General features: G+C 37.2%; 4 protein-coding genes, 1 non-coding gene and 1 pseudogene across 5 annotated transcripts; 3 read left to right on the top strand and 3 right to left on the bottom strand.

Annotated features, from left to right (window-relative positions):
* Positions 1–16,591: 16,591 nt before the first annotated feature.
* Positions 16,592–19,931, bottom strand: LOC148914980 (uncharacterized; annotated as a pseudogene).
* A 17,271-nt stretch (positions 19,932–37,202) lies between these two features.
* LOC103339134 (calmodulin-7) lies at positions 37,203–39,370 on the top strand. The gene is made up of 2 exons (XM_008242421.2): positions 37,203–37,406; positions 38,622–39,370. Exons 1-2 carry the CDS (start codon positions 37,331–37,333, stop codon positions 38,993–38,995), a joined length of 450 nt encoding a protein of 149 aa, XP_008240643.1. The 5' UTR covers positions 37,203–37,330; the 3' UTR covers positions 38,996–39,370.
* Positions 39,371–44,407: 5,037 nt separating this feature from the next.
* On the top strand, positions 44,408–47,608 carry LOC103339133 (vacuolar-processing enzyme-like). The gene is made up of 9 exons (XM_008242420.2): positions 44,408–44,571; positions 45,142–45,306; positions 45,497–45,653; positions 45,860–45,945; positions 46,021–46,220; positions 46,484–46,532; positions 46,742–46,948; positions 47,061–47,258; positions 47,344–47,608. Exons 1-9 carry the CDS (start codon positions 44,434–44,436, stop codon positions 47,476–47,478), a joined length of 1,335 nt encoding a protein of 444 aa, XP_008240642.2. The 5' UTR covers positions 44,408–44,433; the 3' UTR covers positions 47,479–47,608.
* A 115-nt stretch (positions 47,609–47,723) lies between these two features.
* On the top strand, positions 47,724–47,796 carry TRNAE-CUC (transfer RNA glutamic acid (anticodon CUC)). The gene has a single exon. It is a non-coding gene; the product is annotated as a tRNA-Glu (tRNA).
* Positions 47,797–47,885: 89 nt separating this feature from the next.
* LOC103339132 (uncharacterized) lies at positions 47,886–51,915 on the bottom strand. The gene is given in 4 exon segments (XM_008242419.2): positions 47,886–48,287; positions 50,935–51,234; positions 51,237–51,527; positions 51,648–51,915. Coding segments are annotated over 4 exon segments (1,065 nt in total). The 5' UTR covers positions 51,796–51,915; the 3' UTR covers positions 47,886–47,961.
* A 17,200-nt stretch (positions 51,916–69,115) lies between these two features.
* On the bottom strand, positions 69,116–69,704 carry LOC148914979 (uncharacterized). Its single transcript, XM_089043360.1, has 2 exons — positions 69,301–69,704; positions 69,116–69,257 (listed from the first exon to the last, which is right to left on the bottom strand). The coding sequence occupies exons 1-2, from the start codon at positions 69,702–69,704 to the stop codon at positions 69,116–69,118; spliced, it is 546 nt and encodes a 181-aa protein (XP_088899486.1).
* Positions 69,705–72,089: the final 2,385 nt, after the last annotated feature.

Genomic DNA, 72,089 nt, shown 5'->3' with positions numbered 1-72,089 from the left:
GTGTCTTGGCTCAATGAGCTTTGGTTGCTTCAGTGTTTTGAAGTCATTTTGAGTTTTTGTTTTTGATTGATTTTTTGGTTTTTTGAGTGTCTTCTACCCTGTTCACTCATTCTTGTATTTATAGAAAAACTGTTTCTTCTCTGGAGTAGGGTGATTGTGTTTTTTATTGGGCGGCAAAGATATTTTCCCCCCTTTTCCTCTTCTTCTTCAATTTTGGCAGATAGGTTCTCGGATAGGTGATCACTTCCCTGTTTTTCAGCCTGCCTTCGACAGACTCCTTTCTTGCTTATCCCTCTCTGAGATTGTAACCTGCTTATCTATCTTGGGAGAATTACCTTCTCTGTAAAGACAGGAAAACATCTCTGTATATACATATATAAGGGGGATTTAATCTTCAGTTCTTAATGATGTCACGAACCCTTCAGTCCACTTCTTCTATGGCGATTGCTATTGCTGACTTTTTCATCCCAGAGGTTGCCTTTGCTGACTTTTCATCCCTGCTAACTTCCGCCATTGCTGACTTTTATCCCGAGGCTGCCATGTGGGATTGTTCCCTCTTCTCTGGACTCCTTTTCTTATTATGTTGGGCTGTGAGGCCTAAATCACTTTGTTTGTTACGATGGGTCTTGGTTTGGATGTGTCAATTTTAGCCCAAGCAATGGTCAACCTAGATTCCTGAGTCGGCTAGGATTGTGTTAATCCTTATGACCTTTTGGGGCGGCTCCTTGGCGGTGTCGCGGTCCTCTATCTGTCGGATGGCCTGCTTAGCGATGAATTCTGTGCGTAACCTTCCCTCACGAGTTCTTGAGGTGTACTTTCCAAGCGAAGCGATTGTTCGTAGTGTGTCCATGCGTCCCATGGAAGGCACAGTATTTGCTAGTATCCCTCCTGTCTGGATCTCCTTTCAAAGGTGGCGGTCTTCTTACCCAAGGTTTGTTTTTCACTTGGGCTAGGATTTGATGTATAGGGATAGTGAACTTGGTGTAGTTCTCTCCTGCCTTAGCGTCCTCTTGTGGGTGTGACCTGCGCTTGTCCTTATTCTTGTTGTTAAATCCATTGCTTCTTTGGCCCGCCGGTCCGCGATCTCCTGCTCGGTGGACTTCTTCGCGGCAATTCGATCATCATCCCGAGCGCGTGAGCGTTCTGCGGTCGCGAAGACCTCTGCTAAAGTCTGGCTGGGAGTGATAGTCAGCTCGCGGTATAACTCGTGTTCTGCTGGAAGACCTTTCTTGAAGGCAGATGATGCGATTTGGTCGTCGCACCCTACGATGTTGGCCTTTTCTGCTTTGAACCTCTTGATGTAATCTCGAATGGATTCGTCGGGCTTCTTGCGTAGGTTGAACAGATGATCTGGGTTCTTCTTGATCGTCCGATAAGAAGTGTATTCTTTAGTGAAGACATAGGCAAGTTCCTTGAAACTGTTGATCGACCAAGCGGCAGGTGTGGAACCAGTCCTGAGATGTTCCTCGCAAGGTCATTGCGAACGCCTTGCACATCAGTGCATCGTCGGCCTTGTGGAGGATCATGACACTTTTGAAGTGTTTTAGGTGGCTCTCGGGATCGGAATCTCCCTTGAAATGCGTAAACGAAGGCGTTGAGAATCGCCGGGGAGCGACTGCTCGATTTCGGGTGAAAGGAGTAGAGATCGCCTGATCCATCTCCTTACGTAGTGCATCCTCGAGGTTCCCGCTAGTCTTCAAGTCTCGAAGTCGGTCATTCACAAGCTTCTCAACGTCTTCCGCGCGCATTGCTGGTCGATCACGTTGGCGACTTTTGCGATTCGGCGACGCTGATTGACCTCCTCGTTGGTGCATGCGAGTCGGTCCTCTCGTCCGCGCTGCCTAGGAGGCGTGTTGGTGGACTGCGCTTGCGAGGGATTTTCTGCAGCTTGACGGCGAGCAGTGGAGTGCCTCTCTTCACGATCCTCATTGCGGCGATTGTCAGTTTGATCTCCCTGGGAGCCTAGCCTTTGAAGTACATTTCCTTGCGGGCCCAGGCGAGCATGGACATCAAGTCGTGGGCCGAGCCTTTCTCGCACGTTGCTTTGTGTGTGGCTTGCAAATGCTTGCGACATGTCGGCAAGCTGATCACGTGGTTGTGCATCACCTTGTCTGCTCGCTCCTGCTCGACCCGCTTGGTGCCCGTTGAGCTGCCCACCGTGCGTTCGTCTATTCTTCTCTCTTCGCCTGGTTGTCCAAGGCTAGGATTTTGAGCCACGCTTATTTGATTAATGAGCTGCCTCATAAGAGTATTTTGGTCGTCCATTCTCTGAGCTAGCTGGTCGACTCTCAGGTTGAGATTTGCTTGACTTTGTGGAGCCCAATTGCACACGGCCTAGGGTTTCATTGGACATGTACCCGAGAGCGTGCGTCGAGCGTGGAGGCAATGGAGGCGAACGCGAAGTTGCTCCAAGACCGGGCCTAAATCGGTGGTGGTGCAGCCCACCTTGATGGGAGGGTCCACCATGTTCGGCGGCAGTGCCACGGAGGTTGCTAGATCCGGTTGCGGGTCCGGTAGGTGGCACGGTGGCGAGAGGTGGTGGTGCCACCATGTCGATCGCGGGATCGTGGGTGGAATGGCCTTGGGCCATCTCGGATTGAGCCGCGGCGGTTTTGCTCCTAGTGCGTTTGCTTCCAACCATGGTTGTTTGGAAGGCTTCGGTGGATTGGAAAATAGGAGGAACGGATTCCTTGAGCACGCGTTGAGTATAACTCGTGCTCTCAATGAAAGCACCAAATGTTTGTGCAAATAATCTCACGGGAGAATATTCGCTTCTAGATCCTTCAACCTTCGATCTTCCTTCTCTCTCTTCCTCGATTCCTGTAAAACAGATTGGAGTAAATAGACCACACCCGGGGGGTGTTGGCCAAAGGCCCTCCGATGCCTAAGTTAGTTCGAGTGTTTGTAGGAAAACAATAGCTAAGCAAAGGGTACGGCAGTAGTGTTTATGTAAGGTGTGAACAAGGCGGCAGTCGTGTGTGGTGGCGGGCCGTGTGGAGAAAATATGGAGAGTGGAGATGGAGAAAGAGAGAGCTTCGGGTATTAGGAATAGGTTTAGATGTACCTTGAATGATGAATGAAGTCATCTATTTATAGGAGCCTCGGGGCTAGGGTTTCGTAGAGAATATGCTGAGTTTATTCTCTACCCAAATTTAGAGGATCGAGTCGGACTGAGATAATATCGATTTAATGATATTATCTCTTTTTATGGAGATAATATCTGAATTAAATGATATTATCTCTTTTTATGAAGATAATATATGAGATAATGACATTATCTTCTCTTTATTAGGATAATATCTTAATTAATGATATTATCTTATTAAATAAAGATAATATCATGTTAATTAAGATATTTATCCCAATTAATTAATTGGCCAGATAAACTGGTTTAATTAATTAATTAAAAGAGATAATCTTCTTTTCCACGTGGCGAGCTGTGATTGGAGACGAAAATATCTGCTCCCACAGAACTCATCAAAAACCCAAAATGAAACCAAAATCAACAACACCCATACTTGAAAAATTACTCTATGCACCCAACCCGAAAATAGAGATTCAACCTCTTCCAATTCAATTTTCCCATCTCTCAAATGACTCAACGTACTCTTTATGGAACTAGAAACACACAAACACGAAGTTAAAAATCACAAATTCGAAATTTGACTCACCTTAGTTAATTTTCTTCTCTTCTCTTCTTCTTTTTCTCCTTCTTCTTCCTCACCCAAATTTCATTCCTTTCATCCCTAATCTTATCTTAGCTTAAGTAATTAATATCCTAGCCTAGACTAGATGACTCACCCCCCCAAGAGAAGAACAAAAGCTTGGCTTACACATTGGCTTTTTTTTTTTAACCTACAAGGATATTTTGGTAATTATCCACACATAAGGGTATTTTGGTCATGTTTGTCCAACTTCAAATTAAACACACTTAATTTAATAATCTCAATCCAAAATCACTTGATAAAATACCCATAATCATTCTCGACCATAATATTATTTTTCACTAAAATATGAAAATCCACCTTGAATTTTTCAGTGTATTACACCCTAACCCCTTCAATCTATCACATCAAGTGAGGGTGGTAGCACCACTCTTCACTTGTCTACTCATTCTCTAATCCCATTCAATCCTTGGTGAAGAGCTTTGGGGTGGTGCATATCTTTGTACCTATTTGGAGAGCTACATGGTGGAGAATCAACATCAAAGGGAGAGCCAACAATAAAGATACCACTCCCTCTACTTGAACATCATTCTTGGTTTCAAGATTCGCTCAAAGGGTATGAACATCTTATCTTTCTCTCAAATAGGATTTAGAGAGTCTTTGGTGCACACTTTCAAAGTTTGGTTGTAGAGTTTTTAGAAATCTCTACACAACACCATTCCCACAATATTCCCTTCATTCGAGTCCTTAAAGAATTAAAATTATTTATTATTAATTTATTATCAATATCATCAGTTTTTTTTTCATTGTGTGTAAATACTATATCACAATTTTAAAAAAAATTAAAAAATGGGTATGGGCTATAGCCCATGTAGCCTGCAACATAGATTTGTCCCTACCATGATTAAAAACGATTATACAACTTTTGGGCTTTAGCTATTTAACATACAGGAGGTGAATAACACAAAACTTATTTATTCTAGCAATTAAATATTATTATAAATATAAAAACATTTAAATTATTATTATAACAATACTATAATTATTATCAAAGTACACAATTATGTGTATTCACTGCTAATTACCTATAGGGTTAATGACCAAAATAGTCCCTCAACTTTTGCTCCAGTATCATTTTGGTCCACTAATTAAAATTTTCATTTCAATGGTACTTCAACTTTTTATTTGGTATCAAAACGGTCCCACCGTTAAAAACTATTAATATTACCATTAAATTGAGGGATAAAACTATCCATATAAATTAAAATATTAATAAATAATTAAAAATTAGAAACCTACTATAAAACTTAGAAAAAACTTAGAAAATTGAAAATTTTGAATCTCACCACCAACTGTAGTCCACTCACCAGTCACATGGCTTCTTCCTCTTCTTCTTTTTTTTTTTTAAATTTTTTTTTATTTAATGTTTAAAAATTAATATAAAAAATTCTCAATTATTTAAATTAATTTTAAAAATTTTAAAAATCAGATAAATACAAAAATAAGATAACAAAAAGCTAAAAAGAAAAATAAAAACAACCCACCCCACCCAAATCTAGTCTTCCCCAACCATCCCTAAAATGCAACCCTTCCCATTTCCTGACCCAGCACAGATCCTCAATGACTTGATGGCCTCACAAAGAGGCTGAATTCCAAAGATTTTGGTCCATTAGATCCCAACAAAAACCTTTCTCTTCCTTTGGACTTCCATCGAGCAGCTGGTGGGAAACTCAAAGTTGCATCACTAGCAAAGAAGGACCTTCAGCCCATTTCCATGGCTGCCATGGGGTTCGCCACTACCTCCAGCCCCTTCTAATTCCTACAACGTTGTATGCCCTTATCCAAGCAATTTCCCCTAGTCGTCGGATCCAAGCAAAACCGATCTTTCTGTTTGGGTGTTCCAGACTCTGCTCGCGGCTGATTGCTCCTTCTACGGCAAGCGTGAGGTTCACGACCAAGTGGTTGGCTACGATGGTTGCGAGCGCGACTTTAACCTCACTTACCGGAATGCGCGGCTGCCAAGCTGTGAATTTGGAGGAATAGGAATGTGAGGAGTGTACAGTGCAGTGGGGTTAGGAGCAAGCATTGGCCGCTTAGAGTTTTTTTTTAATTGGTGAAAGGCCGCTTGAAGTTAAGTTCAAGCAGATTTTAATTTTTAATTACACTTTTTTTCCCAAAAAAAATTCTTTATTAATATTTTAATTTATATGGGCGGTTTTACCCCTAAATTTAACAACAAAATTGACAGACTTTGACGGTAGGACCAATTTGATACTAAATAGAGAGTTGAAATACCATTGAAATGAAAATTTTAATTGGTGGACCAAAATGATATTGAGGCAAAAGTTGGGGGACTATTTCGGTCATTAACCCTTACCTATATATATATATATATATATATAAATTAAACACCCAACAAATATCTAACGACACCCATATAGAAAAAGAACAATGAATATATATACTTTTTGAGTCAATTCCTCCACAAATTGGAGCCATCATGGGTGTATCCTCTTCCTCTTGTCAATTTTTTTCTTTTTATGTCTTTCTTTTTGCTTCCCTATTTATTTTTTCAGCCATCTTTATGATTCTCATTGGTTGTTTTTCTTCTCTCTATTATTGGAGACAATGCTAGGATTAAGTTTGGGGGTGGGGAATATTGTTCCTATTGTGACTTCCATGTTTTGCAAAAAAAAAAAAACACACACAAAAAAAAAAACACAAAAACAAAAACATATAAATTTTTTACTTTTTTTCTTTGAGTCTCTTTATTTTAATTCTATTTTCAGTAGTCACTTCCCAATTCTATGATGAGATTTGTTCTTTATTTTCAATTACTTTCAAAATTTTAAGCATAACAATAATTATTTACATTATCTTTGTGTTAGCCATATCTTGATGACAAAACTTGGTAAATCTCTATGCACATAGCGATGTTAATATGATTTTCGATTGAGAATTTCACATTATTTAAATCTCTAAATAAAAACTAGTGTACACTTATATAACCCTCATTATGTGAGCTTTTGGGCCTATATGCCTTCCTTTTTTGAGTGTTACATGCAATTCTATAATTTTTGTCTACAAGTCATTGTGATCTCATTTTTTATTTTTTATTTTGGTCAAGTACTTAAGGATATTTAAATTGTTTGCTAGAACTACTTTCACTATCTATTTGAGGGATATTTCTAAATTACATGGATTCTAGGAAGTGATATAGGCCTTGTTTCTTTCATTTGAGCCTTTCTAGCAAACTTGTTCATTAATTATCCCTAGTTTGCCCTTCTGTGCCTTTAATGTAAGCATTTTCAATTGTATTACCTAAAATTCTCCCTACCTAAGCCTTTCATAAATTTTCCTACCCTTCTAAGGAGTTTTAGAGCAATCTTCATAAAAAATGAGTTATTCAAAGTTGACGAGGCAAAAGTGTGAAGTAAAAAAAAACAAAGAATTTGTTGTGAGAAAAATATGAAGAAAAAAGAAGCTAGGCAAATTCCCAAAGTTGAACAAGTTCATTCAAAAGTTCAAAAAAGTGTGCTCAAGTTCCAAAAATGCTTCGAATTAGTTGTATCTCTGAAGTGCAAGAGTGTTAAAAGTTGTAAAGCTCTATGAATTCCTTAGACTTTGTTGTTTTCCACAACCTTTTCTTGTTTCAACCATCACCCTAAGCCCCACTACAACCTTAGTAAAAGTCCTACTTGATCCAAGAAGAAGTGTGGTTCCTCATGTGGAGAACAAGTATGAAAAGACTATGGTCGGATGGTTCAAATGTTTTCAAGTATGCGATATATGTTCATATGATCTTTATTCATGTCTTGTGTGTTTATTTCAATTATGTGAGTACATTCCATTACTTAGAATCTTCTCACATATATTTGAGTGACAACACCTAGTCAAATTTTGAGTGCTTTTATTAGAAAGAACATCATTGGTGAGATTTGAGTTTGAACCTTGTTGTTATTTGGTTATTTAACTTTTGTGAAGCTTAAATCGTCGGTTGTATTAATGTTGGCTGTTTCACACACTGCACTTCAAGTTGTTCAATTAAAGTTTGATTCTTAAGTTATTATTGCTTATCTATTGGAAGTTGGGTGACGGTTGATAATTATCTTTGAGATCAATATTGGGAAGTTAGTTGCTTGTTTGTGTCGAGTCTTTGTTCTTATGCTTTGTTTTGCTCGAGGACTAGCAAAATCTAAGTTTAGGGGTATTTGATAAGTCATTTATATATCATATAAATTTACTTTTTTCACTTAGATATTTTATGCAAAAGTTGATTGTTTTATAGAGATCTTCACGTATTCCAACTTTTGTGTTTTCAGGAACTCTAAAATTCCAAAAATGGCGAAATTACATTTTACTTGGCGTTTTTGGATGAAACCACTTGGAGATGAAAGCTCAGAGGTCAAGGGACGTTGAATCTAAATTTTGAGTTATTGGGCCAGCCAACTGTTCAAAACGAGTTGTTAAAGTCAAGACATGTGTCATACAGGCAGATTGGAGCTGTTGGGCTTGAGGACGATTTTAGTTTTATGGTATTTTTCTTGGAAACATTTGTCATAAAAATTGTGGCTGACATCAATACCTTTTCAATGACATCTTACACATTCAATTTGGTGAACATTAAGCATCCCAAAAGCCAAGAATTGGAATCTCCGCTATAAGCCGCAAGGAATTAGGAAAACTGACTTGTACTTTCCATTTTTTATATTTCTTGTGTGGTTATTGTTTGTTTGGCCATTCTTGCCTTGCAAGTTAAGTTATTTGAGGTTTGCTAGGACTAGGAAAATGTAGAGAGATTATATAAAAAGAAAAGGCTAGGTCAGATTAGAGAACCTTACGATCGGTTTCATCAAGGAGAGAATATTGCACTAGGTATGCGCATGCAACGTTGTATTTCAGGTTTTCTCTTTCACTCTTATGATATTATTTTTTGTGTTTTAATTATGTTCAAGTGTAATTAAACTTTAATCTAGGGCAGGGTTAAGCCCTAGCATGATGATATGGTATTGTACGTTTTTTTATCCATTAATGTGATTTTCTGTTTGAACTTTTAATTGCCTAGTTTTATACTGGTTATGTGCTTTGATGCTTGATCACCATTATGGTGTATGACTAAGTTATATGATGCAAAATTGAGTGAATGTCACAATGATTTTGAGTATGCTTCTTACAATTAAAAGGGAGATTGCAAGATGTATGAATTATTCTAGGGAGAATAAACGTAAGGTAACCAATCTTCAATTTGAAATTACCTCTTAATGAATGAATGAACATAAGTGCTATATTGGATTGCTTGTGGTGGACATCTAGCCTTAATTAGTATCTCATCTTCCTGATTTTCTCAACCAATTAATGTATTTATAAAGATTGGTTAAGCAGTTTAGATTTACCGAAATGTGGTTAAATGCACGGAGCCTAAATGCAGAGGCTTGTGATTGCCACAATTACATACCACTTCATATGGGAGAAGAGGTGGCTATGCCACATCAATTATATGATGAGCTATCTTTTAATTAAAGTACGTAAATTCTAGAAACGATGAATGACAGGACCCAATCCAAATTCCACTTTGGAATCTGCGCCAAATTCTGTGCTTATTCGACACTGGCAGGTGCCGAGCACACTTGACCTAATTGCCCTTCTAACTAAGATTTGAAATTTCTTAAAACAATTTACTTCTGCTGAAAATTCGGCAAAGTCTCCCTTGTAAACTGCTCATTCCCTAAACTTTTCCACCTGTACAATAAGCAATTTAAATATCCACAACCATTCAGCATGCACAATAAGAGAATTCATGCAACCAAATATCAAATCTTTATGGCTTCAGGCCTCTTGATACCAAATAAGTTGTTCTACCATCTGAAACTGATCTCAACTTTTAGAACAACATAAATATGTTATCAAATTTCAAAATAACTTAACTGAATAACTTTTCAATCACTTGATCTTACGGCTACACCTAGTAACTCTAGGTTGCCTACGTACCCTTACTAAGGGATCAAGCCATACGTAGTTCTTCCTTTTTGTTTTGTTGACAAGTTACATATTCAACTCTTATGTTGACCTCCTGTTTTGCAAAATCAAATGTGAAAAGAAATTGAAAAGGAAAAGAAAATAAAGAGAGGAGAATAACTTTTTAATTGGAAAAGACACACAAGGAGAAAAAGAACGGGTGTATAAAATCAAATAATGACATGGTAAAATAAAACTTCACTTAAGAAAATAATCGTGAATTATACAAAATCCTTAAAACTTAGAAAACTCTTAATCCTTGTCTCTTAAGTAGGAAAACATATATTAAAACATTCACCCATAAATACCAAGTCCTCAATTTTAGTTTAAAACATCTCAAAATTTAAATACTCTCCACCTAGGTGTACCCCCATTCATATTCCATCAATTCTTTTAATATACCGTCAATTCCAAGTATTCTATTTGTTACATCCCCGCAGGCCTCAGAAACACAAAGTCAACCCGAGTCGCATTCCTCGCAGGCCTCGGAAACACAAAGTCAACCCGAGCCACATTCCTCGCAAGACTCAGGGGACCCTAAGTCAACCTGAGCCGCATTCCTCGCAAAACTCGGGAGACATGTAGTCGGCCCGAGAACGCATATCCTCGTACCACATGGTTCAAGTGTCCCCGAAATTCGTGGGGCATTATCATAAATGACAAAACTGCTTCAAGGCAACTTAGGAGGTACTCCTGTGGTTGGTTTGAAAATCATATTCCAAAACTTATCATAAACTTTCCCTTATTCCACAACTCCATTTTCCAACTCTTTTATCAACTTTCCAAAAATCAATTCTCAACTATATTTAAAATATATACCACATTCTGTTAAGAATTAGTGTTCTTGATTCATCATTTTCAAGCCACTGAGTATATGTATTCAAATTAAACAGATAATAAGGCATTTAATTAATTTATTGTCCACACCAAAATCCAGTTAATAAGCCATTCCCAACTTACACAATCAAACATAGTATAATACCCTTAGAAATTAAAAACGATTACCTAATAACTCATAAGCATTTGAATAATCCAATATCACCCACGCATATACTTAAATAATTCTCATAATAATAATAAATAAATAAATAAATAAATAAATAACAAGAAAATCTTCGAATATCAGAATAACACCCAAGAATACCATAAAACACTATAACATAAACTCATAATCCAAACATAATCAAAATAGTTCACAAACAATCAAGTCTTATTTTGCATGGTCGTTCTAGCACTTCTCGAAGGGTGAAACTACCTCGGAAGACTCACGGTCAACCGAGGGCTAAATTGTCCAAACATGGTCAATCGAGCCCGCAGGGCCCAAAACCTCTGTTTCTGATGCGAAAGTTCCTACGGGTTCGACAAGGTTCATTATACCTATCCCTGAAAGTTTGGTTCGAATAGAACGGTCGAATCGCTCACAATCGTACGATCGGATGGTTATCATTTAACGCAAACTTTAAGTTATCGAAACGGAACATCCGAGGATCCGATTCATGATCCGTGAAATCCTACACTATTAGAGGGATGCGTAGATCAACATATATTAAAATGAAGTCGATCCAATGGTCTAAACATAACGAACCAGGATAACGCCTAATATGCGATATCCGGTCGACAATCAAATGGTAACCAAATTGAAATTCGAGTATACCGTTATGCTCAGGATGACATGGGGAATATTTTAGAACTAAGAGGGACACCCATATAGTGCCCACACGCGGGCAGCGCGTGGGTGACCAAAGCCATTCCGGCAATCAGAAAATCTCCAAACCGCTGGTCAAGACCTATACCTACATGATCAGGATATTGAGTGGAGCAACTTTTGTTCTTGGACCTACCTTAAAAAGTGGCCGGAATTAAGGGCCGAAATCGGCCAAAACTTCTATAACTTATTTGACCACCAAAACGCAGAAATTGATCCTAAACAACACAACCAGTAGCTAGAACACATTGAGAGGATGAGAAAGCATACCTAGATCACAAAATTTGGTAGCCGAAATTATTCAAACGAACTCCTTGAAGTTTTACGTATGATTTTTCGCTTTTTCCGACGACCACAGCGATGGTTCCGGCAGCTAGGGTGGGAAGAAGGAAGTGAGCTTGACGTTTTTGTACCTGTAACATGAAATTTGGTGGCCGGTGGAGGTGGTGGCAAGCAAAAAACCGAAGGTGCTATTTCAGCAGGGGAGGAGAGAGAGAGAGAGAGAGAGAGAGAGAGAGAGATTTCTGAGCCTATAAAAATCTCTTTTCGAAATAATTACGATTTTGCCACTAGACTATTTTGCATTGTAACTTCTTCGTTACAACTCCGATTTGAACCCACTACATGTCTACAGACTTATCTCAACGTGTTCTACTCAACAGTATTGCTCAAATCTCCAAACTCTTTCCCGAACAAAAAGTCAACTTTTAACCCATTAAAATATTCCTAGAGTAAAATCGTCTTTTACTTGAATAATTTAACAATTAAATATGAATTTAGGATCAGGTTGTTACAATGAAGCTATAATTGCTTATTTTTCCAAATTAAGATGTTAATTTGATATTCTCTACATCCTGCCCTTTTTCGTTTCTAGAATCCCACCATTCATGTCGTCCCCAACAATGACTAAGATTTTTTCTTTTCATTTATTTAATAATTTATTTCATTTTAATTAATAATTTTTTATTATTAACTACCAAAAATACCAGTAATATGCTCATTTATTAATTTCTTATACTATACTGAAGCACTTCAACCATTGCTTTTGATTAAACCAATTAGCATCACTACAAGAAAAAAACACAATTGGCAACAAACACATTTGGTCGCCAAAGGTTCTATTTTGGTTGCCATAGGCAATGCATGACCAAACTACTTTGTCGCCTCGGGTCGTCAGTGAAAGTGTGTGGTAGAACATGTTTACCCACGAAATTGACATTTGCTCACGCATGTTGTCTTACGACCAATTCATTTTGTCACCTATTTTGAAAATAATTGTCGCTAATACGTCATCTGAGTAGCCCCATATTTGGCAGTTATTTTTAAATATTTGGCGACGAGAAAATACAAATCGTCGTTGATTATCAATTCCAACCACTGTCTATCGTCACCAATAGAAAACTTATTCGCCGGCAATAGCATGTCAGTAATAGACAACTTTGCGACCATACTGGTCATCGCTTTGATACAAACTTTGGTAGTTTTTAGTTTCATTTTTAAATAGTTATTTTCTTTTTGGTGAAAAATACATATTACGTCAATTTTGTCTATATTATTTAAAATTATTTTACTATTTCATATGTGTATGTATTGAAAATAGACATCATACGACAACACTAAAAATAAAGGTTTTACGGGCATTTGAGAACAAGAAATAAATATTGTATAAAAAAACCAAATATTAATGTAATATTACATTAAATATATACATAAGTTTTTCCATATTTAAATATATAATTGAAATTATCATCATATTAGAGCCTGTATACACATGCTAATTAACCTACACACAACACTAATGCAACATTGGAAGAAATTCACGTGCTGGTTGGAAGAGAACACCTTCACTTGCATGCCTGACTGTGTGTTTTCAGTATGTTATGTGATATTAGTATTGCATGGATATGGGACTGGTCTTGAATTTGACATCCCTGGAGTTAGAATTGAGGGATGGTAACTCAATTGTTCTAGTTGATGGCAATTCGTGTACATATACTAGCTAGCAGTACTACTAGCCACTCTCCAGCAACCATGCCCTTGATGGGCGTAGGCTTACTTGATCACAAGATATCTAAATCCCCCACACTTCCTGTATCAGGAAACTGGGCGTTTATCACATCTTCAATCAACATATCAACAACCAATTAATTTATCAAAATCACCAATTGATAATTCGTACAAGCGAGAATACTAAAATCAATTTCAAATCCCCATTTGATAATTCAACAAAACGAAAATCAATTGCAAATCATAAATCGATAAGCTTCAAATCCCTAATTGATAAACCTCAATTGCAAATACCTAATTGATACTGCATAAACCCTAAATAACCCTTAAAATTTCAACATAAAAAAATTGAGAGAAGAGAAGAATAAAAAGCAAGAGAGAGGAAAGTCCAAAAAAAACCTTCTCCCTAGCTAATAAGGGACCCTCCCAGGCCAAGAATGACTTAATTACTTAACAATATGAGATGGGATATTCAAAGAAACAAAAGAAAAGCAAGATGGGACAGGGTCAAGATTTTTTAGTGCAATTATTGAAGTCAAGATATATAATAAAAAAAATTCATGGCTAATGTGAATGATTAAGGAGGAAACCCTGCCTTAGGTACCACAAGTGCTGTTATGATTTAAATAATATTTCATCAATCATTTCTTGTGGACCATTATAACATTAATAAAGTCATAGATGTTGGTTAGCCTTAATTTACCTTTGATTTAGTTATGACTAATAATTGAGGGAAAAAAACTTATTTTATTAAACAAAGTTATGCAATTTATAATGACAATCATGTAAGCTATAATGCTATATTATGATTTGATTTGTTTAAATATACTAGTTACATATTGAATTCACGTGGTAGACTAGTCTTATTTTTATAAAGGATATGATTGGTAAATATAGTATATGTAACATTATAAAGGAAAAAAAGATAAAGATAAAGTAGTTACATCCAACCAACCATAGGATAAAAACATAACCTAATTAGCCACACCAATATCACCATACTCATCATCAAAATCATGACCAGCCTCGACACCATCCTCATCATCAAAATTATTACCACTATCATTGTCGTCTTCATCTTCGTCTTCGTCTTTGTCGTTATCATGGTTTTTTTTACCTTTCTTACGCAAGTATTTGATATCGCTTGCATCTTCTGGATGACGCCAAGTAATTTATCCACTTTTCCTGACAACTCATCCACTTTATACTCTGAATCATAAGAGGTGTTGGTGGCATTAGATTCAGAAGTTTTACGGGAAGTACCCTCTACATTTTCTCAACAATAAAAAAGAAAATGAGTATTTCCACATATTTGAGAAACATTAAACCAAGAACACAATTATTACCGTTTCTGCAAGTTCTTTATCTTTCAGGAATGGACGTGAACCCTATATGATTAAATTTTATATTTTGCCTGTTTTTGGCATTGGCTTTGCACCGTATCTACATTAAGAGCACATGTATAAAAATTGCATATTCAATCACATTAATAATTTTTCTTATTACTATTTAATTAAATTACAATGGAGCCACTTCATAAATCAACAAAACAATAATATTATAAAATAAATAAATCAAATATTATAAAAGGTCAAATAGTTCACTTCTTTCTTCTTTCCCAGTACTAGAGAGAAATATTGGAAATTTTCAAGTCAACCAAATTGATTCAAAGTTTACGGTACCTGGTATTGCTCATTTGTGTACAAGTTACCAATAAGCCAATGTCATTCCTCTATTGTTCGTGTTATACCAAAGAGTTCCTCATGAGGAGGTGTAGCTCATGCAAGCTCAATGTCAGGAAAAAAAATCTTAAAGTGTTTATGGAGCTTCAATTCCACTCTTTATAAGTGGAGCACATATGATCAATAAACCTTCACATAGCCGGATCCATGAGGTCAACATCAAAGTTGAACTACCCACAATTACAAGAATTATTTAAAAATATTTACCTTAATATTAATTGACTATAAACATAATTACACAACACTGAATTGCTCGCTCACCTTCAGTACCTCTACTCATTCTTGCTTATCCTCTTTAGGAACTTTCTTTAATCCCTGAATATTCAGTGGAGCTTTCGCATGAGTGATGATTCCAATCTCATTGACAAACAATGGATGAGTCTTTATACCCTCCACTAATTTCTGCTCTGGATCCAACGGGATCTGAATTTGCCCTTGGGACTTATTAACCACATCGTAAGTGCCAGCACCTTTTGTTGGACCACAAGTTTTCTTGTTATGCAAAGAAGTTCTTGCACAATCCATACCGTATAAGCAAAAGAAACCAACAAAAAATATAAACATAAATATTTTCGATCACTCACTTGCTATGATTGATTGATCTGGTGATTGTGAAGAAGACTCATGTTGTGGTGTTTCTGACTGATGGGGTGCACCAGATGGTGGTTGTGCTAGTGGAGATGGTGGAAGTAGTGGTTGAGTTAATTTTTTCTTCTTTTGCAAAGAAATTACTGCACAATTTCCATGCCCTATAAACAAAAGAAACCAGCAAGAAATTTTAGTAATTTAATTATAAAAAAATATACATATAAATATTTCAGTCACTTACTTCATGTGCTTAATAGATCTCGTGTCGGTGAAGAATCATGTTGTGGTGGTTGTGACTGATGTTGTGCATCAAATGGTGGTTGAGCTAATGGATTTAGCGCAAGTGGTTGTTTAGCAAATTTTTGCTTCTTATGTTTACTTACCATCTTCTTGATCCTGCACATAAAATTAATAAAAACCAATCTCTCATTTAAAAATCGTAGTACGCCAAATCGGGGGTCATGAAAAACCTTACCTCTAAAGAGTAAGAAACCATGAAACAATACATAGTGAGGAACTACAAGTTAACGGTGACCTCGTTAAAACCTCCCAGAGAAAACCATGTGGGACAAAACTCCTGGGTAGGAAAGAGTGCCACTCATACTTTTAACTACCAAAAGAATCAAACTCGTACATACAAACAAATCCAACACACCGTCAACATTAAGTTTAAAATAAACATCATGTGGAGGATGCCAATGTTGTTCACAATCTGACAAAGAAGGCCTCCTATGATGAAGCAAATAGGTATGTTGAAATTCAACATCATAGTTCTTTGCACATATAAGAAAAAGATAAGTTGAACATGTATAAAAAATATATATGTGTCAATCCAAATCAATATAATCATCACTGTTAACACTATTTGACTAATCCCCAGACAATTGTTCTTCAATTGAATCATCATCGGTAAAACCTTCCTCATAATCATCAACTTCTGTTGGTTCCAAACTAATCTCCTCCTCAGCTATTTCAGATTCTGCAACATCTCTATGAAGTGAAGTGCTTGGTAATTCATTCTCATCTCGACTTGTTATCACAATATCATCATCATCTTGATCTACTCCTTCATCATAGATTGTTTCAACTTCATGAGCGGCTTCATTTTCAGGAACATCCCACACATGTCTATGTCGAATCTTTTGAATGACTTTTCAACCAGAACCCAATTTAGGGTCGTCGACATAAAATATTTGTTGGGCTTGTTTAGCAAGCACATACAAATCATCTTTATACCATATATTGGTTGTATTCAAGGAAGTGAGATGATAATCACGAAGAATACGGTGAATCTTTCTCTTTCTAAAAAAATCTTGGTTGAGTATTAAACCACTCATATTTGAAAAGTATAACATGATACCCATCTTGAAAACCTATCTTCACAACATTCACCAATCTATCGTAAAAGTTAGATTGTTGATCACCATGTGTCCCTGGTACCATAACCCCACTGTTCTGAGTTATGCATGTTTCTTCTATATGCTTTAAATGCCACCGAACTCCATTTACAACAAACCTTGTATACAGACCAACTCTTCTATCTGGACCATATGCTAATGCAGATAATTCGTTAGTTGCAACCCCCAATCCTTGTTTGCTCAATGTTTTGACACGAGTCTAACCATTGCGGAAACAATTTCCTTTATCTTTGTTCCAAGTTATTTAGGCTTTCTATTTCTAACAGTTGGAGAAAATCACTATAAAATTACATTCAATTTAAAATTCTTAATTAATAACTTGAAACCAAATATTAAAAAAGCATATTAAAGATGGATCGACTTACACACTTTTTGAAAGGTTCAACTTCATCACAATTGTTGAGGATATACTAATAAGCTGATTCCATTTCCAACTTTGACCATTGAACCATTTTGTAGCCACCACACGGGCGTGCATTATGCACGAAAACTGATAGCTTTGCATTGGTTTCACCACCATCATTGTTTCGTTCATGATGAGAGGAAATAATTTCACCATTATAGAGATACATTAAACAGAAAGTTAACGATTCGTTTGAAATGTATCCCTCAACAATGGACCCTTCAGGCCGAGCTCTATTATGTACATAACCTTTCAGCTTCCCTAGCATTCTGTACCACACATAATGATATATTAGTGGACAATACAAAAGAATTCAAGATAAAGTTAATAAAATAGCACAAAAAATAAGCAATACCTCTCTATCAGGTACATTCATCGATATCCTACTGGACCTGCAAGTTTTGCCTCACATGGTAAATGGATAGCTAAATGAACCATAACATCAAAGAAAGCAGGTGGAAATATTTTCCGAAGTTTGCATAGTATGAACACAATAACAACCTTCAACCTATCCAAATCTTCAACTTTTAACGTCTTGGCACAAATTTGTTGCCGAATCCCAACAGGTAGAAGTCGTTGGAGCAAAACATGACAATCATGACTCTTCAAACCCGATATTTTCCAACCTTCTTTAACATTCTTTGATATGTTGGCTGCATACCCATATGGAAATTTTACGGATTTCAAAAATTCACAAAATAATTGACGTTGATGTGGTGACTACGTGTAAATTGCTGGGTCCTTCTTAACTAAGCTAGTTTCATCTCTATGTAAGTGCAAAGCCCTTCGTATATTCATGTCTATCATATCCAAACATGCATTGATTGTGTGTTTTGTCTTTCCTTCTATGTTCAATAATGTCGCAACAATGTTATCACTTATATTTTTCTTAATGTGCATTACATCCAAATTATGTCTTATTTTCAATTTAGGTCAATATTCCAATTCAAAGAAAATACTCTTTTTTGTCCAATTTAATTCCATGGATATTCGTTTCATCTTTCTATCATAATTATCAGGGTGCTTATGAGGCTTACAAGGTTTGAGATGATTGAATTGAAATAATATCTCATCACCAGAGAATACCCTCAATTGATTATGCATCTCATACTTTCCATCAAAGTCACAACTTTTACGCCACAGATGATTCTTTCTCAAATAACGACGATGCCCCATGTAACAAAATTTATTTCTCAACTTGGTATGTGATGTGGTCTCAAGACACACGGGACATGCCAAGTAACCTTTAGTGCTCCATCCATACAAATTGGCATAAGCAGGAAAATCGTTAATTGTCCATATCACAGTTACCCGCATCTTAAATCTAGAATCAATAAATTTATCATAAGTTGGAACACCCTCTCACAACTCCTTAAGCTCATCAATTGATGGGCACATATACACATCAATATCCTTTCGTGGTGCTTTTGGGACTGGAATAAGTAAAGTTATGATTGAGTATTGTTGTTTCATACACATCTAAGACAGAAGATTATATGGAACAACCACCACCGGCCACATGCTATAACTTGTGCTCATACTTCCAAATGGGTTGAATCCATCTATTGCAAGGCCTAACCTTATATTTCTAAGCTCCTGAGCAAACTCAGGTTACATACGATCGAATTCCTTCCACACAATACTATTAGCTGGATGCCTCATAACACCAATCTCATCAACTCGTTTATCAAAGTGCCACCTCATTTGACTAGATGTATGTTTTGACATGAACATTCTTTATAATCTTGGCTTCATAGGAAAAAAACGCAATACTTTTTGTGGAACTTTTGTTCTTTTTTCATTAGTGCTTGATTTATATCTTGGCTCATCACACTCAGGACATTTATCCTTCCCAACATTCTCTTTATAAAACAAAGCACAATCGTTCACACAAGTATTAATATTTTCATACCCTAGACCCAAATTTTTCAACATCTTATTCGTAGCATAATAAGTAGTTGGAAAATTATGTGGCTTAGGACAAGCCCAATTTAATATCTCTAACAATATATCAAATTATTTGTTAGTCCAATGATTTTCAACTTTGGCTTGCATTAACCTTACCATGACGGTCAAAACTGAAAGCCCATTAGTACTGGGAAAAAGTTCTCGTTCGGCCTCAAGCATTAACTTCTCATACTTATTAGCCGCAACCCTATGGACATTAGTTCCATCATCTTCCCTCTCACCTACACCTTCATTACCTCCAAAAGTATCACATTCTCCATGCAAATCTTGATTCATGTTTTGAGAAAATGCATCATTTAAGATATCATAAGTAACATCATTTGGTCCAATTGCCTCTACACCATTTGGGAGAGTTGCATCTTGTCTGGGTATCCCAAATTTTTCCCCATGGTATAGCCATGTGTGATAAACAGCAGACATCCCATACTCCCACAAATGTGCATGGACAGTTTAAAGAGCATGCCAACATGTATTCAGAAATTTCTTGCAAGGACACCTTGTCTCCTTTTTTTCATTCACTTGATGAATTGCTACGCCCATAAATGATGCAATACCATCCACATATTCCTTACTAAACCTATTTTTCACCTTAATTCATTGTCTATCCATGTGAACGTCTTGTAACATAATTTAAATGACGTCACATTCTTTCTGAACATGAAATGTCTCCTTACAACATATAAATTTTTGTATATCTATGCTATTTTAAATATTATGCATAGTTACTTAATTGTCGTATTATTCATGTGCTATTTCTGTTTTCCGTACACTTATAAAAGATGTGGAAAAATTTGTGTTTGACAGATTTTATCAAAGATATGCAAACATATCATTCACATATTATGCGCGTATTGATGTATTTTCCAAACAGGGGGCCAAGGTATTGTATATGCACAAGTTCCAAGTTAGAACAACTACCGAAGCCTACAAATTTTAGGGCCAAGTAAATCTAGAAAGTTCCGAAATACATACATCAGTGATTGTTGAACCCTTGACCACATAGGTAGGGTTTGTGGGCCAACCCAACCGTTTTGGGTTGGGGGCAGGCCTCACAAGCTTTTTTTGAATTTTAGAGATGAGCCCGCCTGAGGTTTCAACTGTAAAGAGTGAGAGATTTTACATCTTTATTTTATTATATGTGAAATGGAGATAATTTTTGTATGGTAATGAATAGGTTTGTGTGTTTTAAGTGGTCTTTTGGGTGGGGCAACTGAATTTTTTGTATATTATTGTAATTTTGGGCATCCTTAATGAGTGGTTTCGAAAAGCTGGTAATGAGTGGGAGGGGGTGACTTTCAATGAAATATTTAGATAATGAAATTTAGATACAATGGCAATGCTTGTAATTTACAATATTTGTTCATTGCAGTTTAGTAATTTGAGATTCATGAATTGGTTATTGACATTTTATTGAATATGTAAATTTTGGTTTAATGTTCCATAGTATTAAACTATATAATGACCTTAAAACAAAACTCTGTTATTTTAAGAGGGTCATTCTTTTTCTTCCTTAAAACTTTTGAAATTTTTATTCTTATACCTTTGAAATTACCTCAAGTTGTTTTAGATGTATAAGCTCAAAGTGTCTTTCTTGCATTTGGTTTTTATTTTGGGTAAATAACTGTCCACTCGTTTTGATTTTAATCATGTGATGGCATGGTAAAGTTCCCCATTATCTTGACAACCATTGATGGTCAACAAGTCAACTTTCTTTTGTGTATGAGTGTGCCACTACTAGCAATGAAAACCTTAGCAGACTTCTTGAAAATAGATAACTTGCACCCTAAGTTATTGATTTCTAAACAAGCGGTTGTGAATTTGGGTAAGGAATATCTTCCAAGTAAATTCTTTTCTTTTCCTTAGACTAGTGAGGATTTCATAATTTTTCACAGTACAAAGTGGGTAGTTCTGGCTAGAATAGACAAAAGAAGACAAACTGTTTTAGGCGGAATTGCCTATTACAGGACTCAAAAATGAAATGACAACTCCGAAGCAAGACAACCGGATGTTGGACTTTGATTTTTGCTCGATAACCGCCTCAATCGGGCTGGATTGGATGTGTCTCAGTGCCTGGATTGGCTTGTCAACACCTTCAACTGATGAGTTTCAGCTGGAAATTGATACCAACATTTGAGTTTGGCAGAGCTTCAACTTATTTCAAGCCATGGAAGGTTCGCTGAACGGGCAGAATTGATGCCTCTTCAATCTGGAGAGGGGCAAAAGTGGATGGATTGATGATCACTGAGCTGGAGCTTTGCTATGGTGCATGTTCTGCTTGACCAAGGCTTTCAGTAAATTTGCTGATGTTTTCATATTTGTAAAAACACGGACTCTGCTTGACTTGGCTTTGTGTGAACTAAATTTGTAACGAGAGGAATCTCGCTTGTAAAATCGTTTCGAATCAATCAAATCAAAACTTGAATTCTAGCTTACTTGTTTCATGTGGTTCAATGAGCTTTGGTTGCTTCAGTGTTTGAAGGCTTTTGAGATCAATGGATCTTTTTGAGTTTGTCAATTATGACTTTGAGAGTTTTTGTCTTGATTGATTTTTTGGCTATCCTTGATCTGTTCACCTCCTCTCATATTTATAGAAAATGCTGGAGTGGGGTTTCTTTGAAAAATGGGCGGCAAATTTTCCAAAAGAAAGATCTTTCCTGTCTTTCCAAATGGGAATTTTATATATTCTGGCAGAAAAGCTATCAACAATCGCCTTCTTATGATTTACTTCTGCCTTTCCTGAAAGAAAATATAATCCCTTCTTATTCTTCAACTACCCTTTGTAAGAATGCAATCTGTCATGATGGTTAGTTTGCTTTTTCTGATGAACAACTCTCAGCTCCCTACTTATCTCTTGAGATTGTAGTCTGCTACCCTTCTTTTCTATGTATATATATATATATATAAAGGGATTTTTATCTTGTTTGGGCCTAAAATTGACACACCAAAATTTCAAATAAAACGGCTTCAAAAAACCGTAAGAGCCTGAAACAAGAACAATCCCACGTGATATCTCTGGGATAAAGAAAAGTCAACAATAGCAACTGCCATGGAAGAAGCGATTGAAAAGATTATGACATCAAGTCGTTCTGAAAAGCCAAAATCCTGAAGATCAAATCCCTCTCACATGTATATATTCAGAGATTTTTTCTTCTATGTTTACAGAGAAGGTAATTCTCCCAAGAAGATAAGCAAGTTACAATCTCAGAGAAAGATAAGCAGAAAGCAGGGGGCTGTCCAGAAAAGAAGTCAAACTAACCATCACGAGTGAAATCCCACAAGGGGTAGTTGAAATTGGGAAAGAGATTAAGTTCTTTTTCAAGAAAGACAGGGAAGTGATTGCCTATTTAAGAGCCTATCTGCCAAAACTGATGAAATCCTATTTTCTTTCTTTCCATTAAAAAAGGAAAAGGGGGAACATCCTTTTGCCGCCCAAATATTGAACAAAATCACTCTACTCCAGAAAAACATTTTTACTATAAATAAACAAGAAAGAGTGAACAGGCGCCACACAACAAAAATTCATCATCCAATCAAACAAAATCCTACACAAGGAAACCATCAGCCAAATGGAAAACTCAAAATCAACCAATAAGCCCACTTGAATTTCAAGTAAAATCAGCTTCAAATTAGAATTCCCAAGGCTCATACTTAAGAAATAAGTCATTCAGAACGAGATTTTTCTCGTTACAAATTTGGTTCAAAGAAACCAAGATAGGTAGAGCTTGAGTTCTCTCCAAAATGGAAAACCTCAACAAATTTCATGCAGTCTCTAGCTCACCGACGTCCTCAAGAACAAATACCGCCTTTCAGATCAAGAAGCCGCAGCTCGCCACTTAAGCTTCACCAAAGCTTAAGGTACATTAAAGCTCGCAGAATCAACCTTTGGTATCAATTTGTAGTTGAAAACCGGCAATCTGAGTTGTCAATACCAAATCAAATTTGCATTTCAGTCCGGCCCATAACAGAGCCTCCCATCCAGGCAGAAATGGAGATCCAGCTATCTTTTTATCTTTTTAGCATTGGCATCTATTTTTATAGTTTTGTAAAAGGCAGTTCCGCCTAAAAACAGTTTAAATTTCATCAACCATTCTGGCCAGAACAACCTCTTTATACTGAGATAAATTGTTAAAGTCCTCACCAGTCTGAGGCAAGAAAAGAACTTACTTGGGAGATATTCCTCACCCAAATTCACAATCGTTTGTTTAAGAAATCAGTAACTTGGGGCGCAAGTTATCCATTCCAGACTAAGTCTGCTAGAATTTTTATTACTAGCAAGGGCACGCTCAAGACACCAAAGAAAGCTGACTTGTTGACCACTCTATGGTTCTCAAGGCAGTGGGGAACTTTGCCCTTCCATCATAGGAGTAAACCAAAACGGGTGAACAATTTGGCACGCCCAGTGGGACTTCTCAGTATACATATTCTCATTAATTTCTTCGCAAGTTCATGAATACTGGAAGCTCTAGCCAGAACCCACACCACAATATGGAACTAAACCAAGTAGCCCTCGGGAAGGATCTGAATCAAGAAAGTGATGCCCAGATTCAAGACATGGCAAAGACAGGAGCAGGAGATCGAGGACCGGCCTTATGATGAACTCGACATAGGATTCGTGTTACGACAAGAGGTCACAACACAAAGGAGCCAAGATACTCTCAATAATATGACAGCTATGATGCAATGGCAGGTCAACAGCAATTCAGAAAGACCGAGAGGTCGCCATGGCTGACTCCCAATCCAGATGAGGTGGTCCAAAGAACTAGATCTTCCCTATGGTCCCCTACCGTGATTGGCATGGCCATATCAAGAGAATCCTCTTGTTGCACTGTAGCTGGAATACTGTAACGAGGGGAAATCCAATGGACACAGGAAGAAGCGCTTCCTATCCAAGAACGCCAGCCCCAATACGCTGTAAGGTCTCGCGCCAGACAAGTTCCCAGAATCAACTGAGCCTCAACCTGCTCCACAACAAGCGGCCCCACAAGATCACCCTATGGAAATTCGCTCACAACCAGCAAGATACCCTACGTGCCCGAAGGATGGACCCCAATCCATTCCCTCCACCTGCAAGAGGAATGAGAGGCAGAGGGGGAAACTACCCCTATGCTAACAATGACAGAACAGCAGGGGGCAAACTGGAGGAACCACCCAGTTTTGGAAGAACCTGAGGAACACAGGAAGAAGTTCGCTTAGGCCATATAGGCGTAACAACGAATTAATTATGCCCAAACTGTAAGTGGACAAAATCTCCTCCCTGTTAATGCTTTAAATGATGTGGGGCATTGCAAAGGATGATCAGGGAAATGATGGAGCCTGAGGCCAGGAGGGGAGAAAGACCCACCTACAGAAAGCCATACCCACCTTACATTGATCAGATACCTTTGTCCCCAGGTTTTAAAGTGCCAAACTTCACTTTATTCAACGGAAAGGATCCTCATGCTTCATCAGTCGAACACGTAGGCAGATTTTCTATCCAATGCATAGCCATAGAGAATAACCCACTGTTAAAGCTAAGACTTTTCGGGAATTCTCTCTCTGGACAAGCTTTCACTTGGTACACTAATCTGCCAGCAAATTCCATTCAGACTTGGGAACAAATGGAGAGTGTCTTCCATGACTACTATTATCGGATTCATGAAGTCACCATCGCTGACCTTCTGCCCTCAAACAAAATGAAGACGAACCTACCCAAGACTTTATAAAAGTGTTCAGGAAGCTCAAAATGAAGTGCCGAATCCCCATGGAAGAAAGACACTTCATCCAAATGACCTAAGCCGCCTCATGATTTTTCTCGAGAAAAGATTTGATGGGATGTCGCTTGGAGATCCGCAGAATGGCGATAAAGCGCCCAAGTATGAGAAATTGCTCAAAGCAAAGCACGCAGAAGAGAAACTCTTCCAAAGGCACGTATTATAAATCCCTTTCTTTCTCAATACATATGATTGAAGTTGAGTCAGAAGAAGATACAGAGGGATCGGAGGAGGGAGAGGTTGCAGTGGCGGAAATGGCAAAATTAAAACATCCCATCAGTTGTAAGACTCTTACAAAGCCTCCAAGGGATCAGAAGCCGCCACCATTCACAGGAGGGTTTGTTCCAAACAAACCAATGCAGAACAAAGTGTATTCCTTTGATCTGACCAAAGTAGATGCCTTGTTCGATGAAATGTTGCTGCAGAAAGCAATAGAGACACCTCACAGAATGCCCAAACCAGTAAGAACTCAAGGCAGATTGCAGATGGCACAATTCTTGGAATCATTCTACCAATAGTTGTGTTGTTTTCAGAGATGTCATACAGAAGGGATAATGTTAGGAAGGCTAAAGTGGCGAAAAACCTCCATCCGTCACCACAGCACTTTTCCCCGCCACAAGTTAATATGGTCAACCTAAATTGGCCGTAACGAAGAAAGACAGACAACTATAGAGGTGGCTCCAGTGAGAAGCGCAATAGTTCCAAAAGGGATTATGGAGAGACCAAAGCAACCATTTCAGCTAGAGTAGTGCTCGCAGAGGTGCAAGTGCGAGGTGAGTTGGAAGTGGTCCTGGAAAGATAGGAACGCCCACTCCAAGTGTTTTTGACCGGATTAGGATCACACCCCATGATAGATCCAGACAGAGAAACTACCCCAAGCCTGCCCAGCAGAAGAATGACCAAGCAGCCCAAGGAGAAAATATCAATAAAAATGCCCGGAAGTGAGAAACCTTTGGCACCCATCATTGAAAGCGTGTGGTATTATGTCGGGAAGAATGGCAGACCAACAATGGAGCTAACTAGAACTCAAAGGAGGAGGGTTCGTAGACAAGATCGCACATTCCCGAATAACAAGAAAACGACAGTGCTTCCAGAGGCCACCGCCAAAAAGGGAAAGAGCCAAGTACTTCCCTGCATGTAATAAGCAATCTCTCAACCACGGGTTGACAAAAGCAGTAATCCTCGTGAGAAACCTTCTATCCATCCTGCTTCCATCTTAGAAGATTTACTTAAAACTCCGCAACCAGAGGAAAAACTGATCCTATTCCAAGAGAAGGACAAGAAGATCAATAAGAGTATGAAGAGGAGCAAATAGATTATGAACCATCTGCAGATGACTGAATCGCCTCAAATGTAAGAACCGGGAGAATGGACGGAGGAGTACGGTGGAGTGATGGATTATGATGGAGAGTTGGATGCAGAAACCGAGGCCTTTGGTGCAGAATTGGAGGACTTGCTACGTGCCGACCTAGGCATCAATATGGTGTTCATTCCCGCTAAAAGTTCAGGCGATAGAGGGACAAAAGCACTTTGGACGGAGATGTATTTTCCCAAGAAAGTTTTGAATGCAGTTGGCGTAGGCGGAAGAGATGCCAAACAAAGCAGGCAATCCCAGGATGGAAGGAACCACCAACAAGCTGGCTACAAGTCAACTTTGCTTCTCCAAACCAACCAAAGAAATGGCAAACCACCTCGGACCCTTGTTTATAACAGCAAACTTTGGGGGTGTTCCTATCCCCAAAGTTATGGTAGATGGAGGTGCAGCCATCAACCTTCTGCCTCATAGAATGTTGAGCAAAATGGGCAGGACAAAAGGGATTTAATTCCAACCCGCTTGACCGTCACCAATTTCGCAGGGGGCATCACCAAAACCCTTGGGATCCTGGATGTAGATGTTTTAGTAGGAAGCAAGAAGTTGAAGGTTGCATTCTTTGTGGTAGATACTACTTCTACCACTTACAATGCACTGCTTGGCAGAGACTGGATTCATCAGAGTCTATGTGTTCCTTCCACTCTTCATCAACAGTTAGCTTTATGGAATGAAGAAGGCTACATGGAGATAATAGAGGCCGATCCACTGCCATTTCTACCTTCTGCCATGTGTTGTGAGGCAAGGTACTATCATGATGACCTTGGACCTTTCACCTTTTTTGGAGTCAACTAGAATGGCCGCCCCCATGGTGTCACGGCCCAGAGGCTCATTGAAGAAGGTCTAACCAACTCTTTGGAGGATTGGAACAGACCTTTTGTCCTAAACTTCCAAAACTCCGATGTTTAGTCCCAATCAACAAGAAAAGGATCGAGCTGCAACAATCCGGTCCATTACAAAGAGATTGTTGATATACTGGGAGGAAAGAAAGCTTTTTGTGCAGAATCCAGCCATCAATATGGCAGAATTCACTCATGAAAGCACGGAAGGCCAGGAGGAAGAGGAACTACAGGAGGAAGTGTTAGATTTTGCACCAGCTGACCTGGATGACTTCTCTGCCAGAGGTAGAAGACCCTTTGCAGGAGATAAACTTAGGAACCAGGGAGGATCCAAGGCCTACCTTTATCAGCGCACTATTGAAAGAACCACTTAAGAATGAACTCATTGCACTTCTACAGGAGTTCAAAGATTGTTTTGCTTGGCATTATCATGAGATGCCAGGATTAGATAGGGGGTTGGTAGAACACAAACTGCCAATCAAAGAGGGATGCCTTCCAGTCAAACAGGCCAGAAGAAGGATGTCCATGGACACAGAACTGAAAGTCAAGGAAGAAATAGAAAGGCTGCTCAAGGCAGGATTCATCAGGCCAGCCATCTATGATGATTTGGCTAATGTTGTACTGGGGTTTAAAGAAAATCAGCGCTAATCATGTGGATTACGTAAATCTCAATGAGGCCTCTCCCAAGGATGAGTACCCTAGGCCAATGGCAGACATGCTAGTAGATGGAGCTGCCCACAACCAGATGCTATCTTTTATGGATGGCAACGCAGGTTACAATCAGATCATGATGGCTGTAAGAAGACATCCACAAGACACTTCATGTGTCCAGACATACAGTGCTTTTGAATACAACAGTAATGCCTTTTGGCTTGAGAAATGCAGGGGCTACCTATCAAAGGGCAATGAATTCTGTTTTCCATGATATGATAGGGCATTCCTTGGAAGTTTATATTGATGATGTGGTGATTAAATCACCAGAGGAGGAGAACCACATGACAAATCTGAGAAGAGCTTTCCTAAGAATGAGGCAACATAAACTAAAAATGAACCCAAAGAAATGCGTTTTTGGAGTTCAAGCGGGAAATTTCCTAGGATTCTTGGTTCACCAAAGAGGCATAGAGATCGACAAAAACAAAGCAAAATCCATCATAGAAGCTTTGCCGCCTAGAAACAAAAAGGAACTACAAAGTCTCTTGGGAAAAATTAATTTTTTAAGAAGATTTATATCCAATTCTACAGGAAAGATCCAGCCTTTCTCTTCTTTGTTAAGATTAAAACAGGAACAAACCTTTAAATGGGAAAACAGCACCTAACAAGCTTTTGAGGAAATCAAGCATTACCTCTCGAATCCACCACTCATTCCTACCAAAGAGAGGCAGACCATTCTAAGCTCTATATATCTGCATCAGAAATATCCATTGGAAGTTTATTAGTTCAAGATAACAAGGAAGGGAAGGAACAGGCAGTCTACTACCTAAGCAGAACTCTAACAGAGGTGGAAAGAAAATATTCTGCAATTGAAAGACTTTGCCTAGCCTTGTACTTCACTGCTGTGAAACTCAGACATTACATGCTGCCATACACCATCTATATCATTGCCAAAACAGATCTGATCAAATACATGCTAACAAGACCAATGCTGAGAGGCGAGAATTGGAAAATGGACCCGCCTTGACAAAATTTGCCTTCAGATATGTTCTCGTAAAGTCACAAAGGACAAGCTGTAAGGCATTTCCAGCGACCATCCCGGGAGGATATTGAAAATATGGATTCTTTAGACATAGCAAATGCAGATCTATTAACCAGAGCTCACACCTGCCTCAACAATCCTATCTATTCAGTTCACCTTGCACCTTGGAAATTATACTTTGATGGATCAAAAACTGATATAGCTTCCGGAGCAGGGATTGTTTTGGAAGAACCACTTGGAATCGGACACTGCTACTCTTTCCAATTGGATTTCAAGTGCACCAACAACAGGTATTATGAGGCTCTAATCATTGGCTTGGAAATGCTTGGTAGAACTAGGAATCCAATCTGTGGAAATTCTGGGAGATTCCATGCTGGTTTTAAAACAAATTGCTGGGGAATACAAGTGCCTAAGCCCTTCACTAGCCGTCTACTTGGTGGCAGCTAGGAATCTTCTGACAGAATCAGAGAGGCCACTTGGGAACATATCCCAAGGGAAGAAAATTTTGCAGCTAATGAGTTGGCTCAGGCGGCAACAGGCATACAAATGCCCGAAGATTGTGTACAAAGAATCATCGTGGATAGGAAAGAAAAGCACGCCATCCGTTCTAACCAGGAATGGAAATAGATGTCAATTTCCGCCACAATCAATGAAGATGATTGGAGAAATCCTATCATGACTTATTTACGATATCCAACTCTGCCTCTGAAAAAAGAATCAGAATCATGGCTTTAAACTACCTTATGTGGAATGAAGATTTGGTCCGAAAAAGTAAGGATGAGGTGCTTTTAAGGTGCCTCGGGAAGAAAGAATACATGAAAGTCATGGGGGAAACCCATGAAGGAATCTGTGGAGCACATCAAGGTGGGAGAAAAATGTGCTGGCTAATTAGAAGGTATGGCTATTTCTGGCCAACCATGATGAAAGATTGCATTAACTATTCCAAGGGATGTGAATCTTGTCAAAGACACGGTCCAATCCAGCAGGCTCCATCAATTCCCATGAATCCAGTAGTAAAGCCATGGCCCTTTAGAGGATGGGCAATGGACCTCATTGGCAAGATCTATCCAACAGAGCTAGCAGCAAAGATCGCTTATCATTGTTGCCACAGCATCTATTTCACTAAGTGGGTAGAAGCCAAGGCTGTTAAATCTACTACATCTCAAGAGATCATCATTTTCATAGAAGAACAGATTATACAAAGATTTGGCATCCCAGAATCAATCACAACTGATAGAGGATCCTCCTTCATATCCGGAGAAATGCTGGACATGGCAGAGGCATTCAAAATCAGACTGCTCCAATCCACTCCTTATTATGCCCAAGCCAATGGACAGGCGGAATCAAGCAACAAAGTGATCATCAACATTATCAGGAAAATGCTTGAGAAGAATCCGAAACAATGGCATGAGAAGCTGTCAGAAACTCTGTGGGCATATAGAACTTCAAAAAGAGAAGCAATCGCATGACTCCCTATGCGTTAACCTACGGTCATGATGCAATTCTACCTATGGAGATAGCTGTTCAGTCCCTCAGAATTGCTCACCAACATGACTTAGTAGGAGAAAACTACTCCCAAGCCATGCTGCTGGAACTGGAAGGATTGGATGCAAGCAGAATTGACACTCTCAACAAACTCTCGGCAGAAAACAGAATTTGTATCAAGGGCCTATAACAAGAGAGTTAGGAACAAGAGTTTTGAAGAAGGGGAGATAGTCTGGAAAGCCAGCTCTTGGAACCCATGTGGCTGGTTATGGAAAATGGTCGCCTACATGGGAAGGCCCTTTCATAATCAATCAGATCCTCGGAATGGGGGCATACAGGTTGCAGGATAGGGATGGAGAAATTCATACGGCCCCAATCAATGGCAAATGGTTAAAAAAGTTTTATCCAACCATGTGGGATTCGCAGGCTGTACAAACAGACCCTGGGATAGACACAAGATTACACTAAAAATCTTTTGATTCCTTTCAAAATTACCTTTGTTTTAGATTTATTTTGAGTTTGTCCCTTTGTTGTACTTTTACTTCTGTTTTCCGTTCATTCCATCAATAGAAATAAAAAAACTAGAAGTTGCAACAAAATAAACTTTATTTAAAATAAATAAGCCGTAGGGCCTTCCCCATGGCAAGCTGTTTATTAAAAAAAAAAAAAAGCAAAAGATAACGAAATCAAAATCCTAATTTTCTGAGAGTCACTTGCAGATTAGTCTTCTTGATAGAAAGTTCCTTTTGGAGCAGCACACCCTGATGAATTGAAGCCTCCTGCAATCTCCTGTATGGCCTAGAAGCTGCAACCATGCTCGCATAAGGAAGGTGGCTTTGGTCTTAGAGCTCAATCCAGAGTCTGCTGCACTTCCCATTCCGCCACCGCCTTTGAAGCTCTAACTGCTTCTCCAAATTATCCGCAGAGCTTTGGCTTCTTTGTACCCCGCAACCATCCTGGTCCACCTTGCTTTCGCTTGCAAAGTCAGCCAAGTTGGCTTCATGAGTGGCCTTGCAGAACTCGAGGTTTTGAAGGTGGGCCTCAGATCTTCATAACGGTTGTGAAGGTTAAGCACATCCCTTGCAAGCCAAGGCTCATCTCAAGTATGGGTTTTGGGGCCATGTTCTGTCTATGCAGCAGACTCCAGATCCTTCATCAGCTGGTCAAAGGCCTCTCTGTCCTCATCCAGCCCTCAATTCAAGACGCGGATCTTCGCCTTCCATTGCTTCTTCCACGCTCGACTTTATCTTACCAACAGAGAGCTAAGCTTTTCCAACTTATCCATGGGCATCTAGGTCCATGGCTTCAAATTCCGCCATCGGATCGACAAAAGAGGCCGTGGCGATGAACTCAAGGGAATGTATAGGCATCTGTAGAAGGAAGCATAAGTCAAAACAAGGCGTAAACAGAAAAGAAGAAGACAAAAAGTACAAAAGCACTCACAGCAACAATCGGAGGTTGCGAGGATGGTCCTCACTGCCAAGATCCCAGCAATTTTCGATGTTTCGCCTATAAAGATTTGAGGGTCAAAGAGATATAGAGGAACAGGACAGAACCACATAAGACAGGAAAATACAGAGTAAGGGCAGAACTCACCATGAAGCTGTGAAAAAAAGCAAAATACCCTTTGTGGAGCTATTGCAGAAGAGAAGAATGTGTGGTCGGCATCGCTGAAGGCAAAGGATGGAGATAGACCTTTCTACTAACCAAGATTGCAGGTACATTACAGTGTAATAAGTTCAAGGTAGAAAAATTGAAAGAACAAAAAAAATCTTGGAACCATAAATAGTGGATAGAAACAGAGAAAATTGATAGGAAAATAAAAAAATTATGTTAAAAGAAAACACCTTCAAACTCTGTTTGTTTGTTTGTTTTTTTTTTTAAGTGAAAGAAGCAACATAGAATGAAGGAAAACAAACTCAATTTACGGGGATGCACAATTTTGCACTTTTGGGATTGAATTTTCGTTTGGCCGTAGAGACAGAGGGAGGAGATGCCTAATGTTGGGTTGTGTGGGTCGATTAGATTTGAGGTTGAGCTTAAGAGAGAGAAAGATCGTCATATTTGAATAGATGGTAGTGTTGGCTGTTCACCGGGTTGTAGGAAAGAGAGGGTGGATTGCAGTGGGTGGGTAAGAGAAGGGACCTTGAAAAGAGCTTTGAGTTGCAACTTGCAGGGCATCCGTTCTCTAAATTCACCATGTTCAACAGTTTTATTAACAAACAGGGCAGAATAATCATGATTTTTGTTCTATTTTCTGCAAATCAAATGATTGAAATCTTTAAAGAGCTGGACGATGTGATTATAAAAAATAAAGCTTCTTTTGGTCAGAATAAAAATTAAAACAATAATTTTAAGAAGAAAAAAAAAACCACCAAAAACACTTAAAATGGTAGTGTTTTGGTAGAGTCATTCCGTCTTTATAATGTATCTACGACAAAATCACTTGGTTGCTCAATTCCATGAAACATTTTTAAGCGGGAAAATTCTTTGGCAATGAGTAACTAATTGTTTCGTCGCATGATTGTCTGGTGTTTCTCGCCTAGAATTTCATCTCCCGCCCATTTACTTGGCGACCAAAATACTAAGTAGTTATAGATTCCAACATTGAAAGGAATCACAATTGGTCGCTAATACTTAGTGTTTCGTCGCAAATCATTACCCTTTATCAAATTTGATATTCTTAAATGTTAAAGGGAAAATGAGCGAGTAACTTTTAAAATGCGGTCACAAAATTATCCTATCAACGACCCAAAATATTTCGTAGTTGATACATTTTATCGCCAATTATGTTTTTTCTAGCAGTGCATAATTTGAATTAATATACAATGATTACATTATATAATCACTAAGCAAATTACTTTTGGTTATGTTATAACATGTACGCTACTACTATTCCTTCAAATTGTGTTAGACATATATTTCTATATGAGACTCATGATCATCCTCAATCTATCTATTGAATATGTTTTCCTCAAAATACTTAATCCTTTTAAGTCTTTTATCTTTCCCTTTTTTCCCCTCCAAAAGACATTTGGAATTTATGAACATCTTATTTTGGCCCATAAGTGTTCAAGTTAAGTTTGGCTTTCAAATGTCAAGTTAAGTCATGTTTAGACTACTTGAGGCCAATTGGGTCACTAATCCATTCAAGCTCCAATAACTTCGCCAAAAACAAAACTTCAAAACAATATGAGTTTCATCAAAGGATTACTTTTGATGGCCGCACATTGGGCGAAGAAATAGTTGTTTACGGTCAACTAGTTTATTCTCCTAAGCGTAATTCTAATTCGCCATAGGTCCAGCCACATTATTCACAAGCAAAACAAAAGCGATGTGGTCAAAATTTTCCTCTCTCTCTCTTCTCAAGCCATATTGCCCCCTATTTTTGCCATTTTTGTAGTAGTTGTTGCTCTGAACAAATTCATCAAGGGCCAAGTCAAGTTGTACATTTTATCCCTAAAAAGCACAATTCTAGCTTCCCTAGTGTGGTGCTATAAGGTGTTTTTTTTTTTTGAGAACCTCGACAATAATCTCAAAGGATGTTTTCCAATGACCAATTCTGGATTAAGCTATGAGACACTAAATATTTTGAGGTCCTTAAAAAATATTTTATAATTTTAGAAAAATTTTATGAAATTTTTTGGAAATTGATTGGGATAATTTGGATTTCAGGTTTTTTTTTGTCAAAGGTAGGAAGGGGGAGGGGGATAATTTACTCACATGCACTAATGCCTAAGGATTTTGAATATGAGACCATTGGTCTGAGGCCAAACATACTTTTCTACTAAGTATGACCCCATTGGCATTTGGATTTGTGGTTTATTAGAAGTGAATAAGAAAATATTTTAAAAAAATCTTGAGATTGTTGTAAATATATGATTTGGTGGTTAGCATTCACCATTTCTAATTCTAAATACATGAGTTGGCGGATGACCACCACACCTCTTAGCATTCACCATTTCTAATTCTATGTAACCTATGCACTAAATATCATAGTTATGAACTTGTAATTTATGAGTTGTTAATGTCTTTATATCCCTATAAATAAGAGATCTTACTATAACGAGATATACAAATTGATCGACACAAATTCTGTTGTCTTTCTCTACTTTCCAATTCTCTTTACAATTTTCATTTTGTTATATATAACAGAGATCAAGTTTTTAGAGTACGGATGTATTTTTAAGGAGTTTCCGAAGTTGGATTAGAATTGGACCGCTTGAAAAAAGAAAAAGAAAATGAGAAGCGGCGGCTAGAACAAAACCCCACCAATGGCTGGTTTGGTGCACAAGTCCCTGGCGTTCTTTTTCAGGCTCAATATTTTCTTCGAGGTAAACGGACAAAAAACAAAAGAAAAAAAGGACAAGAAAAGAATCGATAAGGTTGCCTGAGCTGAGAGAGAGAGTTCAAGATGGACGGGGAAGTGTGGTTACGTGGCAGTCAACGTGAGAGGGGATGAGCTCACATTCCGCGTACGCGTACAAACCGCGTCAAATTATATCACATAATTCGAAACCTTTGAAAAAAAAAAAAATTATTGACAACAACAACCACCACACTACGCGTAAAGTTATTCTTAGGTAAAAATAGACCAAGACTTATACTCGGCTACAATCAGTACCTCAGGAGACCACTGTATTTGATGGGCTCTGATTTGACAGGAATTATCCATGTCATCTTGGGTGCCACATGGCAGCATGATAAAGGCCATCACTATCGTTCATCATTTTTCCAAAGGTCAAAAATTTTAAATTTTAATTTTCGAGAAATTGCTTATTTTCTCTTTTTTTATAATTATTATTTTTATAGTTATGCCCATTCTGAAAAATTTCTCAAAAGTTTACCTTACCTAAAATGCCCCTCTTTGGAACAATCACATAACATATGAGAATTCTTTGTCGACATCAAAAAGAGTGAAAACATGTGTACAATTTGATGAATTTAGTATAGTATTCAAAGAAAAATGTAAGATGGTAACAATATATGTTACTTGTATATCTAATTAAATTAATTATATATTTTAAAATAAACATTAGAACTCTTAATATAATAGTTGAACGCCTATGATAACCGTAAGTCTTGTAAAAAAATATGTTAAAAGTATTACCAAGTAGTTGAATTCATTATCGTGGAATTAATCTTACAAGTATTATCTATGAAGAACTTGCAATATGGTTATTTTACTAAATATGGGTGTGCATCTAGAAGGACCAAAATATATCATACAAAGATGGAGATGATAGATAGGTTTGGTTTAGCATAATTATGTAAGAATCAGGGTAAAAGTATTGCTTATGAACTCTAATTCAAGTGGCATTCATATGTGATGAGCAAGTGAGATATTATAAGTTCAAATATTTTTGTATGTATATTTCAATCCAATTTAGAACTATAATAAAAAGAACCTTCTTAATTTAATTCAAAACCATAACTATCCAACAAAAAATGACTATTTCTTCATCCTTGATTTGAGATTTTTTTTTTTTTTGGGGTAAAAGATTTGAGAAGTTTTTAATTTACCCAAATATGAACAAACTTAACTGGTCCAAATATAAAAACATAAAAAAATTTGTTAATTTTATAAGCAACTTATGACACAATTTGCTTAAAATCATGTATAAAGAAACTGTTGTATCAACGGAGTCTAGCCCAGTATAAAGGGCCTTAACTTGCAGAATAATAGTCTCATGTTTCAACCTTCATTTTGACAGCGTGTGTCATAAAACTCTTTTATCTCAAAATCATTTGTATAAAAAAATTAAAAAATTAAAAAGATTTTTTTTTTCCGTTCCGTATCGATTGCCTTTTTAATTTGTCAATATGTCCAAAGTGACCCCCACTTAACTAGTTTTAGTTATTTTTAAATATTAAAAAAACTATTTTGAGTTATTTTCTTTCTTTTTTGGGAATCATATAACAACATAAACTATTAAGCTAGTGTGTGCCAATTGGTTTTTCTTTTTCACTTTAGAATTAAGAGAGAGAAAATAATTTGGTTGTTGTATGCCATGAAAATAGGACTCATGTTCTTATTTTTAATTTTGACTTTTTAATTTTTTTTAATATGAAAAATTGTTGATTTACTATAATATCCTTCTTTTAATGAAAATTCTAATTCTTAATAAATTCATTAATCAAGGGTAATTTTTTGTATTTTGAATGTTTCCATGCGTTTTACTGTGTATATATATATGTATGGATAATGCTAAATATTACTTAAAAAAACCCTCTAGAAATATTAAAATATAAACAACATTTCAAGTCTACATCATATTATAACAACAAAAGAAAGAACCAAAAATAGTATTTTGATAAGCGCATATTTTTTGGGTAAATAATAATATTGTCATTTTATTTTTGGTAATTTAATATTGTGAAATTTATTAGACGCGTCTGTTTCCACATTCAATTTAGAAGTCGCTAGAAAAAGAGTCGCGATATGGACAAAACAGTCATTTCGAAAGAGGAAAAAATGAAAGGCTTCGAGGGCTAAAATGGTAAAGTTGAGATGCGAAAGGAGATGCGTTGGACTGATATAAAACGGACACTCTTCTTCACTTGTTTGTCTGAACGAAAGAAAATCTCTCTCTTTGTTTCTTTTTCTCGCAAATTTTTGTGTTCTTGATTTCGAAGAGAAAAGAAAACGCAATCTCAGTTTCTCGGGAAACAGACAAGCACCGATGGCGGATCAGCTGACCGACGATCAGATCTCTGAGTTCAAGGAAGCCTTCAGCCTATTCGACAAGGATGGCGATGGTTAGACTTAGATCTCCCTTCCAATATTTGCATATTATTCGTATTTACATGTTATGGATCGTTCATCTATGCCAGATCTAGGTCTTGTGTTTCTGATTTTGGTTCTTGTTTTTGTAATTAGGGTTAGGTCATGTATTGGGTCATGTTGTATATATTTTCTGCGTTTAATTTGACTTTCTGCTGCGGAATTTGGATCATCGATTTTGAATTTTTCCTTTTAAATCGTGATATTTGGTTTTGCGGATTCATTAGCTTTGGAAAGGAAAATTTGTGTGAAAAAACGTTTGAAGTTGAGCGATTTAGAAATGGTTAATCTTCTCTTTGAATGGTATTGAGCGTTTTGATTTGTAAAATGGTAATTAATCCCGGATCTTTATGAAATGATTATTTATTTGAAGACCTGTGAAAAGTACAACGACGTTGAATTAGTTATCATTTTTGTCATGCAATAACTCCAGCCATAAATTTTTCTTTGTTGCATAGATGTGACATAACAGAGTGTTTGAAGCTGTAAGTAAAGCCTGTATTGGAAATTGAAGATTTATTGTGTTGGATATGTATTTTTCTTGTGGAGATGTAACTTGTGCAGGTGGCTGTATATTTTGGATTTATGTGCTTGTATACGCGATTCAAGTGTCATATTGTCGGATTGCATTGTTTATGCTTGTGTTGTAGGATGAATAATTGTGGATCATGTTAGTTGGATGCTCTAGTGTGATTTATTTTCTTTCAATTCCCATGTTCTATACTTTCACACAGAGGTAAATAATGGGCTAAATACATCTCTTGTGGATGCTTGGGTGTTTTATTATTGTTGATGCTATGAATTTTTAAAGCAGCTCTTACAATTGGTATGGTCTGTTTTTTGACCATGTATTGGTAATGGCTGATTCCATACGTTTCTATGCGTGTTTACACTCGTGTCTTTTGTTGTACAAAGGGAATTTTGCATACCATTTTTCACTTTCTCAAAGGATATGAAATGCCACTAATTTTTGTTATCATCTCGGAATCTGCATACCTTGTGTTCTGTTGTTGTGCTTAATAGATAAGAAAGTTGGTACTGGTGGTGAGAATTTAGCTTAGTTGTGTTCCTCTAATAAAGATGATAATAGTAAGAATTTAGCTTCTTCAGTAGTTTTCCTCCATAAGCAATTATCTGCTGCCAATCATAAGAAGCAACTTATTGCTGTTTCTAATAATTTTAATATGCAGGCTGTATCACTACCAAGGAACTTGGGACTGTGATGAGATCATTGGGGCAGAATCCAACTGAGGCAGAGCTCCAGGACATGATTAATGAAGTGGATGCTGATGGTAATGGAACCATCGACTTTCCTGAGTTCTTAAACCTGATGGCCAGGAAGATGAAAGACACTGACTCTGAGGAGGAGCTGAAAGAGGCTTTCAGAGTTTTTGATAAGGATCAGAATGGCTTCATTTCTGCTGCTGAGCTGCGCCATGTGATGACAAATCTGGGGGAGAAGCTCACTGACGAGGAAGTTGATGAGATGATTCGTGAGGCTGATGTTGATGGTGATGGCCAGATAAATTACGAGGAGTTTGTCAAGGTGATGATGGCTAAGTGAGAGTTTCAAGAAACCTAACTCACATGATTTTATGAACCACATAAAAAAAAAAAAAAAAGAAAAAAAAAAAAAGAGAGCAAGGGTTGGGCGAACGTGCAGAAATTAATATGGGATTCCTAGCTTCCATTTTTATGTTTATGGTTTTTGTAATCAAATCTTTGAAAAAAAGTAGTAGACTCTAGTGGAGGTGGTGGTGTTTTTGCCTCCCTCTTTTATGTCTTGTGACAATGGTTTGGCAGTTCAATTTTTTTCTTTTTCTTTTCCTTCTTCCAATTTCTGGTCTATTGTGAACTGTAACTTTCTGAGAGGATTCAATGTTCTATGTTGGATGGATGACCCATTTTATTTGTAGGCTACCTCTTATTTTACAGCAAATCTGCGTGTCAATTTTTGAGCAAAACCATATGATGGTTCTCTATGTCATGATTTGTGAAAGGTTGAGCTTGATATATATGATTTGTCGTATGTTGTATAGTTTTCCCAAAACTGTTTAGCAAGTTGTGCTTGAGCTCGATCTGGTGTAGCAGTCGATTGTGTGGATCTGGTCTACACTTTGCAATCCCAGAAGCACCAGTAGTCGTAAATTTGGATAAGGAGAAGAGCGCAAAAATGTGAAAACTTGGTCCTCAAGCTTGGAATTAATGTATGTTGTTGAGATCAATGATACAACATATTTGAGAAACTAATGCGTTGTCTTTAATTAAAGATTCTCCAATATAGTATTTTTCAATTAAAGATTTTTCAACATTACTATATAAGACATTAATTAAAAATGATGCTTTTGTATTGCACAAATAAAAAACGGATACAAGGTGACAAAACCAAGCATATTTCACCAAAAAATTTCAATACGCATGAGCTTCAGAAGAATGGTGAGATAAATGTTCAACAGAAACAATCCAACAATAATTTTGCAGAGTTACTATTTGTTTATACCATATCTGACCAAACAACTAGAAGCAAATCTAAGCAAGGCAAAGAGTCCCACGTTGGAATATGACAAGATGTGTAGACTCCCCCTCATCTATAAAATGAGACCACTCTCCACTTAGGAAAGGATTCTTGTGTTGGACTTGATCTTTAGTCATGGCCTTCTCCTTTCTTACCTTATATTTAGGTCCAATCCCATGTACAAATGTAAATACATAATATTATAATAATGATAATATACTTCTCTGTGGATGTAGTCCATTCATTAAGGGTGAACCACGTATCTCTTGTCTTTTGTATATTTATCGTTTGCCCAAATCCTCACCTTCACCCATCATCCATCACACCTCATCACTAAGTTGGGCTCAAAAGTGCCAAAACATTTTTGAGCGTCAACACTACTCACTATAGCATTACTAACTACAACATCTAGAAAGATGGTCAACAATATTGGAATGCATCAATTCAAACATCTAGACCTTCTCCTTCGCTCAGGTTTTTATCCTACTAGATTTTTCATGATAAGGTTTTAATGAGGTAGTGTCGAACGTTCTATATTATAGATGGACATGTACTCTTTTTCCCTTCGTCCAGGTTATTTCCCACCTTATTTTACTGGCAAGGTTTTTAACGAGGCATATTCCATACATGGTGGATGAATAGGGGAGTTTTGTAAATTCAAAGGTTATGGATGACACCCATAATAGCTACCATAATTACTAATGATTGTATTTACAATATTTATCGGTTTGTTATTATGCACTGTACCCTACCAATTATGGGTGATGAATGATATAAATAGTGGGCACCAAAATGAATAATATACAAGTGAGTATGAGCTACTTTGTTATACTACAATTTTAAAAAATTTGAAATTTTTATTAAAATTCAGCATCCTCCAAAACCTTATTGTCACATAATTAAAAAATGAAAGCATATCATTAGCTGCTTTTTCTAATTGATTTTCATCATATTGTTGAGGCCCAAAAGCATTTAAAGCCCAATATGACGTATGAAATAGGGATAAATTGGTCACGTATTAATTCTAATTATATTTTCGGGAATTAATTCGACAAAATAAATATGTACACAAGCTTTTATACAAATTCTAATAGCATCCATGTCATGCCAAAAACCTATTCCTTTAATTCTGATATGTCACTAAGCTCGGTCACAAAAGCCCAAGTCATTGTAACACATGCCCAAGCATTCCAAGCACATGCCAAATAACTCCATGTCACGCTAATACATTTTACCTATGTTAATCACCTACCAAGCTCACATGAACCTAAGTAATGTGGTTTACGAGGTTTGCACAAGGGATTGTGGTGTGGAAGGTTACGAAGGTCCACAAGGCCCACAGAAGCTCTTGGATAATGGAGACTTTGGGCTAGCTACTTGAGAGAACCAAAGTCCAAGTCCATTACTTGGAGTTCTCCAATGTGGGTGAGCAAATGAGATATTCTTCAAGCACTTCCTTTTACCCATAGAAAATAGTTATTTTCCAATGCCTACCTTTACCTGCTGAAAATAAGAATGTCCCAATGCTCCCTATTACCCACTGAAAATAGACTAGCTCCAACACTTCCTTTTACCTATTGGAAACGAAAGAGAGCCTTCACCTTCTATAAATTGGGAGGCATTGCCCAGGCAAAACCAACTCCTTTTGGTTGCTGCAAGCCTCTCAGCAACCATGAGAACTCTTCCTTCTCTTAGCTGCTGCAAGCATTCTAGCAGCCATCACAGTCATTCCTAAGCCATCAACCTCGATTCTTTGACTGCTGTAAGCATCCTAGTGACCATCGACCAATTCACTTGGCTGCTGTAAGCTCCCAACAGCCATCACAACCATGTTTCTTACTTTCTCATCCTTGAAATCCATCATCTTCTTTATAAAGCCTCACCAAGCATAACTCCAAGCCTTTCCTTCCTCCTCATACTCTACCAAGCTATAAACACCATATCCTTCAAGCCTCAAGTTTTTCCTCCTATCCTCATTTTCTTGAAACTCTTAAATCCCTATAGCCATAGCCATAAACCAAAAATTCTCAACACCCAAACTCAAGCATATCCAACACCAAGTCAATCACATGCATTCCCATTTGCTAAACTTGTGGGTCTTTAGCTCCCACACTACAAGCCCTCATGCCAAGCTCACACAATCTCGGTACAACATCAACAAATTATCTTCAACCATCTAGAGCACGACCAAGCAATCGTCAAGCTGCTGGAAAATCTACTCAAGCCACTCATCCATTCATCACCATCTCTCTCTCTCTCTCTCTCTCTCTCTCTCTCTCTCTCTCTCTCTCTCTCTCTCTCTCTCTTAAAAAGCTCCATCGCATATTTGAAACACCCATCCTCTCAAGCTAAGTTGAAACCATAGTCATCACCTTCTTGGTAAGAAAAGACAGACATCGCAAGCTCATCGTCTGGATGCCTAAAACACCCAAAATCTCAAGCCTTAATCCTTTCTTTATGCTCATTTTCTCTTAGAAGACCATGCTAAAACCTGAATATCACCCAAGCATTTTTGTAAATCACCATCCTAAGAGTCAAGCATCATAGTTAACTTTATTTGTTTCAAGAAACCCATTCAAGTTGGTGGGAGCAATTCCAGAGCTGCCGAAACATATAGTCCAGCTACAATTCCAAGCTTTTACCTTTCCAACTCCTCTCTTGTTAAACTTATGGGCTCTTAGCTCCCACGCCACAAGCCTCTCATGCTAAGCCTAGTAATATCTTGATTCACCAAAGCAAACTTTCATGCCAAGCCTATACAACATCAATGAACAATCTCCAACTATTTTCAGAGCTGCCGGAAACATCAACACAAAACTTGCAGTCGTTGGAAGAACAACAGAGTACTCCCCTAGGACTTGCTTCTCCTTTGGGATGCCTTGGGCCTAGTTCTCACTAACTCGGAGAAAGGGGCAACGAAGGCTTGATTCATCACTATATGGTGGTCCACGAATCAACAAGCTTAGACAAGCCTTTCGACGAAAAAAGACCCCAACACATATAAATTATTCACAATAAGTGATTTTTCTTATATGTTACGAAATAGGTTGGGCTTTCAAAAATATCAAAATAATATGGACCCCAATAACCACCCCAATGACCAATACCAAATCGGCACTTAGCTTAGTATGATTATTTGTTTATTCTTTTTAGTGAGAGCCACTAAGTGTATTCGGGGTTGAGGTCTCCAAACACTTTGTAAACACTCTAATTTATTGACAATTGATTTGTTTGCTCATACTGCTCTGAGGTTGTACTCAAGTGACACTGGCCATGAGGAACTTCATTAAATTATGTATCTTTCTATTTTCTTGTTCTTGGACTTATTTTCTGTGCGTTTTTTCTTGGATTCAATCCTTAAGATTTAATGCTTCCGGCACTTATGAAGACTAAGAAATTTTTGTCATTTCTAACCATGTGATGATTTCAACAAGGTGCTTCTCTTTTCAATTTCCAATACATAATGGGAATAAGAGGAAATGAAATAGGATAAACAAGGAATGAGAATATAAGACTACCCCCTCCTAGTTTTTTGTTTTTTGTTTTTGCCAAAGTTAGGAAGTGGAGGGGGGAAAACTCACACACGAGTACCATGGGGACTTGAACTCAAGACCACTTGGGAGCACACTAAGGACCTGGGCCAATCCAACTAACACCCTATCGGTAACTACCCCTCTTAGTTGATCCAATTCCTAATTTGTAGGGTATTTGATTAAAGTTTTTAAAGTTAGGCCCTCGTATTAAATAATGCAAATAAATGTAGAGAAAATCAAGAATGGAAATCATTCCATTTCTTCTAATTGTCGTTACTTGTAATGTAAGTTCGAATAAACAAACAAAACCATATCAAAAGGAATAATAAAATAGGTTTTTTATCATGTCCCTTTTCCTTCTTGTTCCCATCTTTGTTTTTCACTTATCATGCGAATACTTCTAAAGCTCGATGTAAATTTCTTGAAGCTGAGTGTTTTAACATGAGGCGAGAAAAACATGGGAAGAAAAGACATAGTATGAGTTGTATATACGAGTGGACTAGAAAAAGTACAGGTTGCCAAAGCTTAGTTTTAAATTAGCTTAGATTAGTCTGCTAGCTGGCTATTGCATAAGCTAATTGGTTGCTAGCTTTGCTTTGTATTATACACAAATATATATTGTGGAAATCGAAGAGGATGTGTGCAAGTTTGAAGCCTTGCATGTATAGTCGTGACAAATTGATGAACTTTTCATTCAAAAACAATTATATATCTGGTTTGCATTGTATTTATTGAAATTAATTTAATCCATTATCTTAACTTATACCTCTATCTTGTATCGAAGTTTCAGTCTCTCAACCATTCATTTTCAACTAAGAAACCCTACAAATATATAGTTGGTTTGGTTTCACTTGTTAATATTATTGCAAAGTCATGATGGCTGGGCACCTTTGTGGTACATTTCTTATATTCATTGCAACCTTAAGTCTGATTTGCGCAAATGCATCCAAGTTAATGCCATCAGAATTTCCAGAGGATTTCATCATTCATGTTGACAGTGGCTCATCATCATCTACTGCGACTGAGCAAAATGGAACCAGATGGGCAGTCCTAGTTGCTGGTTCATATGGTTATCAGAACTATAGGCATCAGGTGTATAATCAATTCAATAAGGGCCAGTTTGATAACTATTTCAATTTTAGTTTTTAGTTTTTAATTTGTTAATTTTTGTGCTAGTATGGAGGGAAAAGACGGAGAATGGAAGTGAGAATGAGAGTGAATGTGAGTGAATATGTGATTGAGGGGGAAGATGAGAGCGGAGGATAGGAGGGAGGAATAACAAAAGTGAAAACAAAAACTAAAAAATTTTGGGCTCATTTAATTTTTGTTCTCGCGTCAAATTGTCTAGTATAATATACTTGTCTTGCTAGACTATGAATGTCGACTCTTGATTATATTGATTTCGCCAAATTTTGTTGTGATTCATATGGTTTGAAAAAATAAGTGTATTTGTATAACAACATAGCCTTACAAGGTAGCGTCACTCGTCCGATATATGTACACACACACATATATATATAGTAAGACAAAACAAGTGATTAGTGCCATATAATTGATTAGCACTTTAGGCCTCTTATATATATGTATTCATATTGAAATGGAACATCTAATTTTTTTTAATTATAATTATTTTTCTAAGATAGTTTGTGGGAAACATTGCAGGCCGATGTATGTCATGCATATCAAATATTGAAGAAAGGCGGATTGAAAGATGAAAACATTATTGTTTTTATGTATGATGACATTGCATTCAATGTTCAGAACCCTAGACCTGGTGTCATCATCAACAAGCCAGATGGTCCAGATGTTTACGAAGGAGTTCCCAAGGTTTCTTTACTTTTCTTTTGTTAATAAATTTTAATTAATTAAGATGAGAAAAAGAGAAATTATTTAGTGTGACAGTAGCAACACGTGACATGTTAATGTAGTGCTACGAGTTGATTCGTTTGAGCACCTAATCTCAGTTTTAAAATAAGTATACTGGTTTGTTTGACATATATACACTTCGCTTTTGCAGGATTATACAGGAACCAATGTGACCGCTGCTAATCTTTATGCTGTTATTCTTGGAAATAAAACTGCTCTCACCGGGGGTAGTGGCAAGGTTCTAGACAGTGGTCCAAATGACAACATTTTTATTTACTATACAGACCATGGTGCCGCTGGAATAATCGGTTAGTAACTTACATTAATTAATCTAAGAATGTAATTTCTAGCGAGGAGTTTGTAGCTAAAGTTGTTAAGAGCAGTTATATTCCTATACCCGAGGTTCTGTGTTTGAATCCTCCTTCCCAAATATCACACGTATAGAAGAAATTTACATATTATTAGTGTACATATTCAACCTACAAACCTTTTTCCTTTCAATGATCTGGTGTAGGGATGCCTGAAGGCGACTATGTTTATGCAAACGATCTAGTGGATGTTCTGAAACAGAAGCATGAAGCCAAGTCCTACAAAGATATGGTAAAATAAAACTATAAGAAATGGTTTTTTTTTAATGGATTTATATTCTAACTAATGATCTTTAAAAAAACTTAGGTATTTTACCTTGAATCTTGTGAATCTGGGAGCATGTTCGAGGGCCTCCTTCCAAACAATATAAGTATCTATGCGACCACAGCAGCAAATGCAACGGAAAACAGTTGGGGAACATATTGTCCCGGTTTTAATCCTGGTCCTCCTGCAGGATATACCACTTGTTTGGGAGACTTGTATAGTATTTCTTGGATGGAGGATTGGTACGTACTATTTTCTGAATATTATTTAGTCTCAATTTGTTGGATTTAATTCACAACAAAAGTTTACGGGACACAACCAATTAGCTAAACGAGGCCAACAAATGATATTCTATATTAATCTAATCTAAACTATAAGGAGGGGGATTCGAATTCGGGTGCAGAGTGGGGAGCACAACTGCTCTAGTCAACTACTGATTATCTCAATTAATCCTTATCCTTTGAACTGTGATGATTTTTGGTGTTTTTATGTACATGGGGAGCAGCGACATCAAAGATTTGCGGAGAGAAACTTTTGAACAGCAATATGAAGCAGTAAAATATCGAAACTTATAATATCCTCTTACAAATATTTTTATATATTTTTTAACTGCAACAACTGAAATATACGCTATTTTGATTATGTTATTTTTTATGAATTATATACTTATTTCAGTTAGTTCTTTATTAATTATGTCACTTGGTTTTTTTTCTCTCCATTGATGCTTTGATTGGTGTTGGCTACATTTGCAAATGGGATACAGGTTAGAAAGAGAACAAGAAATACTACTGAGGGACTAGGTTCTCATGTTACTCAGTATGGAAATCTGAATCAAGCCAACGATTTACTCTTCTCTTACATGGGTTCAAATGATAACTCTACTTCTTACACCCGAAGTGAATCGTCACCATCGCTCTTAGGATCGATTTTCAACCAACGTGATGCAGATCTCCTTCACTTTTTGGTCAAGGTCTCTGATCTCTCTATCTTCCTAACTAATTTTAACTTCTTTGATCAGCTTTGATGGTTTACTATATTAGTACTAAATCTCAAATGTAATCTCTATTTGTATATTAATCCAGTCGCGTAAAGCTCCGATTGGGTCTGATGAGAGGCATGAAGCTAGAGAGGAACTACGTGCTGAAGTTGATCGTAGGAAGCGCATCGACGGCAATGTAGATAAAATCCGGTGGCTTTTGTTTGGACATGAGAGTAACTTGAAGAATGTTCGACCTCAGAGTCAAAGCCTTGTGGATGATTGGAGCTGCTTCAAGACGCTTGTAAGTTTTTTCAGTTATGAACTAAACGTAGTATACAGACTCTTTGATATGTAGGGTTAATTTGGATACTGATTCATTGATGCAGGTGAGAACTTATGAGAAATATTGTGGGTCACTCTCGAATTATGGAATGCAATACACACGAGTTTTTGCCAACATGTGCAATGCTGGGGTTACCAAAGAGCGAATGATTGCAGCATCAACTCAAACTTGTTCTTAGTCTTTATGACACAGAGATTGGCAAGATTACAGGAAAAATAAATTACTTTTACTTTTAATACACTTGTTGGGAAAATCTCAAATGTTTTTCTTGTAAGTTTGGATATCAAGGTTCCAATAAGATTGCTCTCCAGACAACAATATGATCCCCTAAACTTTGTCCAAAGCAGCAGATAAGCTGCATTAGCAAAACAGGACAATCATGCAAAAAAATATAACTCTCTTGTGGCCGAGAAGTACACAAGTTCCGTTGTAGTCTAGTTGGTCAGGATACTCGGCTCTCACCCGAGAGACCCGGGTTCAAGTCCCGGCAACGGAAATGCTTTTTGTTGAGTTTTTATTTTTTCTTAAAAGCCAAATGATTGAAACTGAAAAGCATCACCCAAGTCATTTTAATCATCAAAAAGAAAAAGAAAACACTAATAATAATAATAATAATAAAATCCCCAAAAATCATTCATGTTACTAAAGTAGTACACACCAATTAGAAACGTAGTCTTCTCTTACATGCCTCAAAGGGCAGTGAATACACACAACTATATCCCATTTCTGTGACCATCTCTTGGATCAACTCTTTGCAAATGTGGTCCTGTAAAGCCAACCCTATTCTTCCAATTTCTCTCCTCTCACCCCAAGCAATGTCCCTGCACACTTCCTCTACACTCTCTCGCATGGCATTGCTGTTCCATATTAATAGTGATGATGATGCTTCCACTGATTCGGTTGTGATTTTGTCAATCATACTTGGATTGATGTTGATGAAGTCCTCTTCTCCTGGTTTCTTCCTTTGTTGTTGAGGTTGTGCTCGCCCTGCATTCAAATTAAATTACAGTTTATGTGCCTTACATAGATTCTTTAAAAAAAAATTACATAATATATTAGCAGTGTCAAACAAGCCGGCCCGGTCGGTTTAAGATCGTGCTATTATTACTACACACATGTTCGTGTGCAATTGCATGACCCAAAAGAATCGATGAAATAGAGTAGACTCATTACAAAAGTGCTCACTCTTGAGTACTAATTCCATGGACCATCCCTACCTTGCAGCCCATGATGACTTATGAAAATTCAACACTGTAATGATTTTTTGGTTTTTAGTAAAAAATAAATAAATAATCTTGCAATAATTTAATTGAAAAATGTACACTTAAATAAAGAACTCTTGTTATAGCACTCGAACTTGAGATCTTATATGTAAAAATAAATGTTCTTAATGACTTGAGCTACAAACTTCTTGCGTGTAGAGGATTGTCTGTGTTTGGATACCATTAGCTGTAGGCATAGCAATTGCATAGGGATGCACGCATAAATTGTACATCATTACATAACGCATGATGTCCTCAACAAGGCTGTCCCCACGCGCAGTGCACGTGCTTCTTTCCAGACGTAGCTTTAAGCATATACTTTATTTTTTGGGGGGGTCAAAATCTTTAAACATATACTAGTCCATACAAAGTGGTCATGGAACCCACAGCCTGCAAAAGAGGGTTTTGCCAGGTAAATCCATTAGGGTTTGTCTTCCTTTCCTTTCCATTTGTCTCTCTCACTCTCCTTTTGCTTTTGAACCAACTTTGACTCCATCATGAAGGAATTTCAGATTTCTAGTCCATGCAAAGTTAATAAGGCTCTTAATAGGTTTGTCTTTCTTCATATTGATTCATTTTTTATGCTGCCAAAATCCATTTACAATATAACAAAGAGATTTTGAACTTTCTGTAATTTATAAAATTATCATTGATTTTCTTAAAACTAGTTCAATCTCAAAACCTCACAAAAAATCTAAAACACTTAAAACAAAAGGGTAAAATTGAAAATTAGTATATTAAGTAAACTAAAAAATAGGACACAGCTGGCAACAGTAGAGTTTTTTTTTTGGGATAGAAATTAAATGGTATAATATTTATCTATAACACTAGTGCTAAGAATGGGTATATAACTAAATATCTCTAAGTTAAGTTCCTTTGTCAATTTTGGTTTTTATTTAAATTTTGTTGTATAAATTATTTTTATTATTATTTTTGATAGAAATGGGTGTTCTATAAGTTGAATTAATTTTGCGTTTCCTAGTTTCTTGGTTGTTCTGTAAAATTTTATGTTGCCAATCACAATAAACAAAAAAGCTTTTAATTTCTTTTAAATTACAAAATTGCCATTGATTTCTTAAAACAAACCAAACCCAAAAATCTCATAAAAAAAACCCAAAACACTCAGTAGGGCATGAAAGTTATTTAATAATCAAAATTAAATTCAATAGGGCCAGTTGTCTTTTTTTGGGTTTGTTTATAGAAATTAAATGGTGTTGGGTTTATTTATAGTTTTAATGCTAAAAATGGGTATATGACTAAATATCTCTTGATGATTTAATATATATATATAGTGTTGATGATTAATGATTGCACATAGTATGATGGAAGAGATCAATTAGGTTGTCTCCCACTATAGTATGGTTATGATGGCCACAACATGTACATGGAAGATGTTAACTTGGAATCCTAAATCTTTGGTGGAGCATAGCAGACTTTTTCCTAGGGATGCTCTCTTCGGACACAAAAGAAACATTCCTAGGGGTGACTTTTTCTTCTAATCTTCTGTTTGGTGTAAAATCTTCATGTGCTTGGACCTTGTTTTGTCAGATTCTAACTTCCTTTTTTATTTTATTTTTTAATAAGTTTTATTAGTTTCTTTTTTCTTTCTATTTTCGTCATAAAGGAAGGCAAAGCTACAAGCTCCCACTTCAAGTTGAAAGCATTTTCCGTATGAAAATATTGAAAGAGCAAGTAAATATTTAGCAATCAACTGCAGCAAGAAATTAGTAGACAATAACCACATGAAACCAGATCTATATGCATATGACTTAATTGAGGTGGGCAAATTCAGACTTTTAATATATGGATGTCGGGAGGTAAAGTGAAGCGCCTATGAGAGCTTACACTACATCATCAACTTTTTTTATATAAATATTCGGTCTTTGGGTTGGTAGTTTACATCTCATTTTAGAGAAACATTCTCATACAGCAGGGATAATACTGTTTTGTTATTCCAACTAATAATACAATGATACGTAAAATAAATTTTTCACGTATCATTGTGTTATTGATCGGAAATAACAAAATAGTAATATCCATATTACAAGTAAGTTTTTCTACTCATTTTGGCCTATGACACATTAAACAATTTGTATAAGGAAACAACAAGATTGCTTTAATCGCACATTGCGGAAAGGGAGCAAGCTAAACATGCCCGATGACACACACACATTAAAGAATTTGTGTAAGTAACTTATTTACTAAATAAATATAATAAAGGTTTAAGGGCGAAAGATTGATATCTTCTAAATATAATATTAAAAGTAAGAAAAAAATAGACTAAATACTGAGATGCTAGATGGTTATTAGTACCAAAAGCAAAATGGAAAAGAAAAAGTTGTAAGGAAGAAAAGAGAGAACATGGCACATACCGTAATTTAACACTTGCTTTTTGTAGTGTTGGTGGTTGCTGAAAGGGGAACGAGTAGACTCATCAAGAACGGACACCGGACTCGGATGCTCAGTACCAAACTCCAAGCACTTTGAATTTGCACCATAAAACCTTTTCTTCTTGTCACCAATGGCCTCCATTCGCTTCACCACGGCGGGTGATCGGAGCCCATCCGCTGCCCGAACGGCGTCTATGATCTTCTTTAGGGCCTTCAAGTCTTCATCACACTTCTCCAATGCGCCCAAAAGCTGCTGCCTCTTATTGGTGGACGTGGGCCTGGCACCGCCGTCTTTGGCATGACTTGCGGAGCTAGAGCCTGTTCCAACCCCATCAGCCTTGCAATTAGGGTTGGTGGGATTGGGGAGTTCTCAGGCGGGTCCACAGAGTTGGAGCGCCTGATCTCTGCCGGAAGCGTGGGACTTCTTGGTATGTTGCATGAGAATCTACGCAGATAAATGGACTTGTCTCCATTTTTTACTTGACCTAACATAGGCGGTGTGGAAGCTTGGATTGCTGTCGAGGACTTTGATATTCTAGAAGAGGAACCAGCCCCATTCTTCTCTTGCTTTCTCCCTGAAAATAATTAAAAACATAAATTACAAAATATATGAAATATATATTTATATGCAGAGAGAGAGAGAGATGGATGAACAAAATATATAGATAAAGAAGAAGAAAAAAAATGGAACAAACCAAAAGTGAGGAATTTGCGGGAAGAGTGGTATTTAGAGAGAAAGTGGGCGATGCCGGACATGCAGCCGATGGTCTTTGCGTGGAGATTTTCTGTTCCATTTTCGCCGCGTGAGGAGGCTGAGCGCAGACTACTATCCTGTCTTTTCATATCTCTTACTTAATTTCTCTCTGTGTGTATGTGTTTTTGTTTGTTTGTGAGTGAGAGGGATAATTCTTTTGGTGTTGTAAAAGGAAAAGGTAATATGATTTCACATGAAATGGTGCATCATCATCATGACATGGACATGGTTAGAGTAGAAAGCTGGCATAACGGTAATATATATAATAGATGGCTCTATGTGGGGTTAATTTATTTTATTTTATTTCATTTTTGGATTACAACTAATCGAATCCTCACAACAACCAAAATCATAATCACAACTCATTGCTCCACTCTCTTTCACAAGTAATTAATTATAGTGTAGTACACGGTCATGTGATATTTGTTCACATGTTATAATATAAATGAATATTTGTTGATAATTATACCTTAAAAATGAGAAATCCTAACTATGTCGTTCATTCATAGTATAACACGTTGACAAAATATACCATGTGTCGTCCATATAACATGTCGACAAAAATAAACCACGTAAATATATTCTAGTACCATATAATAATTTCTTATCTTTCACCGCTTAAACTTTGAAAGAAAAGAGAAAGAGGGTAAAGAGGCGTCCTCATCTTTTGCAAGAGTTATTTTCTTATTTTGTTTTTGGGCGTTGCATGTGTTTTGTTTTATTTCAAAGCTAGGTTCAGATAAACTCCAACTAAGTACTATGCACACATTAATTTGCATGACGTAGTTTACATAAATCGAATTTGATAAAAATTAACACTAGTTTTAGCTTTTGTACTTGATGGATATTGTTGTATAACTTCCCTTTTGGTATGGCAGGATGTTTTTCGATACTAATTTGTATAAGGAGTTGAAGGAGTTTGGGATGGTTTATCCAAGGAATTCCTTGCGAAGTTTTTCCCTCCAACCAAAATTGCAAAATTCTGGCAAGATATTATGTCGTTCACTTAATATGATAAGGAGTCTCTTTATGTAGCATGGGAACAATTCAAAGATTTACTGCGCAAGTGTCCTTACCATAAGCTATCAACTTGGATTCAGACTTTTTACAATAGGTTGAGTCAAACAAGCAGGACAATAGTTGATGCAGCAGCTGGAGGCAGTGGCAAACCTACAGAGGCACAAGGAAGTGCAGTTGCACCTTCCTTTGTCGGAAAATCCTGTGGAGAGTCTGGAGTATGCACCTCTATTGATCCCAATGTATGTTTTATTAGGTAACAATTGATATCTCAAAAAGCTTACCCCTCACCACCGTTTAAAACTTTGGCTAGCGCCCACTATGTAGTTGACTAAATGCATCAAAGAGGCTTTCCATGTTTTGTTTGTGGTGTTTTTTTTTTTTTTTTCTTTTCATCAATGACATTAGTATTGTTTAAATTCTAAAGAAATTTGGTTGTTTAAATTTTGTTTTTGAACTTTTAGCCTTTTAAATATTGCCCTTTTTTTGAAAAATTTCTGGATTCGCCATTAGTTGGAGGGGCTTTAATGGCAAAAACAGCTACCGAAGCATTTGAACTATTGGAGACCATGGCATCCAACAGTTACCAATGGCCAAGTGAGAGAATGAATCTGAAGCCAGCTGTGGTCTTGGAAGTTAATGTTATGGCTTTGCTAACAACACAAATTTCTAACCTTACTAAAAAAGTTGATTCTTTGAGTGTAATTGCTGTGAACACTAATACTAATTTTGGTTGTGAATTTTGTACAGGACCTCATGCAAGTTCAGAGTGCACTACAAGGAACCCATTCGTGTTTGCTGAGTAAGTCAATCAAGTTGCAGAATTTAATCGATAGAGGAATAATCCTTATTCCAATACATACATCCTCGGTTGGTGAAACCATCCAAATTTTTCATGAAGCAATAATCAGAATGAGCAGAGACCACCACCTGGCTTTCTGCCTCAAGAGAAGAAAATAAACTTGGAAGATGCGCTTACTCAGTTGACTATGTTTACCACTCAATTTATGAGTGAAACAAAAACCCAACTTCAGAATCAGCATGCTTCTATTTAGAATTTGGAGGTGTAAGTAGGCCAATTAGCTAGTGTAATGAGCAAAAGAAACCAAGGAGTATTGCCAAGCCAACCCGAAGTTAACCCAAAAAATAAAGAACAAGCAAAGGCAATCATGCTTCGTAAAGGGAAGCAAGTGAATACTGCGGTTGACTTGGAAAAAGAAGAATTATAAAAATAAAAGAAGCTGAGAAGTGGAAATGGGGCATGCAGTTTCACTTCCAATCACCATCCCAGAAGCCACTGTCAAGAAATCCTTAGAAGTAAAAAAATTCTATACCAATTCCTTCCCCTCCATTGAAGCCATATGTCCCACCAATCCCTTTTCCGTAGAGGTTGAGGAAAAATAAAATTGATGGGAAATTTTCGAAATTCTTGGAGATGTTCAAAAAGTTGCATATAAACATTACCTTTGCCGTTTCTTTGGAACAAATGCCAAGTTATGCAAAATTCATGAAAGACATCCTCTCCAAGAAAAGGAAGCACGAGAAAATCCAACTTACTGAAGAGTGCAGTGCCATCTTATAACGGAAGCTTACACCAATGCAAAAAGATAGAGGGAGTTTTAAAATTCCATGCATTATTGTAAATAATTTCTTTAAAAAAGCTTTATATGATTTGGGTTCTAACATTAACTTACTACCTTTATTTGTTGCTAAAAAGATTGGTATTGGTGAAATTAAATCCACTACTGTTTCTTTGCAGATGGAGGACAAGTCAATCATATATCCAGACGGAATTATTGAAGATGTTCTAGTAAAGGTTCGATACACTTATATTTCTGACTGATTTTCTAGTTTTGGATATGGAAGAAGATTATGATACAAAGCTAATTTTGGGCCCCCCCATTCTAATTACTTCACGCACTCTAATTGATGTGGAAGAAATTTTACTAACTTTGAGAGTTGGGAATGAAAAAACTACATTCAAAGTTAATGAAATTTCCAAGAGAAGCAGACGATTGTTTTCGCATTGAATTAGTTGATGAAATTGCTATAGGAAAATTTGAAAAGGAGAATCCGAGCCATCCATGGGAATCTACATTGGTCCATGCCGCTACCTCATAATATGACAACCCAATAGTTGCTGAATATGCCTTGTATTTAGATGCATCACAAGTGTACAACCCGAGGCGAAGGAACGAGTTCGAACTGCTAGGTGTGGCACCTCCTAAGACTGCATCGTCTGTGATTACTGCACCTACACTCACTCTGAAACCATTGCCAACACATTTGAGGCATGCTTATTTGGGAACTTCTGAAACTTTACCAGTTATTATTGCTGCAAATCTGAGTGAAACTAAAGAAGAAAAAGTGTTACGGGTGTTGCAAAAACATAAAACTGCAATTGGGTGGACGATCACTGACATCAAGGGTATTGGCCATTCTATATGTATGCACCGAATACTAATGCAAGAGGAGCATAAGCCATCCATTGAGCATGAACGCCAATTAAACCTCAACATGAAAGAAGTGGTTCGTGTAGAGGTATTAAAATTGCTTGATGCATGTATTATGTACCCTACATATGATAGTAGTTGGGCGAGTCCTACATAGGTTGTGCCAAAGAAGGGAGGGATGATTGTTGTAAAAAATGAAAATAAGGTTTTTTAGGTTTTAGACATAAAAAAATTTTCACTTTTGGAAAAAGCAGCTTTTCAAAAAGACAAAAAACCAAATCAAAGACATGCAAATGTATTGGATTTCTTAGGAAATCTAAAAATAAATAAGGGCATTTTTGTCCATTTTTGCTTCTTTTAAAATTTTTCTCTCTCCTTTTGTTTTTTCTAAAATGTCCCATGAAAATAATGAGTTGGTCGCGACAAGAACTGTTACAGGATGGAGAGTCTGCAGTAAAGGAAATTGAATTATGCAACTAGAAAAATATCACTTCCAGCTACCTTTTATTTATTAGTTGCTAGAAAGACGTGTTGGGCACGGTCATTACTATTTTCTAGATGGGTACTCAGGGTATAATCAAATCCCTATCATGCCTGAAGACCAAGAAAAAATGACATTCACATGTCCATTTGGCACTTTTGTCTATCGTCGTATGCCTTTTGTGTTATGTAACGCTCCTGCCACTTTTCAGTGTTGCATGATGAGCATTTTTTGTGACATAGTGGAGAAATTTATTGAGGTGTTTATGGATGACTTCTCTGTTTTATTCATCTTTTGATTCTTGTTTGGATAATTTGCCATTAGTGTTGACATGATGTGAAGAAACCAATTTAGTTCTCAATTGGGAAAAATGTCATTTTATGGTACAAGAAGGGATTGTGTTGGGGCATAAAATTTCAACAAGAGGTATTGATGTTGACCGTGCAAAAATTGAGACTATAGAAAAGCTACCATCCCCTTCTATAGTGAAAGGAATTTGGAGCTTCTTGGGACATGGTGGGTTTTATCATTGATTTATTAAGGATTCTTGAAATTTACAAAGCGATTTCTCGAAAATTACAAAGCCTCTTTGTAAGTTGCTATTGAAGGATGCCAATTTCGGCTTTGATTTAGAATATTTGGAGGCATTTAATTTACTGAAGGAGAAGCTCACCACTACGCTAGTCATTATTGCACCCAATTGGGAATTACCATTTGAGATTATGTGTGATGCAAGTGACTATATTATTGGAGCGATCTTGGGTCAAAGGAAGAATAAATTACCACATCTGATTCACTATGCGAGTTGTACGTTGAATGATACCCAATTAAATTATACCACTATGGAAAATGAATTGTTAGCAGTGGTATTCACATTGGATAAATTTCGTTCTTACTTATTGGGTGCATAGGTAATTGTGTATACGGATCATGCGGCTTTGAAATTTTTTCTTGCCAAGAAGGAAGTAAAATCGAGACTAATTCGATTGGTTTTATTGCTTCAAGAGTTTGATATTGAAATTTGAGATAAAAAAAAAGGTATGAGAAAATGGTGGCTGACCACCTCTCTCTGCTAGTCCATGAGGATGAAGCTATAGAAGATGTTGCACCCATCCTAACGAACAACTGTTTTCCATCAATTCTGAGAAAGAATACGTCACTCCCTGGTAGCAGACTTTGTCAATTATCTAGCTTGTGGTAATTTCCCCCCTTAATATGTCATTTTTGTAAATTATAAAAAATGAAATTCCTATCGTTGGTTAAACATTATTATTGGGATGATCCATATTTGTGGAAGCACTATCCTAACCAAGTTATACTAAAATGTGTACTTGAGACAGAGATGGTTGACATATTATTGCATTGTCACACTTTGGCATGTGGAGGCCATTATGGTGCTTCCAAGATTGCAGCCAAGGTTCTACAATCTGGGTTTTTCTGGCCTACTTTGCTCAAGACTTTGTTGTGACGTGTAATCAATACCAACGTAAGAGAAATATCTCTAGTAGAAACCAAATGCCCTTGAATAATATTCTGGAGGTAGAATTGTTTGATGTTTGGGGTATTGACTTCATGGGTCTGTTTTTGGCATCGTATGGGAATTTTTATATTTTGGTTGCAATAGATTATGTACCAAAATGGGTCGAAGCTGCTGCCTTACCCACTAATAACTCCAAGGTTGTGGTTAAATTTCTACAAAAGAATATTTCACAAGATTTGGGGTCCCTCGTGCAATTATTAGTGATGGAGGTATGCATTTTTGCAATTGTCAATTTAATTCTCTTCTCGCAAAATATGGCATTACCCACAAGTTTCCACTCTATACCATCTGCAAACTAATGGCAAGCTGAAGTTTCGAATAGGGAATTAAAGAAAATCTTGGAAACAATAATGAATGCGTCTTGGAAAAATTGGTCATTGAAATTGGATGATGAATTATGGGCTTATAGAATGGCTTTCAAAACGCCAATTGGGATGTCACCATATAGACTTGTTTTTTGGGAAAGCGTGCCACGTTCCTGTGGAACTAGAGCATAAAGCATTTTGGGCTATTAAAACGCTCAATTTTGACATGAGTTCGATGAGTGAGAAGAGGAAGTTGCCATTGAATGAGTTAGAGGAACTTCAGAATGAATCGTATGAGAATGCACAAATTTACAAGCATTGTACAAAGAAGTGGCATGACAAGCACATCTTGAAGAAAGAATTTTATGAGGGTCAAAGGCATTCTCCTCTACAACTCATAGTTGAAACTCTTTCTTGGGAAACTTCACGCTCGTTGGTCCTTAGAATGATTCGTGACGGTACAACTTTCAAAGTTAATGGTCATCGACCAAAACCATATGTGACAACGCATTTCCGAAAGTTGGGTTATTGACTCTAAACTAAGCACTTGTTGGGAGCCAACCCAACAAGGTACCTTCATTCCTTATCTTTTTAATTTTTGTTTGTGTCTTTCCCGAGTTCATTGCCAAATTTCATGCAGTACTTTGTGAGATAGTCACTGAAAACTAATCTGAGGTCGAAATTGAAAAGAAGCAATTTCACCAAAATGTGAATTCTAGTTAAAACTATCACTTTTTCTTGCTAATAGAGATGTATATGTCATGTTTTGATCTTTAATGTTTTACTAACATGTCTCCATGAAGGTTTATTGCATTATAATCTTTGCACTTCACCATACCCTACTCGTAATATTTTGGTGGACAAGGTTGCTATGCTCGAATGACTATGGAATGTTAGTGGAGACTACCCTTATGATATTTTGAACCAAAAGCCAATCTTTATTGTTTCTACTTTAAATACTCTTCTATTTTGTCCTTAATTGGATTGCTCTAATTAGGTTTGTATTGGATACTAAAAAATGTTCTTACTTTTGTAGGTACGTTGCTTCCAAGTGGGATGGACCATGAGAAATGATGTTAGGCTATGCATGTTTTCACCAACTAAAATGCCTTTCATCCTACCCTTTTGTGTGCATCGTTAACCCCCTTTGTAGCCAAACACTTAGCCTTTCTTTCATCACCCTTATTATCTTTAACCTATATAACCCGTTTCTAAACCATACCTTATAGCTTAGGATGTGCCAAAGTGATGAAAATAAGAAGGTTGAGCTATGCACCGAAGAATTGGCGTGTACCGAGGTGTTTGTGCAAAATTGCAAGAAGAAAAAAAAAAGACTACAAGAAAAGAAGAAAAAGAAAGAAAAAGAAAGAAAGAAGAAATAGAGAATACTGAAGAAAAGAAAAGTATTTTGCAATTCAAAACAATAAAAGTTGAAAATACTCCAAATGGAGTAGGAAAGATGCACAATTTGTGGACGTTGAGTATTACAAAATGTTCAAAAGAAGCAAGCCGTGTATGTGATTGTGGATAATGCTTTGGTATGTCTTAAGTTTTTGTTATTCCCTTTATTTCTTAACCCGAGCCTAGCCTTTCATTACAACTTAAGTAGAAGACCTAATTGATAGTTTGGAAAATCTTGCTTGGAGGTGAGTATGTACTCATGTTCTTAGTATTCGATTCTTTTCAGGAGACTTTATTTTCAGAAATTTTCGTTCTTTGTGCTAAGCATATGTGTTAATACACATATGTGACATTTGAGTATAAGCCTAGGATTCTGAGAGAAAAAAATGGAGTGATATCTAGTGAGGATTAGAGTCAAGGAGAAATAATTCCATGGCGTTCAAGTGTGGTTGTCTTTAAGCTTCGATGTTATGATTGTTGGTATTACATGTTACACCAAGATGCAATGTACTCAAAGTGGCATAGCTTTAGTGATGCAAATGTGATTGACATGCATTGGTTTTTATTAGCTTGTTTAAAGTGATGCCTTTAATGACTTTGTTTTGTAGTAAAATTTTTGTGAGTATCGTAATTGGTAAACCCTCAGGAGACACAACTCCTCTTATTAAGGACACTTAGAGGTTTAACAGCTTGTGACACATGCTAAGTGCCATCGAGATTACCTGCGGAAGTGGTTTAGTTAGCTTTTCATTTTGTATTTGTTTTTGTTTCTAATTTTGCTGGAGGACTAGTAAAAAGTAGGTTTGGGGTAGTTTGATAGATTCATATTTTGCATATATAATCTATCTCTATTTGCATTATTTTGGTGTGAAATTGGTTATTTTAATGTGTTTAGTGAAGATTTTATAGGCAACCATTCCTATGAAGGGTTTGGAGCTAAAACTATGATTTTGGAAGCTTAAGGGATCAAAATTGGTGGAATTATCAACTCAACGAAATCTCAAGAACTTACTTTGTCATTTCATCAACGTGGAGTATCTGTGCAGGTGTCAATTTATACCCACAATTGTATATACTAGTACAGGTGTCAATTTATACCCACAATTGGTCTCAATGACCTAGCGCCAAAGAGTTTGAGTTAGAAAAGTTACCATCATTTTTGGAGGTGAATTAGAATGTAGTTGTTGGCTGTGCAGCTGTAGAGATTAGGTGTCAAAATCTATCAGTTTTTATTAATGAGCAAGCAAAATACACACATACATGAAGGTGGTGGTGCTGTCTTCTTTTATTCAATTTATTGGGCTGATTCAATGATAAAGGAAAGGATCAATATCTTTGTATTACAATGGGCTATGAAGAAGAAGACGGAAGATGATATCCATAAAGAAGCAAGCATTTGCTGAATTATAATAGGCTGAAATTGAATTAATGTCACCTGGGCCTATCTAGTCTTGCCTAGATCCACTTAAACCTTGGTCTTATTTTCCTATTTTTTCTATCCAAGCTCAATTTCCTAATTCATTTTTTGAGTTGGAGCTAATTATTTTCAAATAACAGCTGCACCTTTTCTCCTTTATCGAAGTGGGTTTTGGCTTTCTCAATATTCCTATTATTTCTCTACTTCATAATTAGACATTGCCTTTCCTTATTTCTTGAGGATTTTCTTGGCCTATAAATACAAAGCTTTAACCTAAGAGATGGTACCATCGCCTTACCATATCTAACTTTTATACAACCACAACTATATCACAGAGAGAGCCAAGAGTTTGCTATTGGGGTGCTTTTGGAGCTTTCCGAAGGTGTTGCTGTGGAGATTTCGGAGATCAAGTCCATTGGCCAAATCAGTTTTATGACAACAATTATTTTGTTTATCTTTTCTTTTGTCATGAACTAATTTCTCTTGCTAGGGCTATGATGTAGCTTAACCATGAACACTATTTTTATAGTTATATTAATTTCTGATTATTATTCCATGCTGAGTATTTGTTACTATTTGTAATGCTTTAAATATCTAGCTAATATTTAATTGATGATCCAAATGGAGAATGAGAGGAGATGTTTGGTGTTTGCTTCTCGTAACAAATACCATGTATTGAATGAGTGCCCGAGAGGACCTAACATGACTCATGTAATTTTCTTGCAGGTTATCATAGAACTTAATGGGTTCTTGATTTTCTAAATTCGTAATGAGTTGTTAATTGAGAATACTTTTAGTTGAGCCCGAGAGGGGATATCGAATGAATTAGGAGAAACCAATTGTCAACATGGGTAGTAATTAGGGTTAATCGGCTATAAGAATTAAGTGTGGTGATATCGGATGCTCTAGTGTCTCATCAACTTGATTTTCCATTGTTAATTAAGTTGCTATTTTTCATAACTGTTTTAGTTTAGTTAAATCAATCAATCTTTTTAATCATTCAAATAAACTTTTGAATTAATCATAATTGGTAATTAAAAGGAAATTATAGTCTTCATGGGAACGACACTTCACTTATCTCTATATTACTTGTGCGGATTGTGCGTTTGCAATAATTTCACAACAGTTCTTTTATGAAATAAAAATTGCTTGAGTTGGAATTTTTGGATTTAGTTTCTTCACTCTCAAAAATTGCTATTATTGGTAGCTTAGGACACTTAAAAATGAGATTAAATAACCTGATTACATAGAGAAAGTATCTTAGGCCTACTGCATTGTGGGAATAAATATTTTGGCAACCAACCATGAGGTGCCACGTGGACAATGACAATATCTCTTAGGTCAATAATTATCTCCATGTAATTGGTTAATTACTTAGACCAAAAATAGAGATATCATCATCCATTAGGGATTTGATTCTTATTAAAATCCTTAATTGACTCAATCTCTCCATTTAAGGGAAAAAAAATATAGAAATTACTCTTTGAAAACCCCAGAAGGCAAGAGCACTATGAATACATGGCTACATTATACCTCCAAGGTAATTTGAAAACCCCAGCAAAATTCTATGCTCTCTCTCTCTCTCTCTCTCTCTCTCTCTCTCTCCTCACATGGCCATGCCCCTCCACACAAGGCTCTGACCACCCGGTTTTCTAGTACCGTAACTCCAACCACTTTAGCTATTATCGTGTCTTTTTAAAGATCCAATCGAACTAACTTAGGCATCGGAGAGCCTTTGGCCAACACCCCCTAGTGTGGCCCATTCACCCCAATTTTTTTCACAGGGTTCGAGCAAAAGGAAAGAGAAGGATATTTTAGGGTTTGAAGAACGAAGAGGTGAATATTCCCCGTGCAAAAATTTGCACAAACATGTATGAGAGAGAGGGATTCGGATCCTCTGCTATGATTTTCTCTGTCGTGATCTGCTTGACTTTTGTTCTCTATACATCATCTCATTAAAATTTAATCTAAGGCCATCTCCAACCCAATGGATAGAAATTCAAATTTTGATTTTTGAGCCCAAAACCCATCTCCAACCCATGTATTTTGAGGGGTGAAAATTTGAGATGGATGGAATTTGGGGTGGAAAACCAGTCCAAGTTTTGTCTGAACTAATAATTTGTGTGGAGCCCAAATCCTTGCTCTGCAGCATACGTGAAAAATGAAAAACAGACGAGCCCCATGTGGCAGCAAGCTGTCTCCTTGCATTCTTGCTGCGTGACAAATGGTAGCATCTGGACAAAGAGATGTTGCAATCAAATGGCCAAATTTGAAAGCTGAGTTTGTTTTTGTTTTGTTTTTTTATAATGCAACGGTATCCACATATCAACGATCAGGATTAATTTTAGGCAATCTAAACGGTAAAATTTCACATCCAACGATCAAAATAATATTTATAATTAATCTAAATCAGTTCCAACCCCAAAACTTATTCCAAACTCTAAAACTAGCCATTCCTTTGGTAAATTATCCACAAAAAATTATTATTTTTTCCTTTCTCCCTTTGTTATATTTTTTCATTCTCCTTTCATTCTTGTTGAGAATGGCCCTAAAACCCTAAAGAGGTGTGAATTGGAAACCACAAGAAGATGAGGCATTGTGCAAAGGTGGGTCTCTATCTCTGAAGATGGGGCTATTGGCACCAATCAATCAAATGACTCATTTTGGTTGTGTGTGTACCACAAGTTTTTGGAAAATGATCCGGGCATGAGCGGAGCCGGGATACAATCACTGCAAGCAATTGCTTCTCGGTTCAAGATCATCAACTAACAATGTTCTCTGTGGAAGGCATGTATGACAAAGGCCAATGAAAGGCATGTGAGTGGCTCCAATCTTGTGTTGGAAGTTTGAATGAAAGTTCAAGAACATTTGTCCCACATTGGTAGAAAGAAGAGAGAGTGAGGTCTTTAATAGTGTGGAAGTCCCACATTTAGTAAATGGAAGTTAGGCCAAGTGGAAGCCAATTGGGCTTTAAAATCAATTTGGGCGTTGAATATTATATAAAATTTAAGGGAGCTTATATTCCCACTCCATTTTTCTCCACTTGCACTCCCTTTTGCTTTTTAATACTTTTTAATCAATGTTTTCTTTTTTAATTTTTTCTTTTTTCTCTTTCCCATTCTACCCTTACCCTACCTTATTTTTATTATTTTTTTATACTTAATTTTCCAAGTTGCACTACATTTTTAGTAATATTTTTCCTTTCATCAAGTAAAAAATAATTAACACTATATATTTGTCTCCGCAAAGTTATATGATCCACCTGTTACAAAAACACATGCCCACGAATAAACCTTGCAACCATAGGGTTTTTGTTTTTTGTTTTTTTTTTTTGGTGTGAATAGGCAAAATATTTCTTTAGTGATCCATTTGCATCTAGCATTAGGCCTGGGCACGGTTCGGGTTGGGTCAAATTTTGGCCGATATGCGGGCCAAACTGATGGGGAGCTGGGTTCTCGGGTTGGGTAGGGTCTAGGGTAAAACCCGAAATTGGGCCAAATCGCAAATAGGCCTCGATTCTTGGTTTGGTTCTGCATTGTTTTCAGTTTGGGCTTGAGGCCAATTTTACCATTTTCAAAAGCCCAAATCATATTTATTTTCAGTAAAAAAAGGCCCAAATTAGATTTACTTTTAGCCAAAACCCTTTTTTTGTTGTCAAATTGCCAAAACCTAACAAGTTCTTATGAACAAGCCCAAATCACTTTTTACTTCTCTTTCAAAACCTGAAATTATGCATATTCAACCTATAAAAATCCATCATTCCAATCTAAGTATCTAAACAACTAAATGAATCTCACATTCACACATTCAACCAACAAACCAAGGAAAGGAAATAATGTCTTACAAACCATTACAAAAAATAATACACAAATAAAGCAACCAATCCAAATTAAACTTATGAAATTAAAGATTACAACCCATCACAAAAATACACATAAAGATACTATCCTTGCAAAAAATCTACTGCATCCATTCTTCCAAAAGCCTTAACAAAGCAACCTACACAACACTTAAAAGAATTAACACAAAGTTTCACCATTAACAAATCATAATTAAAATAAGATGCAAAAAAAATACCTTCCAACATATCTTCATCACACTACAAAGGGAGAGTCTTAGTCAAATTTGTAATGGATGTTTTATTCCCCATTTCTACAAAATATAATAAAATAAATTGAATTAGAATACATAAAAATAAGAAAATAATCGGATTCAAATATTACCCAATTCAATTGATTCATAGAACTCCATCTCCTCAATGCTTGGCACATATTGTAATGAAGATATATCTTCATACCTTATCCAATTTTGAGAGCAAATCAAAGGCCTCAACCATCCTAGGAGACAATGAGCTTCGAAACCGAGTCAATCACTCTCCCACTTGTGCTAAAACAAGACTCCGAAGCTATTGTGGAAGTAGGGATTGCAAGCACATCCTTTGCAATTGATACCAAAGTAGGATACTTGAGCCCATTTATTCTCCACCACCCTAGTATATCAAACTCCTCATCAATGGATTCAAGTGGATCCAACAAGTACCTATCCACTTCATGTGTTATAATCACATTCTCACTCTCTTGTTGAATTTTTTTCCACTTTTCCATCATGGTTTTTCGTTTACGACCTCCAAAAACCAAAGAAGTGTTGGTTTCATTGTTAGTACTGCCACCACTCTCATTGGTAGTACTAGTAGCACCCATATTGCTACTACTAGGCTTATACACTTCATACATATTCAAAAGAAGTTGTTTCACCTCATTTGTCTTTTGAGCCACCAATCTATCACAAGTAGGATCACTTTAAAATATTTCATCAAAGATGTGCTTCAAATTGCGAAGCTTGAATCGGGGTCAATCACAACTCCTATCATCAAGAATGGGTTCACTTTATGAAGTTCACCCCAATATTTATCATATTTCTTCTTCATTAATGCTGCCATATCATTTAAAAGAGTATCCATGGCTGTCCGTTCTTCAATAGGAATTGTAACATCATATCTATACAACTCCCGAATCTTCCCATCTGTGGCAAGCAAGTCATGGAAGGTTGAGTGTGATGTTGGATGCAAAGAAGCTGAAATTTTCAACGTAACATCATAAAAGGTCTTAAAAAACATCACAAATGTCACGGCTTTTTCCCAATCTTCATCACTAGGTGGACCCACCCTCTTATAAGTCTTAGACTTTCCCTTCCCTTTCCCACTTCCTTCAATGCCTTCAATTCTCTCGTCATCTCCTTCCTCTTCCTTGAAGTACATTAAGTAGGAAGAATCGGGATCATCCCCCATCCTATCAAAAGCTTTTCGAAATTTCAATGCCGCATCAAGCATTAAATAAGTGGAGTTCCACCTAGTAGGCACATCCATCACCACCAACACCTTGCACTCTATTTTTTCCGTCTCAACACACATTTTGTGTACATTTCTAGAAATCTTCTTCCAAGAGTTCTACGAGAGGGTGGATTAAATTGTGGGCATTCAATACTACAAAATTCCCTAAACCTTTCACCCTCCACAAAGCTAAAAGGTAGCTCATCTCGAACTACCATCCTAATACAAGCATCCAAACAATCATCTTTGTTAAAATTCCTAGAAAGAAGAGCATTACCATTGGATGCATCAAATGTGAGCTTCCATGTGTTCTTATCCTTGTGCCTATAAGGGTAATGCAAGCATTGTTTGTTTATACGCTTCCACATGTTGTCAATCCCATTTTTCTTGGTATCACTAGCACAAGTAGCACTACAATACTTGCAGTTAGCCCTTTTTTCAACTTCTTTTTTTTTAGTCCCATCTACCGCTTTCATATCCAATACCAAATCATACTTTTCAAAGTGTTCCCACACATCACTCTCCTTCTTACAAGGTTTCTTATTCCCAGTATTAGGTTCTAATGGTGATGGTATTGGATTTTGTGATGCTATTTGCGAAAATTCAATGCTGAGAAGGACAAGAATCAGCAGCACATGCTATTTCTCCTGTCGGCTGAACAAGTTCATTTTCCCCAATCGCTCTCGATTCGCTTCTAATACACTTAGCGAAGCTCTACACAACCATCGACGTAGGGCTTGGACCTACGGCTCGTTCATTTGTTCAAAAACTCGCATATTGCCACCCTAGAGAATCCTATGAACTCGCTCGCTTCCTCGGCGATTCGGATGATCAGATTTGGCTACTGTGTATTTCCCGAGCCGAGGTTTCGGACATAGTGCAGCTTGAAGACAAGTTCGCTCTTCCTTGATATCAGCAGAAGTGCCTAGCAATCCATTGAATAATATATGATGTTCTTCGCACTGCACGCACTAAGAGATCTGCTGCTCAATGACAAGTGGTGATCAAGAACACATCCTTGGTTTCAAACAGATATCGCCTGTTTGAGAAAGAACTAGAGGAAGAAGCGGCGGAATTGACTTTAGGAAGAAGTTCCGAGTGTTACCTCTGAGAGATCTGCCCCATGGAGGTGGAAAGCCTCTAAATTATCATCTGGGTGAAGTGTACCATCCTAACATTGCAAGGCGACAGCTGCCTCAACTTATTCCACTCAAATCACATGTGGCTTATAATCGGGCCATTTCGGAGAGATGCAGATGATCCGAAGTGCACAAGGATGTTAGATGTGCGATTAACAAGATTAATAACAGGTCAGCGCTCTCTATCAACCTCGGAGCCTAATTCCTGCGATTCACGAGTTTGACACTTGGTGGAAAGCTAGGTTTTCAAGGTTTGCTCGCCTCGACCTTTGCCTCAAAGTTCTCTTTGATGGTGGGATGCCTGGGTATTCACGTAGGGGAGGAGACTCACAAATTCATGGTGCAAACCATTAAAGACATCAATGCTCAAGTTATTGAAGGAATACTCTCATACTGTCTTTGTTTGGCTTATTCTCGCCTTTGTGATGATGCCTAACACTTTTGTTACATTATGTCGGACCCTCCTTGACAAAGAACATAGGTGGTTAGTCTATCCTGGCCGGAGAAGTGATTGGTAAGTTTTTCATCATTCTTCCTTCTATTATTTTCCCGCTTGATTAACTTCCGACTTTATGCATTTCTGTGTAATCACCTCTGTCATTGCTGGAGATTTGGAGCTTCCCTCCTGGAGATGAAGAGGATGAAACTCAGTGAGAATCAACCACCGCCGAGGCTCCTCTACTAGAAGAAAAAGAAAAGAAAGCTGCTCTGCTCGGAGACAGTCTTTGCACCTGAGGTTTACAGTAAGATCTTGACATTCGAACTATTTTTTGAATCTATTTTACTCTACCCGTTCTTCTAACCTTCATTTTGTTCTATGCAGCTGAAAGTCCTCCTCCTCCTACTAGGTCAAAAAGACTAAGGAAAAAGGCTGCAATGGTGTCTGAGGAGACAGAAGAGCCTACAAGCTATTCCAAGCGAGACTTCAGAAGCGATGATGAGCTACGAGAGGCTTTTGAAGTTGTTGAACAGGAGAAATAACAGGAAAAGGAAGAAGAAGAAGTCTCTACAAAAGAAAAGGAAAAAGGAAAAGAGTTTGAAGAAGAGGTGAGACTCCATTCTGGCCGTATGGTTATTTCAAATATGTTATCCTCCCTTTTTACTTCTAACCAAGCCTCGCACTTCATCTGTTTAGGAGGAAATTCCTACTGAGTTAATAGCAGAAAGCATTGCCTTGGCCAAACAAGAAGAAGAAGCTGAGAGGGTAGAACCCATAAGCTCAGAACTGGCCCTTTTTTATGATGTGGAGGCAGACCATTCTGTTGTTGTCCTTGTCCCTGAGGTATTTTTAGTCTTTTCTGCCTTGTCCTCTTAGTTCTGTTTGTCTTGACCTTCTCTAACTTGTTATTTTGTCTTTTTAGGTAGCTGAGTACAAAGCTATTTGAGGTCCTATTTGTGTTGACCAGTCCTTTCAAGCCCCCATTGTGGCTGTGAGTATTTTCGTGCCTTACTTTCTTTTCCTATTCTGACTTTATCTGAAAACTAACTTGAGTTTGTTTTGTAGTTGCCCATCCATTCTCTCCCAGGTTCTTCTACCACAGCTTCCTTTACTGATCCAAAGCTAGCAAAATTCGAAGCTATGGATTTGGATGCTCACCGACAAGCTTGAGAAGCTCGGCAATTTCTCCTTTCAGCAAAGCTAAGTCCAAGGCAGTGGATGACCATAGATCAACTGGTGAAGGATCTAGACTTGCTGCACAGGCAAAATGTGGCTCCTAGGCCTATTCTTGAGATTAGTCTTGGCTTGGCAAGAGATGTGCTTAATCTCCACAATCTCTATGAAGATCTCGAGCCCTCCTTCAAAGCTTTTGAATTTTGCAAAGCCACTCATGAAGCCAACGTAGTTGACTACCGAAGCAGCGAATTAGACATGATGGTTCTTGATTACAAGAAAACCAAGATCACTGCTCGATAAACTGAGAAGCACATTGAAGAACTTCGAGCGGCTAGCTTGCTTGAGGGAGTAAGGAGAACAAGCTTGGGGCTAGATGGCAAGATAAGACCAAGGCGACCTTCCTTCGGAATATGACTTGACTTCTAGGCACTGCTTCGAAATTGCGGAAGACTCCATTCATCAAGGAATGCTCCTTCAGAAAGAGATCTCCACCAAGAAAAACTGGATTACAAGAGACTTTAAAGAAACTAGGACTTTGAATTTAAATTCTGAAAATGTAATAAACTTAGTAGTGAAAAATGACTATATTGAATAAAAGTTATCTATTGGTGGAACTTTTGTATTTGCAATTTCTTCTGTCAAGATAAAAGAAAGCAGAACAAAAGAAAATAAACTTTAACAAATTACAACAAAACAAACTTTGAACAGAAATTTAATCAATAGTTTCATTATGTTCCCTCTCTATTCTAAGATCTGTTTGTACAGCCTGTGAATCCCACATGGTTGGATAGAATTTCTTCAACCATTTGTCTTTGATTGGTGCAGCATGAACATCTCCATCTCGATCCTGTAATCTGTATGCCCCCATTCCAAGGATTTGCTTAATTATGAAAGGACCTTCCCATGTAGGTGACCACTTTCCATAACCAGCTATGTGTGTTCCAAGGGGCAGGCCTTTCCAGCACTATTTCTCCCTCTTCAAAACTCTTGTTTTTGACTCTTTTGTTGTAGGCCCTTGATACAGCCTGTTTTCCTGCTAAGAGGTTGTTCAGGGTGTCAATTCTACTTGTATCCAATCCTTCTAGTTCTAGTAGTATGACTTGAGAGTAGTCTTCTCTAGTCAGATTGTGCTGGTGAGCAATTCCGAGAGATTGGACTGCTATCTCCATAAGCAGAATTGCATCATGGCCATAAGTTAGAGCATATAGGGTCATGCCAGTTGCCTCGCTCTTTGAAGTCCTATATGCCCATAGGGTTTCTGACAGTTTCTCATGCCATTGCTTTGAGTTTTTCTTAAGCATTTTTTTGATAATATTGATGATCACTTTATTACTTGATTCTGCCTATCCACTAGCCTGAACATAATAATGAGTGGATTGAAGTAGCTTGAACTTGAATGCTTCTGCCATATCTAACATCTCTCTTGATATGAAAGAAGATCCCCTATCTGTTGTGATCGATTCTGGAATGTCAAACCTTTGTATGATCTGCTCTTCTATGAAAGCGATGATCTCTTGAGATGTAGTAGATTGAACAGCTTGGCTTCCACCCATTTGGTGAAATAGTATGTAGCTACAATGAAATCCATTTAAAGTTCCCCATTGCCCTGAAAACCATTGACTGGTCAACAAGTAAACTTTCTTTCATGTGCGAGCGTGCCACTACTCGTAATAGAACTTCTAGCAGACTTCTTAAAAATAGATAACTTACACCCCAAGTCACTGATTTCTAAACAAGCGATTGTGAATTTGGGTGAGGAATATCTCCCAAGTAGGTTCTTTTCCTGCCTTAGATTGATTAGGACTTCACAATTTATCACAGTATAAGATTGGTAGTTCTAGCCATAATAAATGACAATAAAGTAGACTATTTTTTTAGGCAATACCGCCCTTTACAAGACTCAGAGGGGAAAAATCAACTCTAGAAATACAAAAGAAAGCTAGAATTCCATTTCTACCGGATAGAAGCTTACGATCCGCAATTTGGACTGGGTGAATAACTTCAATGCTAAGTTTCAATGTAAATTGATACCAACGCGTTCGAAGTTTGCGAGCTTTAATCTATTTCGATCCTGGGAGGCTTTCAGATAGGGAGCTTTGCCTTTTTCTGAAAGTGGCAAAAGTGGGTGGACTTGAGGATTATTGGCCTGTATTGTGGTACTGCTCACTTGGTCAGGGTTCTTCATTAAATTTGTTGAGGTTTTCATATCTGTAAAAACTCAAACTCTCCATTAATTTAGATGCAAAGTTCAAACTGCTCATTCAAGTTTTCTTTCTTATTTCTTGGCCTCCAATGTTGGGCTGGGTACAGGATTTTGGCCCAAACAATATCCAAGAATTTCATACGATACTACAAAACAATCTCATAATCCCATCATAATCACCATAACTCAAATAATAGTCAAGACCCGTTAATGACGTCGTTCTAGTACTCCTCGAAAGGTGAAACTACCTCAGAAGACTCACGGTCAACCGAGAGGTTAAACTACCCAAACTTGGTCAACCGGGCCCGCGGGGCCCACGACCTTCGATTTTTGATCCAAAAGTTCCTACAAGTTCAACAAGGTTTATTATACAAATCTTGCAAGTTTGGTCCGAATTGAACAGTCGAATCGCTCGCGGTCGCTAGATCGGATGGTTACCGTTTAACCTAATCTTTGAATTATTGAACTGAAGCATCCCGGGCTCTGATTCACGATCTGCGAATTCCTACACGATCCTAGAGGTTCCTAGATCAACATATATGAAAATGGAGTAGATCCAACGGTCCAAACATATTGAACCTGGATAATGCCTAATATGAGTAATCTGATCGACATTCAAACGGTAACCAAATTCAACTCCAAACATACTGTCATGCTCGGGATGACATGGGGATCATTTTAAGACCCAATAGGTCACCCAAACAGTGACCATGCACCGCCACACGAGTCGGCGTAGTGTGGGTACCTAGAGTAAATTTCGAGAATCGAAAAATCTCCAAACTGCCGGTCAAGACCTATACCTTCATGATCAAGACAACGAGTTGAGCAACTTTTGTTCTTGGACCATGGCCAAAAAGTGACCGGAACTTGCCGGAAACACGAGCCGAATTTTGCCCGAATTTTAAGCGATAAAACGAGTTCTAAAATGCAGAAATTGATCCCAATCAATCCAACCATCAGCTAGAATACATTGAGAAGATGAAAAAGCATACCTAGATTGAAGAAATTGGTAGTTGAAATCGCTGGAACGAGAGGTGGAAGTGTTAGATAAAAAATGTAATAAGGAAATTAAAAATTCACCCAACATAATCTCATTCTTATTTACAAATAAGAGTTTTTATTTTTAATTGAGTACGACCCATTCAAGATAAAAATATCTCTTAATTATAATCTCTTTGGAAAGAGAAAGACCCTTTGATTCCAATATGAAGAATGAAATAAATAATGGAATTTGATTTGATGTTGCGGCTGCATCCAGGGAACCCTAGACTGCCTACATACCCCATTTTGGGGATCAAGCCTTTTGTAGCTCTCACATAATTTTATTGGACTTTCAAGGAATGAATGACCAATTTGAAAGAATTTGTGGTATGAGAAATATTTTATGGAATTTGGATGAATGTGGTTGGACCAGGGATTCAATTTGATTTTATGATTGGAAAAGTGTTTGGGGCGAATTTGGTTAAGGTAAACCAGGGATTCT

This window comes from Prunus mume, linkage group LG8 (assembly GCF_029339155.1).
Source record: "Prunus mume cultivar Tortuosa linkage group LG8, ASM2933915v1, whole genome shotgun sequence".
Lineage (NCBI taxonomy): Eukaryota > Viridiplantae > Streptophyta > Magnoliopsida > Rosales > Rosaceae > Prunus > Prunus mume.
This window is presented reverse-complemented; position numbering and strand designations above follow the sequence as displayed.

Coding starts and splice junctions, on each gene's coding strand:
- LOC103339134 (XM_008242421.2), top strand. CDS start 37,331: ATGGCGGATCAGCTGACCGACGATCAGATCTCTGAGTTCAAGGAAGCC. Junction 37,407..38,621: donor ATTCGACAAGGATGGCGATG/GTTAGACTTAGA, acceptor TTTAATATGCAG/GCTGTATCACTACCAAGGAA.
- LOC103339133 (XM_008242420.2), top strand. CDS start 44,434: ATGCCATCAGAATTTCCAGAGGATTTCATCATTCATGTTGACAGTGGC. Junction 44,572..45,141: donor ATCAGAACTATAGGCATCAG/GTGTATAATCAA, acceptor GAAACATTGCAG/GCCGATGTATGTCATGCATA. Junction 46,533..46,741: donor TTGAACAGCAATATGAAGCA/GTAAAATATCGA, acceptor AATGGGATACAG/GTTAGAAAGAGAACAAGAAA.
- LOC148914979 (XM_089043360.1), bottom strand. CDS start 69,704: ATGCTTAAGAAAAACTCAAAGCAATGGCATGAGAAACTGTCAGAAACC. Junction 69,258..69,300: donor GTGGTCACCTACATGGGAAG/GTCCTTTCATAA, acceptor GGGGGCATACAG/ATTACAGGATCGAGATGGAG.